We start from the raw sequence: 63,594 nt of genomic DNA, 5'->3' as shown, positions 1-63,594 counted from the left end.
CCAAGAGGCACTATTATAATGGGCTCAAAGATGCTACTGATCGAATGCAACTGAGCTGGCCTTGCTAGTGGCCGAGAATAACTTCGCTGGCCTTGCTAGTGGCCGAGAATGACTAGCTGGCCCCGCCAGTGGCCGAATGGACTTCGCAGTAGCATCCGAGAGAATGGACCACGGCATGCCGGGGGCACGGTTTCATATGCATACTTTATGAAAATGATATTTGAAGCATGATCATGAGGCTCATTTCAGAGCCTGGGTATATGAGGCGGGTGTTTCCAAATCCTGCAGATGCGTTTTGGGAAGAAGCAAAATCGGTGAGGGGTGAAGGACGCTTGCGTGAAGCCCCGGAACCGGCCAACATCTGGCAGGGGAGCCCCGTGTTTCCCCCTCATGTAGGCCCGATAGTCACGTGCCCTGCGAAGGCGGGCCGTGACATTTATGAACGTGCTTGGCCAAAGCATACATTGTTTTACAACGGGTTTTTGAATATGTCTTTATGAAATGTTGTATTTTGCTATAACCGCTATCTCCTTTAAATGATGCTAATCGCATGAATTCTTATGTTTTATGAAAATTCTGTTTGACTGAAAATACTGTTTGTTTTCCAAGCATACATATTTTGCCATGATAAATTGGGAGATAATACGCATGTCAGCTTCTCAAACCCTGCATAAACATGGTTACCATTATGTTCGATCCGGTAAGATTATGTATGATTACTTACTGAGCCGTGTAGCTCATATCCGTTCATTTACTTTTTCTTTCAGATCCTCATCACTGATAGCTGCCAGAGACACGTTAATTTGGTTTCAGGGCTTCTTTCTTTTGGGGTAAAGCAAGTATACTTTTGTGTACAAAAACTACATAGAAGCTCTGTATTTGGGTACTGACCAGCATGTTGTACTAAGAATGCTTTCATATGAAAAGATTTGGTTGGTTTGACTACCCTGTTACCCAGGTATGAGGCTGCGTGCTATTGTGGGCGGTAGTCGGCAATAGCACGGCCGTGTCACGGATCCGGGTCCGGGGCGTGACAATTAATTACACAAACTTTTCAGTGCAAGAGTATAAAAAAATAACCCATCTAAGCATATTCTGTTCTATTTTATTTTGATAACCTACCTGAGATGGAAAACCCATCTAAATAAGAAATTGTTTGATTTCATTACTTCATTTTTTTATTTTATTTCTGATAATGATAAAAAACTTCTAAGAAAGAAAAAATAAATCATATCTAACACATGATATTTTCTAATTAATAAGAAGATTCAAAGAAAAAGAGAATTAAAACAAAATGTATAGAAGAATAAAATCTACTTGTTAAATGAAAAAGGTTTTTGGATAATTTCAGCAGAAATTATTGAAATTAGTGGAAACTTTTTGAAACTATTGAATTTGTCAAAACTGAAGAAATGTGCTGAAACTGGTCAAAAGTGACCGAAACAAAAATTTTGTTGAGTTTCAGGTCTCAAGCTCTAAGCTGACACTGTTCTGTTTCAGCTGAAATGGATAGGTTTAGCTGAAATAGTCACGTTTTGACCAAAACTCAAAGCCTTGCTTGAAAGTAGCATTGGTATTTGGATGTGGCAGATCATTATAGACTTGATGCCTCTTGAACTTTCGTTTCAAAAGTTATTTGGTCACTGTTTTTTCAGATAACCGAATTTTTTATCTAGAAAGTTTGTTTGTATTTACTTGTGATCTCATTGAGCGTAGACTGACCAAATGACAAGCAACTTGAAACCAACATATCTTAGTGTAGCTATTGGTACACTATGAGCAAAACAATAAAACAGTAACAGTTTGACATATTGGATTTTTGCAATCAAAGAGCATTTTGATCATTTACATGCTGGTAAGTATCAATCAGTAAATATCTTGTGTTACAACATGGTAACAACCAACAGCTTTAATGATGGTTTTAGTTTCATTACCTAGAGTTTTTAGTTGCTTTAGACTTGTCAGGGCTGATGGCTGATGTCTCCCATTAGCATGATGGTCTGATACCATTATCATTGGCTCGTATTGCTGCGACTTTTTTATAGTACATCAGAATAATTGGTTAGGGAATGTAAATAGAAGTTTTCAGAGCAAAAGCCTGGGGACTGCATACCATGGAGTTTGTGCAAAACTGCAAAGGTGATCTGATATTGTAGTATAGACATTTTTTCCCTTCTTTCTTCAGGGAATGTGCTGAAAAACTGTATGGTCCAAAGATCATCTCTATGCTTTTACTACGAGCTAATACATCCAAAGAGGAAAAAAGAGACTCCTTATTAAGTAAACCCCTTTGGGGAGGTTGCTCTTCTTTCTTTTCTCAGCTATTTCACTGTGTTTCCACGGAATGCTCTCTTTGCCCAGCGAAACTCATATATTTTGAATGGAAAGGGGCTAAAACATTTCCACACCATCGATTATGTGTTTGCATGCGTCAACCAGGTGGTTGGCTGTGCTCTATGATCAGTGATTTAAGCATCTCAAACCACCCCTCGTCAAGTTTGATCTCCCTTTGTCTATTCAATGCAGGACTTAGATTAGGCTCCAAAATACTTCAGGCAACCTCCATGAAGATGGTCCAACTTTAAGTGGATCTTCTTTTTCGATTCAGTTCACTGTCTCAAGGATGCTTTATTCTCTCAAAAATGCATAGCATGTTGAATTTCTGTATTTTCACAAGATCTTAAATTCTTTATTTCTTTTTCCTACCTTGAAAATTGTACTTGGTTTTGTATGTGAAGTTCATGTATGCAATTGTATTGCTATAGCAGTTAACCATCCTTTATACAGGTTAGGATAGGTTGAGTAAGGTGTCCCAGTGCATTAGGCTCTAGCCACTGCAAGGTTTGAGATGTTTAGATGTACATAGCCATCCTCCTGCATGTGAAGGGGTCGTTTTCAGGTATGGAATCCGTGACACTCAGGTTATAATAGAGCAATCTTAACGTTGCACTAAGTACAGAGCAATCTTAACGTTGCACTAAGTATAGGGCAACCTAACGTTGCACTAAGTACAGAGCAACCTTAACGTTGCACTAAGTACAGGGCAACCTTAAAGTTGCACTAAGTCCTAACTTCTAGGATAGGTTTGGTATAGTCATAAGATGTGCAACTAAGTTCCGCGATTGATGTATTCAAGATGCTACATGCCAGTTGAACATGACAGTTATTTGAGGCTGTAAGAACCATCACAAGGATTTTATATAATTTAAGTGGCATTAATTAGTCAATATTGGCTGAATAACTACCTCTGCTCGTTCTGGTTATTAGATAAATATGCATTATTGAAAAATGGTTCTATTGATGTCTTGGAATGCTGTGCAGTTCATGTTTTCTGATACTTGGATGTGAGTGTCTTGAGAAGAATTCTTTTGCCTTTTTTTTTTAAATACCAGATTTCTGCAATGAGTAGCAGGAGTTTAATTGCAATATCGCTGTATTTCAGGTTATAAGATACTTCCTTGCACTTTTCTCAAAGTGAAAGGTCTCTATGGCTGGCTTCTTCTATCCTGGGGAGTCATCACATCATGGAGCAGCGAAAAGTGGATCATACAATAGTTCTTACGATAAGTGGGAGGAACTTGATTGTTCTGGAACTGGATGGTATTTCTTACGCAAGGAAATTGAAGAAAATTCTCCATCTAGGAGAGATGGCATTGATCTGAAGAAAGAGACATATCTTCGGAAGTCATATTGCACGTTTTTGCAGGATTTAGGCATGAGACTTAAAGTGTGAGTTCCCATTGCATGTTTTTTCCTTTTTATGAATTCATGTAGTTTCCCTTTATCATACAAAGTTTGTTATTTTGGGATCTTATCATATGTGGAAGCTTTCAAGTTGTGTCATTTTATAGGTTGTTCTTTCGTTAATGGCTTGATTACAAGTTCTAACCTGATAGGCTAGACATAAATTGTGGGTACCGTGCTTTATATGTTAACCATATATGAATTTTTCAATTTACAAACTAAAATGTTGAACATGTTGTTTTTTTGTTATTTCAGATTTTTGAATAAGCACGTTTGAATGTGGTTTGCTCCAAGGTTCGCCGAATTGGTACCCAGGGCCGTACCGGTTGGCGGATGAGTCGGTACGGTACTAGTTCGGTACCATACAATACACGATATGCTTGGGCGTGCCTGTTCCATACCGGCACACCCATTTTTTTGGAGTTTTTTAAGTTGATTTAATTGGTAATCAATCTTTTCAAACTTTTTCAACGATTTTAAATCTAACTTGATGTTTTTTAATTTTTTTTGATGTTTCTATGATTTCGATTTAACCTAAATGGTGCATCTTGTTATTTTAAAATGATACAAAATATAAAATGATTGGTGGGATGTTGCATGCTACAAGAAGCAATATGAAATCGTTTCAAATTAAGTAGTGAGGTAAAAAATATAAAATAATACAATCAATTACATATATTTAAAGTACAACATACATATCAATATCTAAAATTTCATCGAGTGGCAATGTTTCTCGTAGATATCTGGATCATTAGCATAATCGAATTACTTATCTCTCGGTCTATTAGAGAACTATCTCTCCAGGGATTGTGAAATTAGGAGGTAGATCAGCCCATCTCTCTAACCAAGCGACGTTGTAGTTTTCTATGTTCATCAAATAAGGAATGCACTCTGGGTTATAAGCACTCTCAGATCTCTCACTGAAGTTCTAGCTTTGAGAGGTGTCTTTAGATTGCTAAAACGGTTGTAAAGAGGCTCATTCGAATAAACCGACAGCAAAATCCAACCCGTAAGATGCTCCAAATTGCTTAGGGTAGTAGCTAGTAGATGATGCCTCAGACACACCGTATCTATATCTGTATGAGTTATAGGTTGCGTGTGGCTGCGGTAATAGGATTTAGCATACCACTTTGAACATGATACTTTTATGGATCCTACTCCACGTGCGAGGTCATATGCAGCTTATCGCGTTCTCCTGAATGACCTCAAGGAGCCCGTCTCCTATATGCAATTGGATCTTCGTGGGCTCCACCAAATCGTGTACCGTGGTTTCTATTTTGTGTAGCATGTATAAACTAGGACTCACCGGTGAATCGAAGACCACCTTGTGATATTAAAATTAGCAAACTATATATTATAATAATCATAAAGACAATAAATGAAATAGTACATACTTTTTCGCAACGTAATGCAAAGTGGATATTGTTTATAGCTAGTCTACCAGTTCTTAGTATGCAACGTAACCTTTGATAACCCAGTTGCTACATTTTTTTCAAGTATATTATTAATAAATGTACATTGACATATCAATCAAATTATCTGTACTTTAATTTATTTTTTTAATGAAATGTCATTTTTATATTCTTTATAGTCTATGAACTGAAGCATCTATATATATATGTATATGTATATGTATATGCATTTACAAATTTTGTATTTTTTTGGTTCATTGAAAGCTATCATAGAATCTGTTTGTCATTGAATACCAATTCTTTTTAAATCCATTTTCATTTTAGTATAGTTCTGACAGCAGCTTTATATGGTCTGTTATCTGTCTGCATTGGTGAGGTAGGAGGAATTATTTGCAAATTTTCTTGCCGAAGTTGAAATTTATAGCACGCATTAAGAAGCCCACCATGATTAAAGGTAATTAATAGAAGACATTAAGGAATACTTTTTAAGAGGCAATTAAGGATAAATTAGAGGAGAAGGGAAAAATATTAGTATTGGGGAGTCATGTATGAAATGCTGGGTATTATGTGGGATACTAATTTAATAGTGGAGAGGTAGTTGTTTAAACTGCAATTTATTGTTGATTGCAAACCATTGCAAAGCCTGTCATATCCGAGAGTAAGATATTAAGATTAGGGTTTTTTTGCATGAATACCCTCCTAAATATCGGATTTTGCATGAATACCCTTCCAAAATTGATATTTGGATGTATATCCTCGTAAAACACTTGTTTTGCTATTCTACCATATTTTTTTTTTGTTTTTGCATATGTACCCATTCTATCTAACGACGCTAAAAAATTAATGGTTTTAAATTAAAATGACTAAAATATCTTTAATGGGTAGACATGCAAATAGATCGCGATCCGATAGTAAGAGAAAAAGATAGGGACAATAGCAGATTTAAAAATTTTATTTTATTTTTAATTAATAAAAATATAATTTTTTTAACACTGTTAGAACAACCGTTATATTAGGGGCATTTGTACAATAACAAAGTTTTACGAGGGTATACATGCAAATATCAATTTTGGAAGGGTATTCATGCAAAATCTGATATTTAGAAGGATATCTATGCAAAAAACCCTTAAGATTAAAAAGAGCAAGATATTAAGATTAAAAAGAGCAAGGAATTTCATGGTGAGTGGTAAGTCTCACTTCCAAATCACCCAATAATTCTGATGCCTCTGCTGCTTGCTACCATGGTGGGCCTTGTTGTGCCACCTTATGCTTCTTTATGTTGAACCACCCTCTTGGATGAGATGACCTCAAATCTGGGACCTTCGTAAGGATTCAAACCCCCAAAACAGCAAGTTCTGATCTTTGGTCAGAGGATCCCATCATTGTCTTCTTTCTCTAGCAGACTAGCACCAAGTGCTCCTGGACTAGAACTCTGATTATATGTTGGCACTGGCATTAATGGTGAAGCTGTGGCAACCAATGGATGTGTTGGTGCTGTAGAACCCATATCTTGGGCTGTTATTACTGAAGTTGGCATGCGATTCATCTGCTTTGGGTAAACCATGTGCCAACAGCTTTCTCATTCTCTACCTTTTTTCTTAGGGCTTATTTTTTATTTCTCTGTTGTAGACAGGCTTATTTATATGGGGGGCTTTGAGTTGGGGGCTTTGAGTTGGTTTTGATTGCAATATAGTGCTGCCTAACTAGAGAAGGGATGCCTTTTTAGTGCATTTTCCTCCCACCATCTGCCTCTCTCTATAATAGCTCTTGCATGTAAAGTTTTGCTATGGGAAGTTTGGAAATTAGATTATTTGACAGCTGGCATAATCTATATTAATGTAAAAATCTTGAGAAACTTCATGACCAGAAAATAGAAGGATCAAATTAGCATCCTTCCATTTTAGGCATGGCCATGTGGTACTGGTGCTTTCTTATTGGGTGCGTAGATTTTAGTTAAATCAGACTCTTCCATTCTAATCTGGCTTATGTGACGCATAAAAAGTTGTAATTAGGGAGATGGGACAACATCAGTCCCATGATTGCAGAAGTTCCCAATAAATGGAAATGAGAATGTGCACATGGCTGATTATAAATCATATGCAGGTAGGTTGGTGGGAGGGGGGTGGGTTAACTAGTGTGAAGAGAGACTGGGAGGGTATCTTGGGAGCATTGCTGATAGATGGGATGTTTCTAAAATGCTTCTAGAATTCCAGTCTCTCACTTTTTAATATGGTATAGGCATGTGTATCGTATTTATTGTGCGGCTTTAAACACAATAGTAAATTGATGCTACACCTGTAAGCTGCAACTTACCTTGATCCTGTATTGATATGCCTTTAATGTTGAGTACATGATGGTATTGCATGATGATGCATAGATGAAGTGTGGCGTGTGGGTACATGCATATGCCATCTCAAGGTTTAAGACCAGTTTTGTGACCTTATGTTTAATTCTAGATGGAAATTATTAGTACAGGTTGAAAGAGTAGTGGAGATGCTGCACTCTAAGCAGCTTATATCGTTAAAATACATTGTGTTCATTGATAGTTTGGCTTATCAGATATTACAAAGACAGATCTGTTGATTACTCGTCGCTGACCAAAATGTCTAATTTGTTAAGATCAGCCTGTTTTCAAATTGGTAATATTTCCACTGTATTGTGCTTGTTAATTTCGGAAATCAGATACCAATATATAACTGTTCTATGAGGTATACATTTGCAGGCCAATTAATATTCTGCCTTTATTGTTGTCGTTAGCTCTGTGGAATATGGTTATAGTATATGGCATAGAAGTTTAGCTTGATATGTTGATCACGTGATATACCTACATTGGTATACATCTTAATCCAAGGTTTACCGTCTCGGTACTGGACCCCGTACTGATATTATCTTATTACAGTGTTAGCATGGTATGGTATAAGACGACGAGACGTACCGAGTGTAGGTACAATTTGAGATTGCATATTGCTTTTTGGTACAGTATGTCCGGTATGGTACGGTATTGATCGGTACGACAAACCTTGTTTTAATCTTTTATAGCTGTCTTGGTGATGCCATTATTAGATATTCACCAGTGTGTAAATTTTTAAGTGAACATTGCGAAATATGACATGATGCCTTCTTTGACCATGCTCAAAACTTGATGAAAATTATTTGTGTTGCAGGCCTCAGGTGACAATAGCTACTGCAATAGTATTTTGTCACCGCTTCTTCCTTCGCCAATCTCATGCAAAGAATGACAGGAGGGTAAGTATGTGATGCTGCTTATGTTGTTTGACTTTCCACAAAGTTATTGCATGCTAGGCAAACTGCCATCTCACCTCCTGCACAGATTCTTTGGTTGTAACTGTCACATTTATAAATAACATGCTTGATAGTGCTATGGGCCTATGATGAACTGGGGAATTGAGGGGTTAGGGTTCAGATTTATCATCTGATACAGAAGCTGGGGAAAATTTGGTTAGTTGTTTTATGCTTGTAGTTTGCTTTTTCTAGGCCTTGTGATTTTTATTGATTGGAGTTTGGTCTTTCAATATAAAAAATGGAGTCATGTGCCAGTAAGAAGTTTATTGTTATCTTCTGTAAGTAAATAGCTAAGTGATCTATCAAGGTGTGGCTTTCAAAGGTTATAAGCTTATAGAATGCAGAAGTTGTGCTGGGAGGAAATGAAAGGAGATGATGTGGAACCATCAAGAAGGCAAATACTTGGGTCTATTTACAGTGTATTAATGACAATCTTTCTTTGCAATATATCCACATCGTTTCTTTTATTGACTGAAATTCACTGAGGGTTGAATTAGGATACATCAGAATGGCCTCAAAAGTCAAAAGTTGTTCCCTTATCACTTTCTTAGAATCTAGTTTTAATGCAGCATAAAGTTGCAATTAGATCAGAAGTCTTGATATTCTTTCCTGCATTATTCACCATTGCTGCATAGACCTTGTTGTCAAGCTAATTTGGTTTCTTGGGAAAATTAACTACAAATTCAATCAAGATCTTCTGGATAGCCTGTAGACAGCATTGCAGTAATGGGAGGAGATGAGCATGGAGACTATTGTGGGCTTTTGCTGATGATGGTTCTGTTCAAGAGGTTTACATTCAGAACTATTTACTTTTGAGAGAAGTTACTAATTAAGGGAATGGTTGGAGGAATTTTTGGTTGGAACTACTTACAGGGTTTTTTTCGGGTCAACTTACATGAGGGGACTGACTGCAGGACCTGCTTGTTTTGGACAAGGACTGGAGGCAACCAAGTTCTCTGAGGAGGCAACACTGCTTTAAGTTGGGTTTTTAAATTTGGTTGCTAAGTGTCAATTGGAATCATTAAAGACAATGCATCTGTTAGGTATTGTTGATGCTCACCTAGTAGGATACATGTTCAAACCTGATTCTGTACTGCGTCCATGCTGTTGGTAACTTGGTATCATAGAGCTTGATCTACTTTGTATGCTTAGTTTATCCAAGAAAGAAAGAAAAGAAAAAAGAGTTGTGAAGATATTCTGTAAGAAGGTAATGTGATGTAAGAATCGAGACAATTTGGGGCTCTTTAGAAAGACAACTTGTTGTCTAAACCTATTCTTTTAGGTTAGTCTTCCATGATTTAATGTTTAACTAGAATTGAAAAGGAAAAAGGCTGGCAATATATTGTTTTTATGATTTAGAAAGACATTGAGATCATATGAAAGGCTTAGGAATGTTAAATAAGTGAAGAATAAATATGTAGGATTGTTAGGATATGTATGCTATATGGATATAGGGATTTGAGGAGAATATACTTTGAAATTTCCTAGAAGTTTGAGCATCCTTCTCTAAAGTCTTAACCTGGTTTGTCCTCTTGCAAAGAATGAAACTTGAATTTTCATTACATTTTTGAGGAAACCTGCAGGACTTGCAAATGCTTTGGTCTGATGTGTTGGAAATGGTCTACCATCTTTTCTAACTGGCGTTTAACTGTTGGTAACCTTAAAACTTCACTACTATTTAAAGTAACACCTTCTGTTTGGAACACTAGTACCTTGGATGAGATATTTTAATGCGAAGGATACTTGCTAAACTTGGCCAAAGTGTGTTAATATCCATACACCTTATGTTGTTACAGATTTAAATAGGTTAACCATAACCAGAAAGCTGCCATTTAGAATCAAGTGCAGTCAAAAATCCATGGCATAGCAGAAAAATAACTAGAGAAGATCTGAAAAATATCAGGACTCGGAAAAGTAAGAGAAAATTAAAGATTAGTATTTGAAAAAAATTTGAACACACATGATTCATTTTGATTAAAAAGACTTAGAATTCACGAGATATTTGCAGAATGTGTTACAATTGCTAGTAGACCTTCCTAGAGTTACCTAGGTTTGCTCAAAAATGGGTTAGGATGCGTTGCAGATGGAAATTTCAGTGTTGCAAAGGGATTTCTGGCTATTGACCATAGATTCAAGCAGGCACAGTTGAAACAGAGAAAAGACTGCACTGCTGTCCTGAATTTCTGCGTGCAGGATTTCAGCAATAACTTGCTATTAACATGAATGTAGTGATCTATTACTTGCTGTGGATATTAGTTTACTGATTCATTGCACATGAAATCTTGCCATCAAGCAGAGCGGAAATAATTAGATTAAGATTAGAACGAAGTAAAGAGGAGGATAAAAGGGATGAAAGAAAATGAATGAAAGAAGGAAGAAATAGAGCAACATGTATCTCAGTTAAGGAAAAAAAAGCCTTTAATTTATTCCAGTCGTCAAAGACGAAATTAGATAAACTCTCAAGGACTCCTAAACCACTATCGGACTTCCCAAATATCCCCTATAATTACATAAGCCACCTCTCTAGAAAAGAAGAGAGGAAGGAACATCTCTTATTTGGGTCCAAGATGAAGGAAGAAAGACAGCACATGTATCTCAGTCAGGAAAGGAAGCCTTTAATCATCCAATCAGCAAAGACTAAATTACATAAACTCTCAAGGACTCCTAAACCCACTAGACTCCCCAATATTCCAGAAAAGAACAGAGGGAGGAACATCTCTTGTTTGGGTCCAAGGATGCCCAAAGTGTTGGGAAGAACCTTTCTCTTTTCTTGGTGGCCGGTCCATATATGGGCCTCAGCTCATGGTTTGAAATACCAGCATCAAGACCTTGCTGGTATTTCATTGGGTTGGTATGGTATTAGGATTCTACAGTCTCGACTCTGGTGATGGTCTTGCATACTAATACCACACTGGATTTTTTTTTTTGTGTTTTTCAATTTGTTCAGTTTGTTTATCTTAGATGAATTTTTTCACAAAAGTCTGTGAAACCTGAAGTTCTAGAATAGCTCATAGAATGAAGAAGGGGTGTGACCTTATGGCCAACTATAACTAGCTCTCCTATAGGGATAATTTGCTCCTATAGGTCTCGTTTTTGGGGATATTCCAAAATTTTCGAATTGACCAGGTGCTGACTTGCTGCTGTTCTGAGAAGGGGACCTTGAAAAGCTTGACTTTATATTCCATTTTTGGATCCAATCTGTCTACAGATAGGCGCCTGCTGTGGCAGCAATTAATTAATCTCCGCCTTAGCATACAAGGACCATGGCTCGCAGCAGGTGATTTTCATATCTCTAGGCTCCTTCCCCTCTCCTTTCTCTTCTTCTTCCTCTTCGTCTTCTCCCTCCCCTCCCCCCCCTCCCCCCTCCCTCCCTCCCCTTCTCTCGTTCTTGGACTGCCACCCATAACAAAAGAGAGTGACTCTTGAGCTCTCCTTCTCCTTTTTTTTCAAAATGAGGGATCAGTCAGGTGGTGCTTTGGTAATAGGCTGCATCAGCCTTGGTACCAACCCGTCCCCCTTGGTTTTGACTAGGTTGGGCAGGATGTCTCGATCCAGTTATGAATTGGCATCTTGAATCACGTACTGGTGCTTGTTTCTCGTCAGAAGGTATATCCTTCGATGCATGCCTGCAAATCATTTGTATTAATTTAGGATAAAAAAAAAGAAGCATTCAATTAAGCCAATGAATAATTAATATGATAACACCAAGCCTTGTTGTAACAATTTGATGTCGGCTTTACAAATCTTTACTTGTCAAGGGTTTTTATTTAGGCTTACCTTAATGCTGTTTTTAAGTCTTCTCATATCCTTTAGCACAATCTCCACTTGGGTAGCTTCAAGACTTACTCCCTCTGATGATTTGCTAGATCATCTCATTTGATTCTTCTTCATTCGGTCCTCAATTGGTATAGTTCCTGTGGCACTTCTAATATGCTCATTTTTCAGTCTACCTTCCTAGTTCTGTCACATTGATTTCAACTTTCTTAGTTTTACTAAATTCAAATAGATTAGTTGACCATCCCAAACTTCCAATAATGTAAGTCTTCTAGAAAGATTCTTTAAATAGACCACCTAATAACATCCAGTAATTGTCCTTAAGAAAATAAATTATATGTATTTTGATTCAGCTATTAAAAAACATGCCAATTTGCCACTCTTCATGTTCGTGTTCCTTCTTTCTTTTTTTGATCATCCAAAGATGGGCACATGCCCTTAAGAATGGTATGTGAAGGAAGACATACAAACGCTATTGTATATACTATATACTATATACTATATACATATGTATAAGAATGCCCTCCCCCTCAACTTTTCATGGTGGATCTATGATTGAGAGCTTGTTAAGAAGTGAATAAAAAAGCACTTGGTAGTTTGAGCCTTTTGAGAATTCTGCAAATTGCTTGATAAAAGACAAGCAGGAAGTGAAAGGTCGAGGTGGCAATTTATGACCGTATAATCCAACCGTGAACGACCTGCTTTAAGCAGGTTCGGATTTGGTATAAATAGTTTGGGTCACAAACAGATCAACCCGCAGAGTTGTTTATTAATGGTTGGGTTCAAGTTTAGACATTTGACCAGTAAATTTGACCAATTTAATAATTGGGTCTGGTCAGAACCCGACCCATTTAATCTGTTTAAGATCCGTTTAAAACTGCTTAATCTATTTTTTATCCTGTTTAATCTGACTTGCTAAATCTATTTAAATCCATTCAATCTGGTAAAAACTCATTAACCATTAACCTAACTTGACATGTTTAATAAACGGGTTATGTGGGTTGGATTGGGTTTACCTATTTAATAAACAGGTTAGGTTTAGATCTGAATTTTTTGATCTAATTATAAACAGGCTGGGTTTGGGTTGACCAATTTTTGACCCCGACTTCACGTCCGACTAACCGTATCGACCTGACTTGATTGCCACGCCCTAGTGAAAGGGTGAGGATAAAGTTAAAGAGCAAAGTAGCAATCGACCAAAGTTTGCCTTTTGCTTGTGGAAAAGTGGATTTGTTTGCAATCTAGATTACCCTTTTGTTGTCACAATAAGATGTGGTTCTAAATTATAGTCATATTTTTGAGAGAACACAATGAAGTCAATTTTTGCAGTCAGATTGGCTGTCACGTGATTCTATTTTAGCACCATACACCAGAAAATGACATCTTGCTTCTTGCTCTCATAGGACACAAGGGAGTCACAGAAGATGGATAGAAGTTGGTTTGAAATATCAGTCAATAGGATCACTGTCGTAATTAGTATCAACATATGCATGAAAGTCAAACTTCAATACCAAGGGTGAAAAAAATGGAAGAGCGAGTAATGATCTCATCAATGTAGCTAAAAATGTGTAAAATAGTGCTATAGTGAGCTATTGAGTAGCGATGGAATAAGGTAGGTTCGGGCTTCCTCTTGCTTGTGCCTATCGGGAAAAATTTAAATTTCTTTTTCAAGGTTCAACCCCAACTTGACTTAGAGTCGAAACTTGACCTTAGTCCGAAGTCCAATGGGCTCAACTCGTATCCCAGCCCAACAAGCTCGAATTGAATTTTAGCCAACTAGTCAAAGACCCAAATCAACTAGTAGCTTCATTCGCTCCTGATCTATTGTTGTCCACTTGAGAGGGGTGGAGTTTTTTTTTTTTATTTCTTTTATTTTTTTATTTTTTTTGGGGGGGGGGGAGACGCAAAGGAGTGTGATATCGAGAGGGGAGGAGGAGAAGGGAGGAAGATAGATCTGAGAGGGAGAGAGGGATGAAGAGAGGGAGAGTTTGTCGAGAGAAAGAGAGAGGAAGCGATGTTGAGAGGGAGGAACGAAGAGAGGGAGAGAGAGTTAAAGGTGAGGGTGTTGACTCCCTTGTGACAATTGGGGAGAAAAGAAGGGTCGGGGAGAAGGGGCCATAGGAAGGGGGCGAGCCGGAGGGGTGGGGGGGAGGTAATTATTAGGGGAGCTAGGCTGGTCTTCAGGTTGAGCCAAGGTTAGACGTGAACTCGGCCCAGAACATAAATTGGGCATTGGCAAGCCTAAATTGGACCTTCTCAGGTTGGGGCCAAAGCCCGACTTGAAGATGGCCAGAGCCTATTTCTAGGACTATGTGTAGGTGTACAGTTTTCAAGTGTGGTATGCTTAGAGTTATGCGAGCCTTGCATTAGGGTGATATGTACCTAGTTGTTGTGATATGATGGTGACAGTGCTTGGCAATGCATGAGCATGCACAATGCCAAAGGGTTAGCAATGTTAGCTAGGTCCTGGGCACTCCAAATATTTTGTATTTTGACATATCGGACACTTGGATAACTAGGGACACTTCATGACACTCTTGGACACTTCATACCATCAAATTATGAATGCCATAATGATTATATGTCTACTTTGGTACTTTTAATTTGAAAGTTTTAAATTCTAAATAAAACAAGTAGCAACCATTTATGAACTTTATGTACTTAAGTAGTATGGGGTCCGAGCTCATTATTTCATTATATGCATACCATCATTACATATTTATATATACACATAAGATAACAAGGTGGTGTCCCCATGTCTGATTGGTGGAAGATTTCTGTGTTGGATGCTTCTGGACTCTCGGACATTTGACACCCGTTTCCCATGTCCAAGTAACACTAGGTTGGTTTTGGTCCATGCCTAGCATGGTGGGCAGACACTTCTATTCTCGGTGAGGTTAACCAACGAACTAGCTTATTGTAATGTGTCACATGCAATGCCCTACCATGGATGGTCAACCATAGAAGACCACCCAAAATGAAGAAATGAGCAGGGTCTGGGAGTGGCTTATCACTTGTAGGGCGAATATCATGAATTCCATGAAATTTTGTAGGTGGGATTGATTGGGTAGTGCTGCAAGCATTTGATTTAGAAGCCAAATGAACTTTATGTAAAATTACATTGGGCACAAAATCTTATGAGTAATTTTTGAGGTTAATACAAATAAAGATAGCACTTGAGCGATACATATACCTAACATTCTGAGTGAATTCATGGGTAGATAGTAGTGTTAATTATTGTCTTCTTTATCATCTAGTCTTTGCGAAAATCCATCGCCTTGTCTTCCTTGTGCAGATTGAACTTCAAAGGGACAAGATGAATATTTTACTTTGAAATACTACTACATTTTCAACCAAGGATTCTGTTAAGATGGGAATCGGGGAAAAAGGTCGGGATTGAGTTGTTGAAATTGGTGGAGCTAAGAGGGAGAAAATTCTCCCATGAACTCTTGAGCTCTTGCACTGCAGAACTTGCACCTTTCTTAGATAGCTTTGATATACAAGATTTTCTTTCCTAGTTATTCTGAATGCTTATTAGATGGAAAAAGAAATTCTCTTGCCGACTAATATGGTTATCGGACCGCCATTTCTTTTTTTTAAAAAAAAAAAATTCAAGGAAGCAGGACCCCTCAGATATACAAAATAGATATGAAGTGTATCTGTGGCAAGTGTAATAATCTTTGAGTAATTACATATATGAACAATTTCCATGCAATTTGATGATCCTCACCAATTAAAATTATATTTCCTGGACTGGTAGTGAGGATATGGGATATGGTATGATAAGCCTTTATTCACTCCATTGTCAATCGATTATATGTCTATGTATTATACACAAACGCATACATATGTAAAATCTTTTTAATCAGTTATGTATGGTAAAGGCATAAAAAGGATCAAGAACAGAATACTACTGCTAATTAGATGCTTATGTTTTTCTGCATTCATAACCATGGATTTTTCTCTTTTGGTAAAAGATAAGCTGTGACATTGGCTAATGGCATCTGCCTTTGTGTTTTGTCCCTTTGTTGCATATGTTCAATGTTGAAATATGTGATAAAGCTATTAAAAATATTTTATGAAGCTTTTGATATGGAGAGTTGGTCCAATACATTATGTGATCTTTATTGTTGCACCTAATTAAGACTACTTTTGTATCAAGGTCCGCCAAACTGGTACCCGACGAATCCGTACGAGTCGACAGATGGGTCGGTACAAGCAACTGGCATGCCCAATTTTTTCTTTTAAAGTTTTTCGAGTTTGATTAATTGTAATCATTTTTTTCAACTTTTTTAATGATTTTAAGTATAATTTGATGTTTCTATGATCCCTGGTATAATCCAAATGATGTAACTTGTTTTAAAAGTGATACAATACATAAAATGATTATTGAGATGTTGCATGCTATAAGAACAACATGAAATATCCTAAAATCAACAAGTGAGGTACAAAATATAAAATAATAAAATCAATTTTATATATTTAAAGTACAACATACATACCGATATCGAAAATTTCGTCGAGTGGCGATGCATTTCGTAGATATCCAGATCATCTAGCATAAGCCAGGAGGGCACATTAGTACACCCTCCTAACCAACCGACGTAGTCTTGTATGTTCATCCCATAAGGAACGCGCTTTGGGTTATAAGCATTGTTGGATCTTTCGTTGAAGTTCTGGCTCTAGGAGATGCCTTCTGGCTGATAATACGCTTGTGGAGGAGCCCATCCTGAATACATCGACGGCGAAATTCGATCCGTAAAATGCTTCGGGCTGTATAAGGTAATAGTCACCGAAAGACGATGTCTTAGACACATCATATCCATATCCAAATCCGTATAGGTCATAAGCTGTTTGTGGTTGTAGATAATAGGATTTAGTATACGACTCGAAACTTGATACGCCCATGGATCCTACTCCACGTGCGAGGTCATCTGCAGCTGTAGTCGTATCCTTCTGAATAACCTCGAGGAGTCTGTCTCCTATATGTAATCGTATCCTATCGGGCTCTATCAGATCATGCGTTATGGTCCATATCTTGTGTAGCATTTGTAAACTAAGTCTCATCGGTGAATTGAAGACTATCCTGCGGCTCTGTCTCATAAATGGTAGTCTTATGTCCTTCACTCTCTCTCTGGCTAGTAGATCCATGACCAACAGAACTATCATTGCTGCTGCTCCTGATCTCTGAATGTAAGTGAACTGGCTTCTCTACAACTCTATGGGGGCTGTAAACTGCCTTTTCTTTTTTTTTTGTGCTGAGCAACTGCCTGCTTACTCTTCATGCCCCTCTCTGTCTGGTTATGCTGGAAGGATAAATGTCACCCTTCTGACCGAGTCGACCGAGTAGCGTGGTGGTCTCGTCTAAGCATTTCTCAATCATATCTCTGAGAGGATGTCTCGGACAAGGAGTCGTGATAACCGACTCCCCAGTGACCCCTATGACTGTGGCTGATCAGCTGGAAGGATGTGTGACCATATTGCAATCTATCTATTGTCCTGCATCAATCCTAGCTTTGTTGGCTATGAAACTGGCTGGTCGTGGAGGCGATTCTCGCTCAAGCTTCGGCTCTTGCTACTGGCCCACAAGCCATCCGATCATACGATCATCCTCATCGTCAACGAAACTATTATGGATCGTTTGTGTACTTTAGCTCCACTTCCTCTTCAATGCACTTCAATCTCAATTTCAGATTGTATGAACATATACAAGATCGTTAAGGCGCTTCTGTGTTAGACAATTCTTTTGCTTGTTGTGGGAGGTGGACTAGTTGCGCTTACAACCACTCGAGAAGATCTTTTGGAAGAAGATTCAGATAGTTAGTCGCTTAAGATTTCTCACGAACAAACCAAAATAAATCCACCATTCAATTGCAAAAACATTGAAAAAATTTATATATAAGATAGTATCATATTAGTAACCATCTAAAGCCAGGTAATTGTTATCGTTAATGTATAGTATATCTGGATTCATACTTTATTTATTTACGACAGTTGTCGGACTCCAAAGCTGTCAGTGCCCCTCTAAATATTTTGGTCTATGAAAAAAAAGCTAAAATCAAAATTTTGGCATGATCCTTCCTTATTTTGTAAATTTCAAAATATTTTTTGGCGTCCCAAAAAAAATAGAGAAAATGAGATGATGAGAGGAAGCATACCTTATTCAGGGTTGGATCCTTCTTCAATCGTACTGAATCAATGTGTTTTTAGCCACAAGGAAGGAGAGATTATTTGAATAGGTTAGTTTCTCGGGACTTCCCAACTTACCTTTAAAACAAAAGGAAGAGAGGGGGGAGGGGGGGCGGTTTGGAATCGGTTCGACTCGGTGCGAACCGGACGAACCGGTTGTGTATAGAATCGGCTGGTTCGGGCCAAGTCTGTGTGGTTCGCAACTGGTTCTTATCGGTTTGGGACTGGTTCCGGCATGTTCAGAGCTGATTCCATAAAAAATAGGTGAACCAACCCGGTCCCCATCAGGTCGGCTCGGTATAGGTCGAACCAGAAACCTTGGTGTATATTATATTTGAAGATTGTTATCAAGTTAGGATTGCGTGTCAGAATTTTTTAGAAACTCTTCAATATCACTATAATGCCTATGTGAGATATCAGTCGAGAGATAGATTGAGTTTTCGTAATCAAGATTTGGCTCTGCAGTTTGACCATGACTGTTGGTATGGTGAATTATTTAATCTATATCCTCACATTAATTCACATTTTTTTTTTATTTCTCAAAGTCTATTTTGAAGGTTGTAATAAACTCAGGGTTGCTTGTCAGGATGTTTTTTAGGAACTCTTCAAAATCACTATGGTGTCTCTGTTAGATATCAATCATAAGAAAATGAGTTTTTAAAATCAAGCACTGGCTATGCTGTATAACATTATTTTCAGAACATAATATGATTTTCCACCGCCGAAGTTCCTTATAAACCTTATCCTGGAATTCGAGGTCTCTGCACATTATGTTTTTTTATGTTTTTTTTTTTGATGGCATGTTCAAGCCCAATAGATGAATTTTATGGAGTTAAAGTTTGCTTTAGATTGTTTATTTATTTGTAGGGTCTCTTTTCTTCAGCTTAGCTGGTTGACTGAAGTGGTCTAACTTTATTCATTGGATCAGTCTTGCCTGTCCAATCAAATATAGACTTCAAGGTTAGGCTTTTTCTGGTGGCTTTCTTGAGACTTATTCCTTCTGTGTCATGCCCGATCCTTTACATATTTAGATTGATGGTCTGATAAGCTGCTGTGGTTTTTGGGTATGTTGGTGGCGAGTGTTGTTGTTGGTGATTTACTGCCCGAGCATGGCCCTCTAATGTTGCTGTCTGTTCAGATCTACTGTGGACTTTATAATGATGCTTTTCTTTGATTGGTTTCAATTCGTCTCCCATGTTTTGATTTGGCTACTCTTCTGCTGGAACTTAGGTTCTTTTTGAGGCACATTGATTTATCATTATTCTTCAGATCCATAATTTGTCAATTACATGGTATTTTGTTTCTGGACAAATTTTTATTGATTTAAGTAAATCTCCATAGACAGATATTCTTTTTTTAAATGAAAACTAATTAATTGAAAAGCTTCTGCTCGCATTGTATACTTTGCTTAATTCCAACTATGTACGTATATCATACAGACCATTGCAACTGTCTGCATGTTTCTTGCCGGAAAGGTTGAAGAAACCCCTCGCCCACTGAAAGATGTCATACTTGTTTCATATGAAATTATGCATAAAAAGGACCCTTCAGCTGTCCAGAAAATCAAGCAGAAGGTATGTTTAAGGTTTAACTTTTGCTTTTTGTTAATCATCATAATCTATCTTAATTTGACATGAATAGGATAGTTACTATTATTACTGATTTTATTATCAGCATTTACCTAATGTCTTATTTCCACTCACATTTTACATTTTCTTCTCCAGATAGATTCTTTCCCTATCTTTGCAATTGTTTCCTTTGTCTTCTTTGCATTTGGCTTATCAACCAAGCATCTTTTTTTCTCTAATGTGAATTTTGTTTGCTATCTGTAGGAAGTATATGAACAGCAGAAGGAGCTCATTTTATTGGGGGAACGGGTTGTTCTTGCCACACTTGGTTTTGATCTGAATGTGCACCATCCTTATAAACCCCTTGTTGAAGCAATCAAAAGATTCAAAGTGGCACAGAATGCTCTTGCTCAAGTTGCATGGAATTTTGTAAATGATGGGTGTGTCAAGCCTTCTATTATTGTTTGCATCAGTTTCTAGTAATTTCCATTGTGGATTACATTGACTTCCTTTCATCGTTTCTTCATTCCTTATGTGGGGTATGCAGACTGCGGACATCGCTCTGCCTGCAATTTAAGCCCCATCATGTAGCAGCTGGTGCCGTCTTTCTTGCTGCTAAGTTTCTTAAAGTGAAGTTGCCGTCTGATGGTGATAAGGTCTGGTGGCAAGAATTTGATGTCACCCCACGGCAGTTGGAAGGTTCTACTTTTTGTTAAAATACTTTTGGTTTCAGACATTTTGCACATTTATGATGGGCATTGATTCCTATTCTTGAATGTATTGCATGCAGATGTTAGCAATCAGATGTTGGAGCTCTATGAGCAAAATCGTACGGGGCAACCTTCTCATGTCAATGAAGTAGAAGGAAGCACAGGTGGTGGGACTAACCAGCATGCACCAACAACCTCAACTGTTAGTGAGAGCTCGGTATCAGTAAATGGGCCTGCTCAAGATGCTGGGGGTGTTAATTTCAAGCAAGGAGGACAACCTCAACCACCTGCTAGGCCTGTGGGGTCCCACTCGCATGCTGATAATTATCGTACTGGGTTTCAGAGTACACAAAAAAGTAATGACAATTGGAGTGCTGACAGTAAAAGCATGATATGGGACCACAACATGGATATCGAAGGCAAGGATTGCTCTCATCATGAAGTGGAGAAGTTTTCTGGCTGCACAGAGAGCGCTACAGAAGCTTCAAGTTATTGCAGGGCCACACTTGATCGACCTTTGGGAGATGCAGCAATAGCTGAAAAAGGTAAAACAATGGAGACAAAGGAATGGAAGGATGATAGTTCGTTTGCAATGTCCAGCAGCACTCGTGGACAGAACTTCAAGTATGATGAAACTGCTAGAGGGTACTGCCCATCAGATGCAATCACGAAGATTGACAAGGACAAAGTTAAAGCTGCTTTGGAGAAGAGGCGGAAGCTCCGAAATGACATAGCTAAGAAAACTGACATAATGGATGAAGATGATCTCATTGAAAGGGAGCTTGAAAATGGAATTGAGTTGGTGGTCGATGATGAGAAAATAAAGCAGGATAGAAGACCTGCCTGGCTTAAACCCCCGAACAAGAAAGAACTTGATAATGAGCGTACAGAGCAAGTTGGAAGCAAAGATATGAGGAATTTTAGGTCCTCAGAACAACAAGCTTCACAGGAAAAGAGTAAGCTCAGATCTAATTCTGAAGATAAAACTGACATCGATTGTGGTTTTGAACCAGACCAAGCAAATGCAGAGGAAGGAGAATTATCATCTCTTGATGAGCATGAATTCCCCTCTCCAAAGGTACGCAGTAGCAATGGGAAAGTTACAAACACAAGATACCCCTTGAGAGAGGTTTCTGGGACAGGATGGTTGGATGGTGTGAAAAGGAAACGAGATGACTATCAAGGTCCTCCAAATCTGGTCAGTGAGAAAGATATGGGCATGGGAAGACGCTCGGAGAGTGTGCAGCATTATGGAACTTCCCACCCATCACGAGAGGGAGCTGGAGCAGGATGTTCAGAGTATACAGATAGGGATCATAAACGTTATAAATACTAGTCATGGTTGAAATATAATTGCTTGTTACTTGAAAAGCAGTACATTGGAAACAGTTATTACTATGCGATGTTGGGTTCCTCCATGGACAGGTACTGTTTGGGACAGGTTTTATCTGCATCTACGAGGAAGGACTAAATTGTATGCTTTTGATCTGCAGTTGGTGCTTGAGAATTGTTACAGCAGCTTAGTTCATAAGCCACAGAGAGAGAGAGAGAGAGAGAGAGAGAGAGAGAGAGCTCTGGCTTTGTTAATTGAAATCAGATTCTCCTTGGATGACAGCATGTATTCATAGAATGGCATTAAATGAGGATCAAGGAGTGCAAACATATTTTTATTTTTATTACATAAAGAGGTTAGGGACTAGGAGCTGCTTTCTGCTTATCTATTTTTTTATGTTTTTTTGTTTTTGAGGGTAGGCTATATATTGTAATTTGAGTTCTCTGAGAAAAGGATATAAAAGTTTATTAATATAATTGTATGTTATTGAGATGCCTCATGCTTTAAGCTGCACTGCTTTATCTAAGGCCAGCCCAATTCTTAGGCAACTAAGGCGGTTGCCTAGGGCTCCGGCCCAAAGAAGGCCCACCGTAGAAAAGGTCTCAAAGACAAAACATAAAGAAAAAAAGCCCCACTTAGTGAGTTTTTAGGCCGGTCCAATGCAGAAAAGGCTTCAAAGATAAAACGGAAAGAAAAAGGATCTCTCTTAATGAGTACCTTAAGCTCCTAAATGCATTGAGCCGTTCCCGGCTTTATTTTGTTACGATAAATGTTATTTGGTATGTACAGTGGTGAAAGTGTGTCTCTGTTATAAAGAACTGTCAAAGAAAAATGACACTCTTTTATACACGGGGAAGTTTTTCTGTGATGCTATAAAGAAACAATATTTTTGGTGGGTTATACCGCTCATTTTTTGTGATACCATATAATGCCGCCACCTTTAGAGACTGATACTTGGATGACATGGCCATTGTGATTCTTGACATGGTGGAATTATGTCTTCTTTAGTTGATTTTTATTGGCTTTTTAACATGAGATGGTTATGCAATATTAGTCTTTTAGAGGCCTCCAATATGTGGTAGTTTTCCAACAACATCATAATGTTCTCTTAAACTAATAATCCTCAAATATTTGCATGTTTTAGTATTCAATTTGTGTTTTGGATCGCTCTGCTTGTCATGGTGTCTAGTGCTTTCTTCATCCACTGCATGATTTTCTGCTGACCTCCTGCAGTTGTCATTTGCATTAGCCTGAGTATTCAAGTGTTTGTATTCCTGAAAGAGTTAAAGTAGTTTTGCATCTTGGTTGATGGCTGATGCTGAGACTTATAAAGAGAGATCTGTGTCTCGGCCAAGATGATTAGTTGCAAATCTATGAGAAAGCTGAGATATTTTTGTGTGTCATCTTAAGACCTTGATCGAGAATAGGTGAGATACTCTGATATACCAGTTAAAGACATTGTACTGGTGGGGCTCCTGCACTGATGCGAACAAGGTCTTGGCCAAGTTTTCTGGCTATCTTGGTTGGCTGACTGATTAGTTAGCCTAAGTTCACCTCATTGAATCCAACAGATGGTCTCATAATTCTTTAGTTTAATGTTTGTTTTTTTTGGTAAACCAGCGTCTCACTACATATGGATATGAATACGCTACGATGAATCAGAATGCAAAACACAATCGAGGCCCCAAAGGGATGGGCCAGTGCCATCCCATAGGAATAGTTTAATGTTTCATAGTTCTATAACCATAGTACTGCAATTCAAATTTAGTGCTACTGGGTCATCGACCAGCTTGCCAAGCTAAAAGGCCATGCGGGATTAGGGGTGGTTCATAGCAAGCACTGAACCAATGCCTTCATTATTTCTAACCTGCTGATACTTACCATGATTTGAAGCCTGTCTGCACTTTGCATGCTTGATTGACCACTGTATCCACGCGTCACGTTTAGGGCTCGTTTGGATGGTCGAATCCACTATTTGTGGATGATCTGTGCATCTCAAGTTTATTTCTTTTTATTCTGCAGCATGGCGGCAAACAAATGGAATGGGGAAGTTGTGGGGTGAGGGGTCCAGGGATCTCCTAGTGCCTATTTTAAGAGTCTGTTTGGGTATTCTTGCAAGAATTAGGAAGAGAGAGCGAGGGGGGAGGATAAGAGGGAAGTGAAGAAAAAAAAGATCCTCTCTTTCTCCTGCAGGGTTTAAGCTTGAGGATGTTGGGTTGACACCGGCCATATATGCTCGAATTGGCTATCTAAACTATGAATCCAGCAGAAAATCTACCTCAATTCTGCTGAATTATCCAAACAGGTTAAGTGATAAGTAACTTATCTTCAAAAATCCAGGTTTAGCTGTTTGCTAAATGGTGAATCATGCTTTAAAATGTTCTAGTTCTTTCTTAAGATTCAAATGAAAATTTAAGAATATAAAAAATTTGTTGATTTTACATACACTGATTTGCTAACTCCATGATCAACCGATTGTTATGTTTGACAACAAATTCCATAGATTGAACCAATCCCCTCTTGCTACATGGCAAGATAAAACAAAAGCCCTGGATATTACTCTGAAATTTTAGCATGAAAATGTTATTGTACCGATGAGATCTTCTGATTTTCAGCATCCAAATGGATGTTTGAATTTCGTTTTGAAAAAAATCCTTAAATCCTGTTTGGATGGAGGCATTAGTGATCCCAGTGACACACTGCTTTGAACCAAGTTGCTGCTGAGAACCAAGAGATTATTTTATCATTCGCTTTCAGTACTAGCATTTGTCCATGTCACATTACTCGGGAGAAGGGGTAAAAACAAAGTGCTTGGAATATATCTAGTCGAATCTATATCCTATTCTTCACAGAGATCCAAATAATAAGTAAAAATTAAAAAATAAAACTTCCATCTACGTGGAAGATGATGGATATGGCTGTGAGTGTTCGAACCTAGAATCCACTTCCTGGAGTTGGTGAATGGGTTAAAATGAAAAAATGGAATTGCAGCCCACAGTTTTTTGAGATTATACATCTTATTAATAGATTTTTTAATTAGTTTAAATTCTACTTAAAAAGATTGGAGATCCGAACCACGTAGGAACTCCGACATGCCCACAGTTTCAGAATCCAATCGGCATCGTGTTGCCACCTCCAAGTTTAGACTATTAAAGTAGCATTTCTCCCTCCTCCCTTCAATAAGAAACTTGATTTGAGAACAGGTGGTCGGAAGATGTGTGCAAGAAAGATATGTTGACAATCAAATCCTAGACCGACGGTGACTTCCTACTTTAGACTTTTCCAAGACCGAAAGGTACATCAATAAAAATATTTAGGCATCATTCTGAGAGGAACAAAGAATATGTCAAGAGGATACTCTTAAGGTGCAGCTATCACCTACCATTACGTAAGCTATGTTATATTTTCTTCAGCTTTTCAGTACACCATTTTGGTAAGAAATTTGATGAGAGGGACAGGAGACTCTGAGCTGGTTACCTGGAGTAAAGAATCATGAGAAGATCGAAGCACGCGACGTTGAGACATTCACTTTAATTGGTCAAATAAGAGAAACTAAATAGAACTTCCTCGATCAAGGTTCAATGAGTAAAAAAAAAAGTGATCAGTCTTCTTCATGGACTAAAAGATGTTATTTTTTTGAATAAAAAAGTGGAGACATCGTTTGTATGACATGGAAGAGGCTTACCTTGAATTCGATTTTTTTTTTTTTTTCTAATTTAGAGGGTTGAAGTTTGAGGGGGTAGGTCAAGGGGCATATTGGCCCCAGGAGAATTGCAGTGGTTAGAACTTGGAAGCTTGAAAAGCTGCTTTAAAATTGGTGGATTATAGGTAAGATAGGGCTGTTAGACTCAGTCGCTCTCCATGTAGAGAGTCAACATTTCTAAAGTTAGAGAATCCACCTTCCGGCAAGTCTAGTATGATCTCCATCTACTTCCTCGGGGCAGCTGATGGGAGGAACTCCAGTAGTAGGACCACACCTACCCACTTTGCAAAGTGACATACATCCATACCCTACAAATATGGCATAGACTACCATGCACGAGATCCCGCTTGCAATGACAAATCATGAAGCAATGATACTTACTGATGTGCATCCAGGTCGTCCCCAACTCACCAGAAGGACCGACCAATCAAAATTTATCGCGACGCCAGTGCATGGCTAGTCAGAAGTTGCCATTGGGCAAATCCCATGCCGCGTGACCAGGTTTGTATCTGGAGAGCTCCCTATGGCTGACAGCAGCATAGTTGGAGGCTCCGGTGATCACTGAAATCTTACCGATGTGATTGGCAGGATGTTATCCACGTGCGAGACGCTTGAGCTTGATATCCGGGCCATACCGAGGCTACTCATTCCTGGCTAGCCCATGTGGTCTAATTTTTCGGTGGTAGGTAAGTTCCTCCACTTATACAATCATTAAAAGAGGGGGAACCCAAGGGGGCAAGTGCTCAGACGCTCTAAAGGACGATAAGAGAAATTCCTTCTGTTTCTTAAACATTATCCGAACTAAAGTATCAGATGGTCCTCCGCCGGATACACTCCGACTAAAGGGCTTCTTCGTTTGCGTTGTTTCAAGTCAGAGCACGACCACCCAACTAGAATCTTTGTAGTGGCAGCCCACTACGAGTCCTCGTCTCGGAGCAACAAATTGTTGAGTTCTCCGCATCTCTCATACGGTGCCTAAGATGGGTCGGTTCCCACCAACAACACTTACAATCACTTATAAGTAGATTAGTTTGTTTAGTTGTGTTAAAGAAGCCAGTTCTATTAACATAAAACTTAGCTCAAAAGGCTATAATTTGATATTGTAGAAAGGAATCTGGAGTTGTAAAAAAATTCTCCCTTAACCTACTATGGTGAGAAGATCTATATATTTTTTTATAGTATTTCTGTACAATTGCTTATGATGTAATAGATACAAGAATTAAAATTACAACAATAGATTCTAAGAATATGCTCTGGGTATCTCTTGATAAGTAGCTATATGATCTTGGAGAAATGCCTTAGATTTGCACCTTTTTCAAAAGATTGGACCATATCATCTCCGTATCATGTAGGATGCCCAAAAAAAAAAAAAAGTAAAAAATCAAAACCTTGTTCTAGGGCAATCTTGTAATTGCTCATCTGTAGATGCAAACAAAAGGAATATTCTTTTCATTTTGGACTTTGATTTCCGCTCTTCCCCCTCCCCCTCCCCCTCCCCTGCTACTATAAATTTTACCCACCAACTCTGTTCGTCTCCCCTAATGCCAAGTTTTGGCGACGCTGCCAAATTTCTTTCTTCTGTCCTAATAAACCAGATTCAACGTCTTCCCCTTGCCCAACTCCTGCCAAAGCCCTCGTTTTTCTCATCCCGAAGGCGATCCCTTTGTTCGATCTCTCGCTTTAGATCCTCTCCCTCCCTCCCCGCCTCGGGATCGACATGCGGCGCTGTGCCCCTCGTCGTCTTCCTCCTCTCCTCTCTTTTACCTGCTAAGATCCCTCCGAGCTTCTCTTTTGGCCCTCGTTCACATCGCTCTCTTTCGGGTTCTGGCGGACGACACCGATTCCCTATAAAAGGTGAGATCTTGCGGCCTCTCCAGCTCGATCAAGCTCGCCTTTTGTCTCCGCTTTCCTGACTTCCTTCGCATGTACGGTGGCCTTTTTCGTGGTCGTGATGTTTTTGGGGCACGTGAGCGATTTCTGTGGGAAATGGGAACCATTCATGTGGGGAAGTTGGCCTTTTGGAGATTGATGGGTTGATAGTGTTTTAGAGTTCAAATTTGCTGGGATATGATATGGAGTTATGAGAGCCGATTTTTACAGGGTTTGTGGTATTCCTCTTCATTTCTTTCGTATATTTTTAAGCATATTTTTCATTAACTTTAATGTGTGTGTGAACAAGTTTGCAGTTAATTGGTGAAAATATTGATTAAGGAATGGGTTCAGTGAGCTGTAGACTTTTTTTCTTTTAATAATTCCTCTCTAAACTTAAATATGTATGCTTCTATGGAAAATTGCAATTTCAGATGTGGTTATGAGCTGATTTTAGTATAATATTCATAGTTTGCTTATGTGACTAAACCACAAAGTAAGCAAGAAAAATAAAAGAAATCATATAAATGGTATATTTCATATCCAAAGTCCATGTTGAACACAAGAAGTTCAAACAAACTGATTATTTTTGCTGATAATTGTTCTTTTTATTCATAAAGTAATTAATCATTTAACCTTCATATCTGTGTTCTCATGTCTATAAGAAACAGATTAGAATGGCTGTCACTACATTTCATCAGGCCACTGGGTCCATCCACACCCATGGGTGTCGCAGCAGCTTTGGCTTTCAGAATGGAATTAGAAATTATTCAGTGAATATGGTTTCTAAGGGTTTTGGTGTTGATGCACGGCTTATTGCAAGGGGAAATTGTTGCTCTGGGAGCTGCAGATTAAGTGTAACACGTGCATCAAGCTCACATTCTTCCGTAGCTGATCCAGTTCAAATACCATCAAAGAATAATTCTAGTGACTCAAAGAAAAAACCACGTAAGTCTTTTTCATCTGCAGCTTTTGTTGTACATTGGAAACCCTCAAGATTGCATGTAAAGCCACATAAGATCAAAGTTCTGCCACACAAAAAGGATATTATCAGCATGTGTGATTATAATGTTTTGTCTCTCTTTGACTACTGAATTTATTCCTTTTGAAAAGGATATTTATCTGTTTGCAGATGAAACTGCGCTTATATTGATTCGGCATGGTGAGTCTTTGTGGAATGAGAAAAATTTGTTTACTGGATGTGTTGATGTACCCTTGACCCAAAAAGGCGTGGAGGAGGCAATTGAAGCTGGTAAAAGGATATGCAACATACCTGTGGACATGATCTATACTTCTTCTTTGATTCGTGCTCAAATGACTGCCATGCTCGCCATGACACAGCATCGCCGGAAGAAGGTTTCCTTTTATTTCTGTCTTCTTAAATTTGGTAGTTATGCTAAGGATCTTCTTTTTGTGTGGCCATCGTATGTATCCTTTCTAACACCAACTGACCAAGAACTACGCACACACATACACATATACTTACATATGACATGTTAACATTATTTTCCTCTTGCATATCTCATGATTTTCAGGTTCCAATCATCACGCACAGTGAGAGTGAACAGGCCCAGAGATGGAGTCAGATTTCTAGTGAAGAAACAAAGAAACAATCTATTCCAGTGATAGCAGCTTGGCAATTGAATGAACGAATGTAATGACTTCTCTTCACTTCTTTTAAGAATATTTCTTTACTTGGACGAATGTTAACCTTAGTTTGGTAATGTTGCTTTGCTGTATCAACTGTTGTTTCTTCCAGGTACGGTGAATTACAGGGTCTCAACAAGCAAGAAACAGCAGATCGATTTGGGAAAGAGAAAGTTCACGAATGGCGTCGCAGTTATGACATCCCTCCCCCAAATGGAGAGAGTTTGGAGATGTGTGCCCAGAGGGCTGTTGCTTATTTCGAAGAACAGGTAAATACTTAATTTGATTTACTAATTTCACTGTAAACATTTTATATGTTGGCTGATGCATGTTGTGGATATTTTTCTTCGTCTTATGCTTTTTCTGGTTTCTTTTATTTCTTTGTGAAAAATGGATTTGATTAACAAGTACTTATTTCTGAGCAAGGTTTCAATATGGGTGTTATTTCATTATAACAGACCTCAAAGGGAACCATTGTCCATTTTGTGCGATTTCTAGTTATTTAGTATTAAAATAATTCATTATAACAGCCATTATAGCAGAATATAGCGACAATAACAGAAAAATAACAGTGTTATTGTCCAAATCTGTCATGCCCTAAGTTTGGGACATAACATGGCCATGCTACTGGGGGGTACAACCTGCGATAACACGAAGCCAAACATTTTATTTAACTTTCAAATTCATCTCAAAACAAAATATAATAAATAAAAGTCTAATTTCATCATCCATTAAATGAAACTAATACTAGTTCAAAGTGTCTAAATCGAAACATAAATACCAAACCCATAATTTTCAATATTCTGAAAATCATTAACCATAGATTCATAGTCAATTTAAAATACTAAATTTTTTCTACAAAATTGTCAAGCTTGCTAGCGCGAACTCTAAGCCTGGATCATCTTTCGTTCCTATTGAACTTATTTATCTGAAAATAGAAAAATAAGAATAGAGATATATGAGCGACATAGCTCAGTAAGTAAATCTTATCTATCTCATCCGTTCAAGCATAATTTTTTTATATCAATACATTATTTAAGAAAAATAATAGATATTACAAAATAAAGTATTTCATAGTACCGTATATTAAAACAAATTATAAAGCCAATCATGCATGCACAAATCATTCATATTTCATAAACATGGTTTCAAGTTTATTTTGTAAATCAATTCGTAAATCATCCTTTTGCTACCATATCATAGTTCAAAATATTGCTCATAGATACTCGTGCTATAGTCACTTTATATTCGTGACAGAGTCCGTATTCGTAGTCGACAAAGATTCTTGTTTCGTATTCCAACTTTATACCTGCTGGCGGGGCTTGTGTTCATAAGGATGCTAGCTCCGGATGCCGATTTTTCTAATTTTAGAATCATGCATAGTTATCTGAGAGCCTTTCAAATACTTATATCTTTTTTTTAAAATATACATATAAATAGATAAAAATACTAAATGACATGATCAGATTTGTCTTTCATTACAAAACTATTTTCATTAACACATATGTTGATCTGTAATTTTAAGAAAAGCATGATACTTTCACAAGCAAATGTTATGCACGAAAAACATGATTATTTGAAAAATAATGAGCGTAATATGTACTTACCTCTTCCATCTTAAACCATCAAACTTCGCTAGGCAAATCTACTAAACCTATTTAAAATATTAAAAGCAAAATTAATTTCTATTCAATGTCTTGAATGAAATTATATAATAAAGAATAAGGATGATTAGTCAGATGACAGCGTTCCATAGTTCTAAGTCAGTCAGGCTTGGGCAACCCAAAAAATGAGTCATGGGGCACGAACTCGATTAGGGTCAAGGTCGTTCGATAAGGTTCATCAATGATGGTTTTAGGAACATTCAATAAGGCTAGGAGGACCTGTTCGGTAGGCAGCCCAAGCACTAGAGCGGTTTAGGGCATCTTTGCAGGGATCAACTCAAGTCCATAGAACAGGTGGACAGGATTCCATAATGGGATTCATAAGTCTGTTTAGAGAGAAATAGGTAGATGAGAGAGAAAGAAGAGAGAGAAAATAAGAAAGAGAAAGAGAATGATGGGCTCTCTCTCTCCTCTTTTTTTCTTTTCTTTTTTCTTTTTTTCTTTCTTGGTAAACATGGGAGGAAGGGAGTGGATGGTGGCTGGCTATGGTGGTCTGGCGAGGCGGCAGCTGGCAGGGGTGGCACAGTGGAGAGGAGCCGATGGCAGCGGCCGGCTGAATTCAACTCAAAAACAAAGCCAAGAAGGGTGATTCTTGGCTTGGTTGTACTCGGATCCCAGCCCGCTCGCCAGCAGATGGGGGGGTCTGGCTTCGGTCAGGGACCAACATGAGGGAGTGGTTGAGGGCTTCGGTGATGAACGTCGGTAGTGGACATGACCCAAAAAAAGGAAGTAAAACAGAGCAAAACAGGGGATCCTTTTTCTCGAGCAGTTTTCGGCTGATTTCTCAGTTGGTAGCCGTAATTCCAAGTCGTGGGAAGAAGAAAAAGGAAAGGGGAGGAAGGAAGGGTATTACCTCGGTTCCGGCAGCATCCGACAGCCCCAATTTTTGGCGGGCACAAGATCGAGCAAACACAAACTCAACAGGAGAAAATAGAGAGGGGAGCTCGATGATCGTCGGTGGAGGACCAATAGAGGTGAGGAGGTATTTATATAGAGGAGACCTAGGGCTCCGGTGGCCCTAGGTCTCCGACTCCTAGTTGGAGTCGCTGAAGAGAAAGAAGACTCCCTTTAGAGTCTTCCACTTCCTATCATGTGCATGACACGCGAGGGTTTGCGATGGGCCGGGCCGATCAATTGGATTGGGTTTGGATCGGGCCTTCACAAAATCACATTCGGTTGATAAAATATTTCTTTTTTTGGGCAGTACAACCATTTTGGGAGGGAAATTTTTTTTAAAAAATGGATTTTGAAGAGAAATGCTATTTTATTAAGGGAGTAGTGCAAATGCCGAATGGCGGTTATTTGTGTTATAATGCCATTGTGACACCAAATAGCCCACTATAACAGCCATTATCTTTTTTCCTGTGATTATATATAAATAAAGGAGGGGGGGGGGTCTGGAACTGTTATATGTAGGGAACAAATTCAAAGTTTTATCCAATATGCATTTTCAAAGGATTAAAGCTTGCATCTTTAGATTTATGGTTTATTATCTCATGTCTTGCCATACAAATGTGCCTTTATCATCTAACCCTTGGCATAAGAATGGAAAATCTTGTTGATATTTTTGTAATGAAGCAGCCCTTGGATAGTCTTTGTCTAATATGTTTAGCATTCAAATATTAGCTATTCTACTCAATTATTTGACCACTGGAAAGGATTGTATGGCAGATTGAACCCCAACTTTTGAGTGGAAAAAATGTGATGATTTCTGCGCATGGAAATTCACTAAGGTCTATTATTATGTACCTTGACAAGCTTACTTCTCAAGAGGTCTGCAAATGTCTTTATGTTTGGGAAATTTTCTATTATCAAGTACCCATAGGTCGACACACTGATCTGTGTATGAGTTTCGAACTGGAAAGTAAAATTATTCTCCCTGCAGGTAATCAGCCTTGAGTTGTCAACTGGCATTCCTATGCTCTATATTTTCAGAGATGGCAAATTCATCAGGAGAGGGAGTCCTGTAGGACCTTCTGCGGCTGGTGTTTATGCTTATACAAAGGTATGCTACTTCTTCACACTTTTCATGTATGGCTAAAATTTTCCTTTTGGCCCAAGCTATTCCTTCTTTTAAACATTGATTTTGTTAATGGTATACCATATGATCATAATATTAATCATATGCTATGCAAGATGTTAATAAACAGCAAAAAATTACAGCGCAGGAAAGATGTATTTAGGGTTACACAAGGAGAATGATACTTATTTTGAATAACTGCAGCATGATTGGCTATTCTCTTTTTTAATTTGGATTGGGCTTTCCAAAATTTTGGACTTCAGACCCTTTTTTCTTTCTTTTGTTGTGAGTGAACTGACTGCTGACGTTTTGGAGGACCCATGGCATATGCTGTAAGTGAATGATTGGTGAGACATGTTCAGATATGGTTCCACCCCTCTGCTTTTTTGGGTTCAAGGAGGAAAGATTTGGACATGGTGTACTTGATGGCTTAAAAGTTTTTAAACCATCTGTTGCTCTCCCCCCCTTTGCAGCTGCTGATTAAATACTTGATAACCAATTATGTAGTCTTTTTAATTATCTTCCTTATTGCTTATTCTTCACTTTGGTAATTGTCTTTTCTCTTAAAATATGAATTCTTCTCGTACAGCATAAAACAATCATTTCCATGAAAAGGATTGATTGTCATATCTCAATAATTTCTGTTATGGATAACAAATGAACACAAACCACACTCATCTTCCAGCATGAAAAAATTTTCTTGTGTGCAAGCATTTTTATAAGCATTGATGAATTCTTGCTTGAAGCATTTTTCAGTCATTGACAATACAAGTCATATAGTTCTGTCTCTCAATGCAGAGCTTGGCTCTTTACAGGCAGAAGCTAGATGAGATGTTCCACTGATAAGGTTTAAGCAGGTAATCTCAATTTTCTTTGTACTGTGTGGTATGACCCCAAGAATTTGTTTTATATTTCATTCCTTTTGTTTTCCAGATTGATAATGAAGGTCTTCTCGGTTAGTGATGGCTTAAGCATTATCATTTTGTGATGTCTTAGTGGCTTCAATCATATGTGATCAGTTTCATGGAGTGGTTGCTTTCGACTATGCATAAGAGACTGTCAGTGCATTCAGTTTTAGTGATGGCTTAAGCATTATCATTTTGTGATGTCTTAGTGGCTTCAATCATATGTGATCAGTTTCATGGAGTGGTTGCTTTCGACTGATGTATAAGAGACTGTCAGTGCATTCAGTTGTAATGCAAGATCTCCACATGTAGTCATGATGGGATCAACAACCATGTTTTGTTACAATTTTCTCCACATAAGCTACACACATAGAATGATAATATGACAAGCACTTGGCTGGTTACTAGTTTCTCATACCTCAGTCCACTAGTAGCCATAGCAGGAACCATGTCGATGTTGATAGTTTGGCTCCTTGGTAACCAGTTGTTAGGGTGGTTGGATTGGCTCTCTGCTCTCTATCATTATTGGTGTGTTAGTTGAATTGAGGTTCTAATCTTGTGAACATTAGGCTGTTTGGAATGGGAAAAAAATTTCTTTTGTCAAAAATCACAGGTACCATGGATTATTTCTACTTTCTGTTTTGCAGATAGGAATGAAGGTTCTTGATTCTTAATGTCTGGCTTTGACTCTTAATGTCTGCTCATTTTCATAGTAGGCATTTTTTGGTGCTTGCTTGCATAGGAGTTATTATACAGATAAGCTTTTTTTTATTTTTATTTTTTGTGATTACACAGATGACTTATACCCATCTAGTTTGGATACATTCACTCATATTAGAAGAAAAGGTATCCTGAAACCAAAAGATTCTACATAAGCTGCCATTCAATCTACTGCTTCGTTCATCTCTCAGTAAATATATGATGCGGAAAGAGAGATAAGCAATCTAGATATGCTCCATATATCCATCATCTCGGTAAATATAGAGATAAGCTCCTTCATCGTCCAAGGGTTTCAGAGAAAATTGATAATCACCGCAACCAAGATTTAAATAAGCAATCTCTTGGCCAATAATCCTGTTATAACAGCTGCTGTATGACGGGAATGACGGCTGTTATTTGAAATTTCCAAGACAAACTTCCATGCGTAATACCAAAAAAAAGGTGACTCAAAAAAAAAAAAAAAGGAAAACCCCAAAGGCATGGCCAAACAAATATGTTACTTTTGCTGTTACTGGCTAAATATGCTTTATTTTCTGTTATAATGCCAGTTGTAGCAATTATTAATTTTTTGTTGAAGCCCTTACTCAAGGCTGAAGTGGACTATGAGGCGTTCTTTTCTTTCTGCTATGACAGCAAAATAATGGTTTTAGAGCATGCCTGTAATGTGGCGATACTGGCATTATTAGACGAATGGACACAGCATAAGGAAAAAACAGAAGGCAGTTTTTCTACCATTCACCATAATGAATGCTGTAAATCTAATTTGATGCAGGTGCAATAAATAAACAAAGAGAAGGATGACAGAGGGGGAGGATTTGAGCGAATTAGATGTCAAGGGTAATAATAATCATTGTAGTACAACTATACAAGAGTTCTCTTATAAAAAAATGTTGACCTGATTATAATCTCAACAAGATAAGTCATCTTAGTACTACCTTAACTAGTAATAATACTAGTTTTTTTTTAAGACAAAAAAAGTATATAATAGGTTCTTAAAGCCTCTCAATATTTTTATTTTTTTATCTTTTCTCAACAAAATATTTTAAACTTACCATAAAAAGTACATAATAGGTCTCTTGATCAATACAATATTTTTTAATAAAAAACAATCAAATTTGAAAAATGAAACTTTAGTTCTACTACAATTACATAGTACATTTTGCTTGCATTCTCTCATTTTTTTAAATACTTTTTCCCAAAGTTTCCTCACAAGATTTCATATTTGTTTAAGGAATGATTTCTTTATTATGTTCCTTCCTATTTCTCTCTATATCATGTTACACAAATTTAAGAATTTTCTTTTGAAAGTACTTCTTAATAGCATCCATCCTGCAAAGTTAAGAAATGGTCATTCCACTACCAAAACTATGTAGCTCATAGATCTTTTCAAATTAAAATGATCAAAATATCCTTAATGGGTAAATGTGCAAAAAGAAGCATATATAAGGCGATCGCGATGGAGGACAAAAAAGTAATTTCAATTTTTTTATTTTATTTTTAATTAAAATAAATATGATTTTTATTAACGGTGTTAGGGGAATGGTTATTGTTGCTGGTGGTCCAAACCGAGAACGATTGGCACAGCGGTGTGAACGGGATTCCGTCTGAGTTGCCTTGGTTGGTGTTGATTGTGCTCCACCTTCCACCGGGGAAACCTGCAAGCAAGCCTCGCACCACCACTGGGGTAGTGGGGGCCCTCCGACGATCAAGTCAGAGGAGATTGGAGGAGAAGGAGAGATAATTGCAGGTAGTAGGAGAATGCTCTGGAAGTTCTTGCTTACCTCCCCCCTTCTTCCCCCCGTAGCATATATACCAGGCTGGGGGGTCCTTCGGGGGGGTTGGTCATCGTGTGGCACGATGGAGTTGCCACTGACATGGCCGTTACAGGGCGTCGTGGGGCAGCGCTGGATACGGCCGTGACAGGGCGTAGTGGAGCTCCGCTTTGTACGGCTGTTACAGGAGATCGTGGAGCAGCGCCGGATACGACCGTTGCAGGGACAGAGGGTCGTGGCGTGCTTCAGGGGAACAGCCTGTCGTTGTCGAGAGATTGCCGACTCGGGATCGGATTGCTGGATCAAGGGGCAGCCGACTCGGGGTCGGGCTGCGAAGCCGAAGATATCCGACTCGGGTCGGATTGCTGGATCAAGGGGCAGCCGACTCGAGGTCGGGCTGCGAAGCCGAAGATATCCGACTCGGGGTCGGGTTACTGGATCAAGGGGCAGCTGTAGTCTTCTTGGGCGCGTGTCGGTCACGTGGGGCATGGTGGCTGAGTTCCCCCGTAACAGTTATATTAGAAGGTATTTGTGTAAAAATAGTATTTTATAAGGATACAGAAATAAATATAAATTTTAAAAAAATATCTATATAAATTTGAATTTTTAAAAAGTATTCATGTAAAATATATATATAAAAAAAGAATGGATCCGGATATCCCAGTCCTTTATTGTAGCGTGATATGATAACAGGACGAGAAGACCGAGTCTCCCTCCCACATAAGTTGGCGGGAGAGTTCGTTGTCTTCAACAACGTTAGCAGCGAAAGGAGGCCAAAACGGAAAACAGAGTACGGCCTCGCGGCCACCTGTAGCCACCCCTCGTTTCAGGCCTTGGCTCTCTTTCCATCTCCCAAAACCTCTCTCCACCATCCAATCTTCCGTCCCCCCTGCCTCCATCCCACCCGCTCTCGCTTGCCGGCAGCCTCTCCGGCGACCATGGAATTATGAGAAGAATTGAAAGACGGCAGAAACCAAGTCCATCAATTGACACTCGGTTTCGTTTCCATCTGAATGTCCACTCAAGAACAGCCTCGTGATATGACCAAATCCAGCGCTAGTAATGAAAATTCCGTCAAGAATGATAAGAAGAAGAAGGTATATGTCGAGGCTTTGTAGCTCAGCTTGTCCTCCTTCGACAGGGTTCCTGTAATTATATTACGTGGTTGATCTTCTCGCTTTACCTTTCATTGCCAGTCCATCATACCAAATATTTTTAGCAAGAAGGGGAAGAATGGGGGAAGTGCAAATGACGATATATTCCCGCGGAGGGATATTGTTTATGGTATACAATCTTTTTTGAATAATTTCTTTGATAGTTTCATGTCATTTGTCCAAAGTAGCATATTTTTAAGTTCTTCGTGACATGCATTTTTTTCTTGTTTCTTTGTTTTTCCAAATTTGATAGATTTAGAGAGGAGGTACATGATAAGGAGAAGTTTCATGGACACATCTCCAGTTATCAGAAAAAGCTTTTCAGGTGGCTTGTGGAAATTTTGATCTCAATACATCCATTGTGGTTGATTGCTTGAATTCCAGCATAGCACAGAGATTAGCTATGTATAAGCCAGACTTTTATTTTTGATTTGCTTCTCTTCAGATAGACACTCGAGCTCACGCATCGAAGGTCTGAATCTATGCAGCTTCGAACGGCCATGCCGGCAACCTTCTGAAATTCAGGAATTCCGGTAGGATGATATGTGATTCGTTCATGTCGAGTTGTATTCGGAGAGCCATGCTTTCGGCCTAATATTTCTTATGTGATGAAATTTTGTGCATTGCAGGATATTTGTGGCAACATGGAATGTAGGGGGGAAGCCTCCACACAATGGTATCAACCTAGAAGATTTTCTACAAGTAGAAGGATCCTCAGACATCTATATCTTAGGGTAGGGGAAGCTGTATCTGATGTTTTAGTTTTCTATCTTGACATGGAACAAATAATTAAACACACAATCTGGTACAATGGCATCACTTAAGATATATAAGTTTTATCCCAAGAACTTGTAAATGCTTTGTGAATCCAATTATGATGAAGCTGATCCAAATCGACTTTCTACATTAACAAATTGAATGCATGTCCATTTGCACATTTGGAGAAGGATCTCTTCACCATTCTTAACTCATTCACATTGTGTGATTAAGTTTGTATTGAGGGGTTATTGGTGATAGCCTTATTTCATTTAATCTGGGTGGATCTATGGATCCTACTTTGTAATTATTTCCTATTCAAGGCCAGCAATTTCAACCCAAAAAATACCACTTACAGTCATTGTGACAAGCCATTTAACCATTCAACGTAAGTTATTAATTAATGAGCCGATATATCGACGAGTCAGATATATTACATAACTATGGCTTCTTATAAGTAATGTTAGGGAAATCTCTCAAAATTTATTATAAGAAATGTGCCATGCAAATCCTTAAAACTCCATGGGTAGTACGTGAAACTAGCATTCTCTTCACCAATAACTGCAAATGCGGAGAAGCCATTCATTTAGACGAATCAAGCCAGTCTAATTCGTATTGTTCGTTCAGTTGATCCTGACAAAGAATTGAAGGGAAAATATTTAGCTATTAGGAGCTTTCCTTCTATTATATCAGCACTAGTCTTCTTCATGCTGCATTAGAATCCACTAACCATGGACTAGAATAATGTGTGTTCTTTCTTCTCTGTATTTCCTTCACAGGTTTCAGGAAATAGTTCCTTAAACGCAGGGAATGTGTTGGTGATTGAGGACAATGAGCCTGCTGCGAAATGGCTCGCCCTCATCAGCCAAGCTCTCAACAAGCCCAAGACCAGTCCTCCAGGGATGACTCCTCTGATCCCAACACTGGCTCAAAACCAAAGTAAAGATTCCAAGTCCACGAGCGGCTCCCCTTCTTCCAAAAGCCTTCACTCAAGGTCTCAGCAAGAACTACTCGTGTTGATATGCTCTTGTTAAGACTGCAATTGCGGATCGGAGCCCTCCAGCGTCCGGCGAAGGGCAAGAGAGCTCAGGAGTTCGTCCAGAGAATTGAGTCCACCGACGAGGACTCTCCGATTACAAAGTTTGCAGGCTCCGATCAGCAAAACCAGATGAACTACTGTTTGATCTCGAGCAAGCAAATGGTTGGTATCTTCCTCTCCGTGTGGGTCAGGAGTGAGCTGGTGCAACACATCGGCCACCTTAGGGTGGCCACCTTGGGGAGAGGGATCATGGGCTGCCTTGGTAACAAGGTCAGACACAAGCTTCAGCTTCATTAGCCCCCATTAAAGCTAAAATTGGTGGCTCACAGGAATGTTTATGCTCCAGGGGTGCATTGCCGATGAGCATGTCGCTTCATCGGACGACCTTTTGCTTCGTCTGCAGCCATTTGGCTTCAGGACGAGAAGGGGGGCGATGAGCTAAGGAGGAACTCAGATGTCAATGAGATCTTGAAGAGCACACAGTTTCCTAGGATTTGCAAAGACCCCGGGTCGTCGAATTCCTGAAAAAATCCTTGAACATGAGTATGGGATCCATAACTTGCAACGAGCCAGAAACTAGAAACATGATATCAGATTCTTTAACTCCTTTTAGTTTTTATTGCTTGGCAGTCGAGTGATATGGTTTTGGTGATTTGAACTACCGTGTAGCTACTAAGCTATGACGAGACAAGAGTGCTTCTGGAGGATAATGACTGGGAATGCACTCCTTAGAAAAAGATCAGGTATGTAATCTTTGTCTAATCAACAACTTATAATGGTGAGATGCTTCTTTATTGGCAAAATATAAGTGCAAACAAATGCTAAAGTTAGGAATTATAGAGTATTGCATTTCGCTACATATTAAGTCGATCAAAGGCAGGATTGTAGGCTAGGATAAAGTGCCATGATAAGCTATATGTTGATCATATCACTACCTGTCATCCTATATATCACTACATAGTTAAATTCCATGCCTTCATTGTGTCCCCCTTCATGGCCTGTTTTACCATACCGCATGCTCGATATTGAACTTATGGTTGGTTAGATTCTTGATAAAATGATCATATTTCTGAGGCTCCTTTTTTTCTTTCTTTTCTTTTCTCCATTATACTGCTGATTACAGTTAAAATAGAGAAAGAAGCAGGGAGTATTCAATGGGGAAGAAGGAAGATCTATTTTGCTCCTACTTACAAATACTCACACAACTCCGATTCTTTGCTGGGGAGACAGTAAATCTAAGAAGAAGCGTAGAACACCTGCATGGTATATTGTAGCATTATCTATTCCAATATATATATACCTTCCAATGCTAGTAATTAGGAATGATAGGTTTTAGGCAGTTCTAATAAGTTCCTTTGAATGCTTTTATGATATTAATCCAGGTGCGATCGAATATTATGGCATGGGGAACGGAATAGAACAGCTTCAGTATATAAGAGGAGAGTCGAGATTCTCCGATCATAGGCCTGTCTGTGCCGTATTCGTGGCTCAGGTTGATATGAGAATGGTGGCAGAAGGCAGAATGGTTATTCCAGTGTCGGTTCGAGGATTCCTTTCGATGAACTCATACCTCAGAGACACAGCTTCTATGAATTCTAAAAGGGAGATTTCTCTTATTGTGTATACTTAATAAGAAGAAAGGTTGATCTATGTCCCTAGCTTTGCTTGTTAGCTCTCAAATTAATTACGTCTCAAACAAGGCCAACAAAATTGGTTTTTGGCATGTAAAATAGCTGTCAGGAACTCAGGTCTTCTACGTTTCTTGTGTCCTTTTTTCCCCCAAAAATTTCTTTTGAGGGCAATGGGAACTACATGTAACAAACACCATATATATCACAAGAGAAATAATAATATAAAGGCATCAGTAAATACACTGACCCCCATTCAATAAAAAATTACATGAATTCTTTTTTTATTGGTACACCATGCTTATGCACCTATGTATAAAGTAATCATAGGGAAAGCTCAACGCACTAGTACTATCGTTCTTTTCTTTGTACACCCACCTGACGACATGTATAGTAGGAGAAGATGAGCATGAGCATCTCCTATTGTGATTCTCTTCAGTGCAGTTCAAAGTTCCAAATCCAACTCTTCTATAGAAGTGCAGCAGGTCTTCTTCTTCTGCAGCCAAAGGACTGTAATCATGTCATTCTCCTCCCTCCGCGTCTTCAAACACCATATGTCCATCCCATCCCCTAATTTAATGGTCTTCCTGTGTCTCTCGGACACACCATTGATTGACCCATTGCCAATTCCTTTTTTCATCCCTCATGCAATACAACATCATGAGCTCATCAACTGACCCTCTCTGGGACACCAATCTCAGATAAGTGAAGCTATTCCACTAGTCTGATGACTCTCATCACAATATCCATCACTTTCCATTCGTAGATCGGAATTATGCTTTGGAGCACCCATTAAGTTCTTTGAATCACCTCGGAAGCTTTTTTTCTTTTATGTCCTTAATAAACTCACATTTCTTCTTGTCATTGCTGTGATGATTGGAGGGAAATCCTTGAGGTGCCAGTGTTGCTTTAAGCTTCAAAGAGGGCCTCTCCTGGTTAAACTACGTACGTTAGATGATGGGTGCACCAGACCCCGTCGTGTCCGAGCCGAACCCACGCTACTTAACATCCATGGACTGCTTTCTGCGAGTTAGCTACAACGTCGGAAGCGTGGGAGCAAGGGGTAACCCAACAATGAAGACGTGCATGGGTTCCGAAGCGGACGCAAGACGGGGGGTGGAGATGCCATGAATGCCCGGGATCACACGCGGACGAAGGATGGAGAGCCAGAGAGGCTTCGGAGCGATTGTGGGGAAATGGGAGCGATGCGTGATGGCCCGTAGTTCGCGTTGACTGTGGGGGAGAAGGGCACTGATGGACTCCGAAGCAGATGGGGGGATGTGATCGGAAACTGATGGACGATGGCTCGCCTTGTACGGAGGCAGGGGAGTAATTTAAGAGTGAGAGGGGAGTGAGGGGAGTCTTTTTGTCTCCTGTCCTGCTGGTTATCTTGTATTGGGTTCCTCTCACCCGAAGAGAGAATTGTAACTCTGCTATTTGCATGGCTTATCTTCTCTTTGGGAAGAGCCATTGATATCATTTCCTTTCCCTTGTCTTCATTTCTTCTTCTCTAGTTGGGACCTACCATTAGACCATGTCTCACTTTCTCCAGCATTCATTTTATTCTGTAGTCTCTTAAGACTGCCAAACCAACCTTGTGATATGGTCTAAAATTTGGGCTCATATACTGGATGACTGTACTAAGAGCCTCAGCTTACAAGCCTTCTTATGGTCATGAGGTTCCTTATCCTGCCTTCCAGGGCCTCCTCTCCTGTGGGCCACCAAGGAGGGGATGGGCCCTTATCCAAAGGGATAACCTCCTCTATGGAGATTCACAAATGTTTGATAGTAGGGAGGAAGAGAGAGAGATGCCCTTTGGCAAACAGGGCAATGGGCTGTCGAATGGCAGAGCCCAATGGCTAGTTGACAGGTGCAAATGAAAATCAGGGGAATTAAAGACCACCGAATCCTGCGCTGAGGTAGGATGTGCAAGAAAAATGGAGACGGTTCAGCCTATTTCAGCCAGCTAACTCAGCAGCAATCAGAAAGGATAGAGGTCCTAGCACAATTTAGGATTTTCTTCAATACTTGGTTTCCTATTAATACCTGATTTGTTTACCATATTTCTCAAAAACTTCCAAAAAATACCTTCGACATCATATGTAGAGACCTTTAGAAATGATTAATACATTATCCTACATTAGAACTCATTTAGTTTGCAACAAGAATTTTCTCCTACTCATATATTTTTCCTCGAAAACTAATACCTTAGATATACGATGAGAAGGGATTTTTGACAAAGTTGGTTGAGCATTTGCTTTCTAAAAAAAAGTTGCATTAAACATATGTCCTTAAAGAAAAGATCTTACTATATTCTATTTAAAAGCTTAAGAGTACTTTTGAAAAAAAAAAATAACCTAATCTCCATTCGGTGGAACTGAATTTTTCAATGTTCCATATGAGTTTTTTTTTTCCATGAAAAAAACTACTTTCTCATCTTCTTCTTGAAAAAACTCTAATCAAATACGAAATATTTATCCATTTTTTCATTACCCTCCTCTTCTTCCCGGCGAACCAAACGAGCCTTAGACGGCATATTTTTGGGGCACAAGCAAACCTCTTCTTTAAGGCCTTCCCTCTTGTACACATCTGGACCACTGGATTAGACCTGGGCAGTCAAAATACATAGTGGAATAGGGGAGTTCCCTGCGGAGTTCCATTCTTGGCCGGGAATTCATTGCGTTGGGAAAACAACTGATAAGCATAGGAAATTATATTGTTGAAATACAAGCTGAACTCGTAAATAGTCCATTCCCAATGAAAGCTCGAAAGGGAAAAGGTCTGACGATCTGCATTCCATCATGCATAATGTCATGGCCCGGCTTAATTGGTTGGTTCACAGTGCACAACAAAGAGGCCCCTTGTTTCAGCCCCCCACCAATACGCATACGAAAGGCTTCAGCTTATTCACCTACTTCAAGCTACAATCTTATCATACTGCCTAGCAATAATGGTGCACTTAATTGGACAGTCACCATAAATTTTCCCCCTAATGGGCTTCAGCTGATACACTGGACTCGCAAACAGTTATCAATAACCAGTGAATCCAGACAAAAAAGAACAAGCTTTGGAATGGGGGCATCACATAAACAACAGTAAGCAGGGGAACCTGAAAGGTAGGAAATTGGACATTCTTCGACAGGATAAAGTATTGATTTCTGATGCAATTCTTCTTAGTAAGTGGGAAAAAATTCGAGCTCATTTGAAGCTCAGGGTGAACAGCTATGAAGAAACACAGGTTAATGTAAGTTGGTATTATTCAGTTTAACCCAGTATCACATTAACAATTCTTGTTCTCCTCTCACTGAACTGACTGCCTGATCTGATCCGGCCACTCCTCCCACTGCCAGTTACCTCCACTGAACCATCTACAGGTGAACATTCAGAATCAGGCATATGAGTTTCCTCGACTTGCCTTCACACTCTTTATCAGACTGATCAGAATCTGATTCTGAGTTGCCTGTGTCAAGGACTGCCATTGTCATTTCCAATGGTTTTAGAAGACATAGACGCATTCTCTTGGCTCCAGAATAAAGGAATCCGCTTATCATCTTCTCTCATCCTCTGCGCATAGTCCATTGATATTGAAACCCACTTGGTTATGGCCCCCAAATGCACATTCTAGTTCATCCATGTTAAAAAAGTTCTTCCATGATCTTCTTGGTGCTGTGGTCGTCAGAGTACACAAACTTAACTTTTCTGTAAGTCTTCGGCTCTAGAAAGGGTTTCACCACCTGCCACACATGATTAATGCATCTTTAACTAACAAAAGTACATCTACATGCTTGATTTTGCTGATCTCCCGAATCCAAAAAATATATATTTCCATAAACTTACATGAAAGTCGAGCTCTATAATGATGCACAATTTTTAGAATGATCAACTTCACCTGGCTGGATCTTTAGCAAAATATCGATAATGGGCTAATAAACTAAACCTATATAACCAGTGCAGGCGTTGGGGCTTAAGATACACCTACTAGTTAGGATTAGGGATTATTATGTGTTAAGGATAAGTTAGTAATTTCTGTATTTTCAGATATTTAGAAAATATATGCTAGATGGACCATGAGAATGCATGGAATGGTGCATTTGCAGCCTCATGAAAAGTGGCTGGCATCTCCCCAGAAGAACATTGGTATATGAATCAAAAAGCAAAGAATCATCTGGTTGTTATCATAAAAAATGAATCATCTGGTTACGTGAGAGAACTATTTACAATTTCAGCTTCAAATATCAAAAGGTAGGTATTAAATAATATATCATTGATCAGCAATGCAAACAAGGTTTTAAGTCCCGGTGGATGGGGGGGGGGGGGGGGGGTGTCCCAGTCGTCCTGTCCTATTCCTATGAGAAATGGGACAAGGACAATGTCAGGACTCTAAAACCGGGGAGAGAAGAAGAAAGAGGAAAGAAAGAAAAGAAGGAAGATGAAGAAAAGAAAAGGTGAAAGGAAAGAAGAAAAAGAAAAAGAAAAGAAAGAAAGGAAGGGAGAAAAAAACAAAGGAAGGAAAGAAAAGAAGAAAGAAGGAGAAAGAAGAAGAAAAAGGAAAAAAGAAATAAAGGAAGGGATAAGAAAAAGAAAGAAAAAGGAAAGGAAAGAAAGGAAGATAGAAGAAAAGGAAAGGAAGGGAAGCAAGAAGAAAAGGAAAGGAAGGGAAGCAAGAAGAAAAGGAGAGAGACGGAAGATATCAATCAAGATGGATGATCGAGACCGCCGCCAAGATGGGGTAGGACAACGGACGTCCTGTTCCGTGGAGAAACCGGACACCTCTGTCCTATGGGATTTAAAACCTTCAATACACACATATCAAAAAAATAAAAGTAATTACACATGGCAAGTGAGGCAATTCTATAGCTGCAAGTCATTTTTTCGCTTCTATCTCAAGAGGCAAGTTGTATAAAAATGTATTGATGTTTTTAATGTTAAAATGGATACTTACCATCCAGAAAGACTCGAAGAACTTTGGTGGGTGTACAGAATTGCTAAGCCCAGTCTTTCTGGGTAATGATCTTGTAAACATGGGCTGTTTCCTTTGTTACTTTCACTGATAGGTTTGAGAGGTTGAATCCATGGAAATCAACGAGCCACACCATCTGTTCCTGCTCTGGTGGAAGGTTTATAATAGCATTCTCCATACAATATACCAAGTATCTAATCTGTCCCTTTGTTGACTTTGTGTTCTGCAGTTCAATTGAAATTTGAGAAAGTGACATTTAGGCAAGTATCAGCAATGTGAAATTACAGTTTTCGTGAAACAGGTTTCTACTAAATCCAATATCCATATGCATATGTGCATTTAGGCTTGGTGAACCATAAGGAATAGAAACAGATCAAACCTGGCACCCAGGTCTCATGACAAGAATGCTCCTCCCATGCTTGTCGAAGTAATTAGTTCTGTAAATTTTTCCTGTCTCGGCTTCATTGGCTACCTCCTCCTAAAAGCAATAGTATTGAAAGGATAAAAAGGATAAAAGGAAAATAAAAACCAGTAAGTTTCACGATAACAAGCAAATTGTATTACATTAAAACTGTAACCCCTGTCTACATTATGCGGCATCTTCCTTGGATAGTTTTTGGGAAGATAACTCAGAAACATAACTGCAGCTGCTGCCAATGACATAACTTGAAAAACTAAGGCTGCTAACAAAGCACATAACTAGAGACACATTTGAAGTTTTATATCCTTAACAGCATTAAAGTTGTTAATTTGCTTAACTCTAAAACAACAGAAATGACTCATTTGCTTTTCCAAGACAATGGGTGAAGCAATTTCTTACATTAAGGTTCACCTGGCTGTACATTGAGAGGGAGCAGTGGCCGAGACAGTTTGTTTTTTCATGCACCAGTTTGTTTTTTCATCATATGCCTGCCTCTTTTTCAATAACATGGTACCTAAGTGCCTATTCTTGGATCATCAATATTCGATACCATTATAAGAAATTCTCATGGATTTCAGGAACTTAGTTCCAATTTTCAAGCTGTGAGAATAAACAGATGACCTAGAGATTGACAAACAAGATAGAAAAGCACGCAGGTTTCATGGAAACTTGCCCTATTTGTCTCTATTAAGAGCCACAAGATTGACCAATAAAATTCAGAAACATATAACAAGGAATAGTAGAAGTAAAGCCAATATATAAATCTTCAGTGAAGGCAACTTAAGTAGACAACATATAAATTTCCCCACAAACTCACTTTGCTAAACTCTGCCATCGTGCCTAAGTCCTCTCCTAACTTCCCCTTCCCCCTTCCTTTCTCCCCCATTACTGCACTGCTATGTTTTGTTTTTTTTTTCCTTTTGTTTTCCCTTTCTTTTATTTTGGTCTTCTAGGCCCATACTCCTTTTTGCTTTCATTATTGTAATTAAATATGTTTTGTTCTTACCTCCTTTTTTTCTTTAAATATATTTAGATTTGGCGTTGGCCGCCTTTTTAGTTGAGCACAAGTTGTATTGCTTGCTATTAAGAACTAAGTTTCTATCATATACAAAGTAATTATATATATACATCAACAGGAAGCAGGATAGAAACTTATGAAGAAGTATGCAGAACCTTTAGTTCCAATATCAACTAAACAACTCTCATTCAACATTTAGAAGATATAGTTAAAAGACGCCATTTTGGCCATTCCACATCAGAAAAATTCTTTTGTATTAGCCCAATGATTACATTCTCCGAAACGATGATACACAAGAATGATTGCACTATAACTTCAGCATGCAAACTAGTTCTCAAAAGAAAAAAAAAACACTTAGCATCTGAGCTTCCGTCATAACTGACTTACCCCAGCGAATTTCTTCTGGCTTGTATTGAAGGCGCCATTTCAAGGTTTCCTTCAGCATTTTAGTTGCCTTCTTAACATTCCAATTTCTTGCCGCCAGATATCTTGCAATTGATGCATCAGAACAATAAAGGGATAATTTGTCTGGCAATGTGCCTAATGATGCTCTTACTATACCAATCTGCGACGGAAAATAAAGAAAACATCAAAATCAAGAGAAAATGGGATACACCTTTTTTCCTCAAAAAAAAAAATCTCTTAAACCTTTAATTTGAGGCATAATGCATCCACTTTACCAACATTCTAAACTTTATAAACAAGAAAGCAGCAGAAGAAAGATGGATCACCTTAGCTCTCTGCTCCTCAAATACAGATTGCTTTTCAGAACCATTTGACGCGGAGTTCATTGAACTCATACTCAAAAATTCTGAGGTTTCCTGGAGAGAAAGAGCTAAAGAATGTGATGTTCACGAAAAAACTTTTGCCCGCAGAAACAGGCAACAATCAGCTTCTCTTAAACCTAATGTAAAACTGCAATTAATTTAACATGATAACTCCTCTGAGAATTTAACCAAAAGACGAGAATGAGTTAATCAACTGTGGCCAAAAAAAGATGAAACCAAATCACAATACTTGAAGAAAAATAAAATGATTTAGTATAGATAAATCATTTGCTCTCTGCAAGTTTGACTTACCGAACTTACTTGCATTTTGTGTCTCTTTACCGGCCCCAACTAGTCCGCTATATCCATTTCTTTGTCCACTTTTCCTTCTAGCATGTTGAACATTCTTCGATATCTTAGCCTTGTGTGGTTAAAACCATCATCCAGCTTCTTTGTGTTGAATTAATTTTGTGTCATTCCTGTTAGTTCACTTACAAACACACTGTGCATTTAGATCTGTCTCTTTGTCCTGAGTGAGTCACTGCCTCCTAAAGGCACTTTCAGTCTATCTTCAAATCACTTCTTGTGCTTTAAGTTAACTCCCTGACCTAAACATAAGCCTCTAAGTGTAGAAAAGGGGGAAACTCAAGAAAATCAGCCAAGCTTTTATCGAATCTAATAAAACAATAAACTGCTCCTAGAAGAGGCTCCATCTGTTCTTATCTGGGTCTCTTCCCGGCTACAAAGAGTCACTAAGCTAGCTGATTTGAGTCCAAAAGGGACACCTTTAGACTTACAAAGAGTTCACTAATAAGGTTATAAAATTTGATCCCTGTGGTGCCCCATGCTGCAATAATTAGAGACCCCTAAAAGCAAACGGTGAAACAAATGTATAAAGGCTCATGTTTTGGTAAAGTAACTGAAAACTTCCAGAATGAATGAAAATAGAAGCATAAGGACCCCCGACCTGAGAATAGAATACTATAATTGACTTAGAGAAAAAACAATCCTTATTAGATAAGAAGTCTTTTTGACCAAAACAGTTATTAGATAAGAAGTCTTCGAGGGAACCAAACCCTAAGACTTCCACCTCTGGGTAACTTCTTAAGTAAACACTTAATCGGCGTCCTGGACTAGTAACTCACAGCTGGAAAGATTTCACCTTTTTGCCTCATAAGTCTCCAAGACTTTCCCGTCAATCTTCTGAAGTTATTATATGAACTATGTTGCTTCAGACAACAAAATTAAAAATATATATGTTGCCACATTCTAGCCATATCATATTCTACTTTTCCAAAATTTGCCATACCTACATATTGGTAATAACATCATATCCATATACTATATCTGAGTCCATGCTTCCTAGCATGCCATACACTTCTGCAAACTTCTGCTACCTGCACCTTCTTATAAGCAGCATAAATCACATAAATGGTGGATTATGAACTTGCCCCATATCAGCCAAACAGAATAAACATTGCCTACAATTGCATGGATAGCATTCTGGTGTCCTTGTTATTTTCCTTGTTTTTGTTCTGAGAATAGGACAGAAGGAAGCCGAGCCAAAATTGGGGTGAGGGAAAGATTCAATCCAGGTCACCAGCATCCAGTGCCCAGTACCCTGCCAATTAAGCCACTTGGCATCCTCCATGCATATATTAAACTTTCTTAACGAAGATATTCTTTTGTCCACCCAAAACTCCATTGACACAATACATCATGCAGTTCTCCTTCGCTGCATGATTTGCAGCCATTGTTGAGCAAACATCAAAAATCTGCCAATTTCTGGTCCACATCTTGACCAAAATCCAGTTAGTCAACACCATTCTCTACCGATTCCACTACTGAAAGACAAAAAAAAAAAATGGTATCCAGAACACAAATTTATATCCAAGGGATCAATTCAATGCCGTCAACAAACTAATCTCTAACGGATCAGAGCACAACCATTTTCTTATATTATTCAATTAAACGCTTTAATCGGATGAGCTAAATTACTCACAGAACGCAACAAATTCGTCAAATGACATTAATCAAAAGTAGGTCAAAGATCGTAATCCACACCCATCACAAAAGTCAACCAACATCCATAAAAAAGATCGCAATCCACCATTAACCAATAAAACAAACTAGTCAAAATCGTTAAATTGTGTTCCCCCCAGATTCCGGGAGCCCACATATCAATTGTTGGCAAAGATAACGACTCGATGCCAGATGGAATCCAGAGAGGAAAAGAAGGAGATCACAAGCGCAAGATAAACAAGAGCAAATGAGGCGGTGCTAACGTGAGAGGAGTGGCTTACCTCCGGCAAATCTGGCGGCGGATGACAGCGGAGCCACGGTCCGACCAGCTGAACGACCGCCGAGGGTAGAGATATCCGAAAAAAGGCTGTCCAAAGCGAGACCGAGGGAGGGAGGGGGAGAGAGAGAGAGAGAGAGAGGTGGGGGGGGGGGGGGGGGGGGGGGTGGTGTGGGGGGTGAGCCGGTTAATAAGGGAGCAATAAAACCAAAGAGCAGGCGTGGAGGTTCGGCAAAAAAAAAGAAAAAAAAGAAAAAAAAGGAAGGCGGGGTCCACCAATTGGACGGTAGAGATTTCAACATAATAGGGTTGATGAGTCATGAGGTGATCAGAGGGGGGAATGGGTTGGAATATTCTGTGTGGTGGGGCCCACATAAAGGTGCATGAAAATCTAATTGCCGAGCATGTGGTATGATTGATTGTGTGTGGGTCCTTTCGTATCAGAAAAAAAAAATGTTGGGGTTAAATGAGCCCGAATTTGATCCATAATGATGTAATTTGGACTAAACATGATACTCTTGTAGATTAATCATATGATGTCTTATCTTTCACTTTTAACTAAGTTAAACAAAGGCCTTGAAGGATTGGGCCCATTGATCAAACTAGAAAGGGCTACATAGCGCCGAAAAGTAGATTTAGCATGTTAGATATAGTTAACTTGAGAAGAGAAGAGGACAACATGTTCTAACTTATCAAGTTAAAGAGTAAAATTTAGATCTAAATTGTGGACAAATTATATGTGGCGGTCAAGAAAAGTAACACTGGAAATTGAAATGACTTAGAGCTCTGGCATGAAGCATGCTTCTCACTTCAAGGGCCTATTACAACCTAGTAATTGAGATTTGGTACCTTAGATTAGAAAGAAAGAGAAGGAGAAGGGAAAGAAGAAGAGGGTGAGAGAGGGGCTGGGGTTAGGAAGGCCCGAATACTATAGGGTGGAAAAAAATCTCAATAATTTTTTCTCACTTTTTTTGAAAAAATGGGTTGGAAAGATTCGATTAACATTAGCTGAATCAGGTCTCATATTTTATAATACTAGAAATCTTGTTTCCAAATTCAAGGATCTAATAGAATTATCCAAATAAGCTCTAAGAATATGTTTATGTTCTTGCTTTCTACATCGGTCTATTTGTCTAAGCAATATAACTTTCTTGGACTTTTGTCATCAATGTTAGATTGTTGAGTTGGTAGATCACAAGTAAAACTCGAAAGTCTAGAAAAGTTGAGCTCAAACATAATATGTGGATTATTTAAGTTTTGATATTTTAGGCCATGAGATGGATGAGTCTTTCTTCTTCTTTGTTTTTCTAAGCAAAACAATTTTTTGGTAAATAAACAAAGAAAAACCCCTATTGCAAATATGTAAGGTTGAGAACCTTTAATTAATTGGAGAGTTGAAATGAGCATACAATATACAACAAGAAAACTCCATCCACAACATGGATAGCAACAATACAAACATCATGGTCGTGACTCAACCAACACCAAAATTGCTACCAAAGATAATATAGAGCACCCACCAGTATAAAGCACCTCCAATTCTACAACAGTCACCCCCAAATATAAAAGCATCATTTTCAAGTGCACAAAAAAGATTACTTTGGATGGACTACAGTTTTGGTATTAACAAAAAAGACATAATTAATCAAGCCAGTTCATCCAAGCATAAAAAGATTCTTTTTGCCAAAAAAAATCTAAGAAATCGTAGCCACTTACAACTTACAACATCAGGACTGAAATGGAACAAGAGACCATGTACCAACATGTTGGAGAGCGGGGAGTTCAGTGTTTATAGCAGCACGCCACTTTGAAACTTTAGATGCTTGTGTATATTATGATTCAGATGGATGAGCAACGAATAAAAAAGTAGGAACAAGATGTTTGGAGCTAAAGAAGGTCTTCTTTTAACAATTCTATGTTGGGATCTCGTCACCATTGAATGAGTGCGGCTTGGGTTTGAGGCTAGTTGAGGTGGGCCAGATGGAAATAAGCTAGATGTTGGATTAGGTTATGGGATGAAATTATTTTGGGACTGTTCTCGGTGAGTTGAATAGAGTGGTTGGGAAAGTTGGTCGATGGACTCCTAGTTGCTAGAAAAATGCTTAAAATAGGCTGGAGTTTGAAGTAGAGCTTGAACATTGGGTAGTATTTTGGTGTGGCACTGTTGGAAACTGAATGCGACCCACGATGTTACAAATCTGAAAGTGATGGGGATGAGGAAAGAGAGGTGATATGGCAATATGAGAAGAAAGACTCATCAAAGGCGACATATCTTGATACAAAATTGCGACTTGATTTAATATCATGGCATTAATACCCCTTTTGATTGGTACTGTAGCTAAGAAAATACAACAAGAGGACTTAAATTCTAGTTTATGAGATCGGTAAGGGTGAAGACATGGATAACATGCACATCCAAAGGCTTTGAGACGGGTGTAGTTTGGTGATTTTTAAAAATAAATTTTATAAGGTGATATGCGAGGTGAAGAGGAAATAGGCAACCTGTTAATAAGATATGTAGCAGTTAAAAAGTCTTCGAGCCAATACTTTAAAGGTAAATTAGAGTAGGCCAATAAACTTAGAGCGGTTTCAACAATATGGTGATGTTTTCATTTGGAAAAGAAACATCATTTTGTTCAGGCATGTATAGATAGGTTAAATGATGAACAATACCATGATATTTAAAAAAAATAGTGAATGCATGTCCTATGAATTCGCCCCACCGTTCGACTATAAAATTTTGATTTTTGTTTCAAAAAGATTTTTAGCTTGGTATTTGTAGTGAACAAATATAATGAACACATCAAACTTGCATTTAAATAGAAATAACCTTGTATAAAGACTATAATTATCAACAAAAATAAGATAATACTTGAAGTTTGAAATCAAAGCAACAAGAGGAGGGCCCCATACATCACAATCTATTATTTCAAAAAGTTTATTAGACAAGGAACTAGAAGGAGAAAAAGAGATTTTGGGACTCTTTCCAAGTTGACAGGATGGGCAAATATTATTGGACGACTTTATTGAAGGAGAAACTTTAGACAGAATTAAATGTTATAGAGAAGAAGATGGATGCCCCAACCGACGGTGCCATACCTCATCTGATACTCGATGCACGATAAATAATGTAGGAGAGTCTTCTTATTTGATGATTAGAGTGGGTGAAAGGTGTAGAGTCCGTTCTCAAGAAATCCGTGATGGAGCGTCCTTTCCATAGGCTTGTCCTATACTACAAAGCTATTAGCATCAAATGTAAAGGAACAATTGTTATCATAAGCAAATTTTTTGATAGAAAGTAAATTGCTTGATGCATTTGGATAGTGGAGGATATATTTTAATATAAGATGATTGGATGAAGTGGTGACATGAGAAGATCCAATGTATTTGATAACCAAACCTTCACCATTTTCGATTTGCCACATTATCTGAGCCTTGGTATGGAGAGTTGATGGTTAGATTTCCGAGATCAGTTGTAATGTGGTGAGTAGCTCTAGTATCTGTGTACCATGTAAAGTCACTCGTGGATGTGCTGTGGCCATCATTACAGCTAGTCGCTAAGGAGAATGTCGACCTTGGAAGCAAGATCAAGACGATGATAGCAATCCAAAGCCGTATGCCTAACTTCTTTATATATTTGATAAGTAGGATGTATAGTGTTTTGCTGGACTGGCGCTGCACCAATTATTTGCCTGATTGTTAGGCCCTCTACAATACTGCTGAAATCAATTTTGAATGCTAAATCACTACAAGAAAATACACTTTCAGCGACCACTGTCGGCGACTAAATGAATAGTGGTCGCTGGCAAATAAGCCATTTGCGACCAACATCCTTGTTAGTTACTGAATAATTGTCCTACACCGACTAAAATGCATATTTGGTCGCGGAAAATCAAAACCAAGTTGGCGGGGTGGAGGTAAAACGATTGGTGACTAAAGTTTGGTCACTGAAAATAAAGCTATATGCGACCCAACATTCTTGTTAGTTTACTGAATAATTGTCCTACACCGACTAAATGCATATTTGGTCGCGGAAAATCAAAACCAAGTTGGCGGGGTGGAGGTAAAACGATTAGTGACTAAAGTTTGGTCGCTAAAAAGAAAGCTATATGCGACCAACATTCTTGTTAGTTACTGAATAATTGTCCTACACCTACTAAATGCATATTTGGTCGCGGAAAAGCAATACCAAGTTGGCGGGCTGGAGGTAAAACTTTTGGCGACTAAATTTTGGTCCTTAAAGGTTCACTCCAGCGACTAAAAAAAATTTAGTCCAGGAAAACTTTTACGAATGGCGCCTTTTTTCGATGAAAAAATTGGGCAGAAAGTTTGAGTTTTTTAGTGACCAAACTTTTGGTAGTGGAAGGTTCCCGTAAAACCGAACGATGTTGTACTAGCCCCTGTAAGATGCTAATTTCTAAGTTCAAAAAAAAAACGGCTTATTTTCAAACGGTGCCGTTTAACACCTTAATTCACTTAGGCATATCCTCGTCTCTTCGGCTGAATCTCAATCCCACAAAAGTCGAGAAAAGTATGCATGTAGGGACGTCGTGCGAGAAACCAAACAAACCCTAATTCCCTATTCCTCTATTCGGCTTTAACTCCTTGCCTTCACCCGTCGCCGTAGTTAATTCCTTCGCCCGTTCGCCGTTCCCCTATCCAGAATCCCAAATCCCTCCCACTCGGTGCTAGCCAAGCCTTCTTCGCTTCCGAGTTCCTGCCCTATATCTGGAGAAGAGGAAGACCATGTCCGGTTGCGGCGGACACTACCAGAAAACAAGCGTATAGTGACGGAAAACTAGTGACGGCCCGTTATCAGTCACTATTTGTGATGGAGTAGTGACAGACAGAAATTTGGTCACCGTGGTGTGAACTTAGTGACAGATTAGTGATAGACCGGTCACAGAATACACGGATAGGATGGACGCCAAAACTTAGTGACCACCGTAGTGACGGGATATCTGTCGCAAAATTGGTAACCAAAATTGCAACCAGACAGTGACAAATTCAGTCGTCACAAAAATCGTAACCCAAGTATTTATAAATTTTTAAAAGATTATTTTTGGCAGTGACGGATTATTGATAGAAATTTCCATCACTAAATTTAATTTCTAATTCCAAAAATATTAAAAATATTATTTTTAAAAAATTATAAATTAAAAAAAATAAAAAAAGAAAAATTTAGAATGAAACTAAGTGTGCCCCGCCCAAATCCCCCCAGTCCGGCGCCAACACGAAAGCAAGGAATGGTAAATTCTAATCCTCCAGCCCTGCAGCCGCCCCTCAACCCGCGCACACCCCCCACCCCCCTCCTCCCCCCCCCCCCCAGCGATCCCTAACCCCTCCTCCTCCTCCTCCCTAATCCAAATCCAACAAATCCCTAACGGAAGGCCGTCCACGGCAGGGATGACCCCTCCCCCTCCTCCTCCTCCTCCCTAACCCCTCCTCTCTCCTTTGCGTTAACTCCAAAACCCTAGCTTCCCCAATCCCTCTCCTCTCGAAACCCTAGCTCCCATGGCGGCCCTCCTATCCTCCCAGTGCCAGTGCCGCTTCTCCGCTGCCGCCCTGAGATCCTCCGTCTCGGCCAGGCGGAGCTGCTTCGATGGCCACCAGAGACCCCTCTGTTCCGCCGCCTAGGTTCTGCTGCTCTTCTTCTTATCGAGGTTTCGCAACCTCGATCCGGATGGGGGAGAGTACCGGTTGGTCCAGTTCTCTTCAACGTAGGCAAATTTCTCCTCTCTCTCTCTCTCCTCTCTTAATTTCTGTTACATCATAATTTCCTCATTGTAAAGATTCTTGAGTCACAAAGATGCTTTCTTCAAGTAGGTAGTGTAATATTGAAATAAAAAAAATTTCTCATATGTTGGATAATTAATGCTATTTGTTTCCTCACATGAGGAAATGGGATTACATTTTTATAATCGTATCATATGTTCTGTGAAAATCACCTTTTGATATCCATTCGTAAGAAGGCTGAGATTCTTGGATCACTTCTCATGATTTTCTTCTCCACTATGTAATAAGAAGGCTGAATATGTATGCTGAGGAGATATTAGTTTTCTCAGGCTCAAAGTTACTTAAGCTGGGAAGTTCGATATGAAAAAAATAGATCTATGACCATATATCCAACATATATATTCTTTTCTGGGTTAGGCTTTTCCCACTGGTAAAGTGCCTGAACTGCATAAATTCAAGCAATATTTTGGAGGTTTCTTAGACAATCTCATGGCTTGGGAGTGTAATACCAGGTTTCATTTCCAATACTATTTCTAAATGTTAGGATTATCGGCTTGCCAGTTGCCACATGGCTGAGCATAACCACTGAACCAATGTTGCTCGTCTCATTACCCAGGCTTCTCTTGTAAGGTCTCTAGTCTCACTGGCCAGAATTTGTTAAAAAGATTCGTAATCAATGTCATGCAATTGTTTGTTTTGTATCCAGTGCAGTGACTTTGTTTCTGGTGCAGTATTTATTTAACACTTTGTGTTATATGTGAAAACATTTCTGGTTATTTTATTTAAATATAATTGCTCATGCTGAGTTTATTCCACATTCAACTATGAGAAAGGTTTAGTAGCTAGATCTTGATGGAATTGGAAATTGCTTCAACTATAATTATACTTGCTTATGCGCGTTTATTCCACATTGTGATCATGAGAAGGGATTGGTAGCTTGATCTGATGATGGATGGAAATTGCTTCAACTATAATAAATGGCCATGGAAGAATTTGTTTGGCAGAGCCCTACATCTAGGATGTATGTTAGTCTGACTCCTTCTGTGGCCATTGCTTGGAGCTTTAATTTCTGCTGCTTAAAAACTCATCTGATTTGAGAGATCCATGCTGCGATTTGTGTTACCAAAATGACAGCAGTTTGTGCAGTTGAAATAACCATTTTCTAGCTCTTCCATATTTTGAATTCAATCAGTTCACAGATATGGTTCCTCCCTGCTCTTAGTGGAGATGAATGCGGTCACTGGTGCAGTGAGGGGGCTGTAGCACAAGTAGCTCAATAAGATGAGAGTTGATGGGAGAACCCAGCTCTTTCAGAAATATTCAAAGAAAATAATTTTACTTGGATGATGCAGATAAATTTTGTATGCATGCCTGAATATATACAGCATTTCTGTTTATATGCACATTCTAAGTATTTTTCTGCTTTCTAGGTAGAGTACATTCTATTTGTCATATTTCACATGCAACCAGGTAGAGATAGCTAATCAGTGTTATCACTTACTTTGCCATTGAGGTTGGATTCAATTATTCTCTAGTTTGCATCGACTTGATCTACCACCAGATCAACTACATCCAAAATCTGATCAGCAACAAGGTTTAGGCACACCTCCTATTCAATTGACTGCAGCTCAGCAAACACCAGTGCACTCTCCATATGTTAAATCTGATTCGGAGCTTGAATACCATTGAAATTTTGGTGTGTTGTTTATAGGTAGTATATTTCCTTTTAGATAAAATCTTGATTTTACTATTTGCATGAATAATACATTACTAAGCTCTTTCTATCATTACATAATTGATAACAGAGTCCTCTATGTGTCTTAAGTTACAGATGCTGGATTATTGTTTTAGGTGAATATTCAGTTTAGCTCATTAGTTTTATAAGATCTATTGATCGTCAACTTAGTGCATGCTTATAAATCCTGCAACACAACTGCATAATGCAATGGAAAAAGTTTGCCTGAAGCTTTATGAAGTTCCCTTGAATCTTAAGGCACATGTCCTCAATTTTCATGTACTCATGCCCAACCAAAAGGGGAAAAAAGTGATCAGATTATTTTCCATTGCATGTCTTTGGTTGGGAATGTTGTGTTCTATCCAATCTTCAGCTCAAAGAAAATTATTGCCTTTTCAAACTATGCCCTGCAGTTGAAGCCTTTATAACCTGAGTATTATCCCCTTTATATGTTGTTTCAAGGCCTGACAGTGATATTGCACATGTTGTCTGCTTTCTTGGTTTATTCACTGTTGCAAATCTTCATTAAATCTGTAACCTTTCCTTCCTTACAAGTTTGGTGACAGAGTTCTTAAAGAAAGAATAGAAGCAAATTGCACATCTTACAAGTTTGGTGACAGAGTTCTTAAAGAAAAAGACTCAAACGCACAAGTCATCTATCCATCATGATGGGCCATGTATTCAACTGGTGGTACAAATACTCGTTGGTATGTATTCTCATTTATATTACATAGGTTATTTAGAGATTTTGACCAAATTAAGCGAAATGTCATTGGAACTTATACTTGAATTTTAGTTTATTATTTTTCACATGTGGTTATTGATTTTGTATTCTTTTTTGCTTTCTCAGATACATGGTGGAGTTATGAGCATGTGAAATTTAGTTTTTGGTACATGGATAGCTTTTGTTCAGATGATCATGGTGGAGTTGTCTACAAGCAGAATCTAGTTTTTGGTATAAGAATATTTTTGACTACATGATGGTTGTTTGGATGAACAGCAAGATCAGATATTTTGGAATTTTTAATTTACATTTTGATGTATTTGGTGATGATTATCACCTTAACATATGGTATGGATGAAATATTGTGATGTATGGTATTAATAGATATGCTTGACTTTAGACTTATAGATGATGATATTTATAATGAATGATTATGGATTCTCCAACATTGTGTATACTTCTATTTGGATGAGCAAATGTATTATGCAATATGGATATTGGATAGGCTGTGTTGGTTGTACAGGATTGGAACGAGCCCAAAAATAAATATATAAGCATATAATTTGATTGTTAATAAATACAGGTTAATACTTTCTGCCCACCAAAAAATGTTTGTTGCCAATGCATTTCCAATACATTCTGCGACCAAACTATTGATGGGGGAAGATAGACATTCAAGTGACCATGTTTTGGTAGCGGAAGACAAACATTCCACGACCAACTATTTGGTCGGCGTTGAAAATTAGCGACAACAGATTCGGTCGCTGAAAATTTTCTTCGGCAACCAAACGTTGGTCTTGTTGGTGTACCTAGGTGACACACAATATTGGTCGCCAAAACCTTTCAGTGACTAGGGGTTCGGCGACGAAGGGTATGCTAGTCGCGAAAAGGTTTCGGCGACCCAATATAATTATTCGGCGACTAGAATCTTAGTCGTTGAATATGTATTTGCTTGTAGTGAATGCATGCTGTTGCTGTGATGGTTGTTGGAGCATTGTTGTTGCTTGTTGTTGAATGGACCCACAATCATTATTCTATCTGTTGAACCCATTATGTATTGTGTGGGATTGGATGGCTCGTCGAGACTTAACTCTTCTATCAGAAGAAGGCTATAGAGTTCTTCTATAGTAACTGGTGCATATTTTGCATATGTTCTAACTGCAGTTTGGAATGATCTATAAGTTTTTGTAAAAACCTTTTAGGGTGTAATAAAAGAATATCCATGTTCACTTACAGGTTCTCCACTAGTACCTAGTTAGTCCTTGCTTTAGATAAATGGTATGGGATGGCTGTTTCTAAAAGAGTAGCATTAATCCAGGATAGCACCATTTGATCCTTTTCATACCACTTATCAAAAGGCAATATTCACTATTCTTTTATCACCTTCTAAGATGATTTTGATGAATTAGAAGTACTTCTATCTACAACACCCATTAATTGACCTCTAAGGATTGGGAATAAAAGAGGAACTCCATATAAAATAACAGTTGGAGTCAAGCTTAATAGGAATTAGACTGGCGATATTTGCGATTACCAGAGGAGCGACTGATGATATTTCAAATGTAGGGACTAAAGATGATAGTTCTTCCATGACCTTCGAATTTTTGATGCCAAGAACAAGTGGCGATGAGTCCTATACGCTCTGATACCAAGAAAGAGAAGAAGATTTTGGAGAAAGAATAGAAAATTTTTGAGAATGAGAATAGTGGTCGCTTTACCACTATTGTATTGTATGTGTTTTTATAGACACATAGAATACATATAGAAAATTTGACCTAATTGATTTGGGTTTAATTACAAAATTCGAATTTGAACTGCACCAAAAAACGATAATCGTGTTGGCATTTCTTGTGATTATTGCTAGCATGATAAAATCTGCTATCAAGAGGGCTTGTTTAACCAATTAAACAATCTTCTATTCAGCAGAAAACCAACGATGCATAGGAATATAACAAACGTATATGCTCTTTTTATAGATAGGCTTCTATCTAGTGAAAGAGATAAAACAAGAAGAATTCATCTTTTTCACCCTCATTTTAGGTATTATCTCTAACTTTTGTCCTCACACCTCTCACACGTAGTCCAGCTCACCTTACACACACCGCCAGGCCGAGAAACTTCAACCAAGCCTGTCTAATATTCCTATATGATGTCGCAGCCAATTAATTAAAACTAGCAAACCACCGCTTGCCTTATAACTTCCAACCACATAAGCCATCACCTGATTATAAATACTAGTAAGTGCAATATCTGTCCATGTGCTCAACATCCTATATTTCTCTTCAACCGAGCAATTAGAATGGCTCCATAACCCTTCAACCTTTCATGCCGCTAACCCTTCAACACTGCAATGCAACATAAATATCATGTTGAGAAAACTTGGGGTAAATGCAAAAATCTAGGATTCATTAAAAAATGTGATAAATTCACTATTAAAAATTAAACAATAAAATATAAAATTTTTAGTATATTCATATGTTTTACTCACAAAAGCAGCTAGCTTTAGTGAGGTGGCCACAACATATGATAGCATTATACAACCATCAAGTATTTTTTTGTTTTTTTTAAATCCATGGATAATGCTTGAAAAGGTCATGAGTAGTTAAGAGTAGTCATAAAATTCATGAAGAATTTTAGAGAAGATAATCATTCAGCCAATGAAAAAAGACTTGAATAATTCAAAAACATCAATATCTAGACAATTTAATTTGTAAGCATTGGCAAGGCAGTTAAGGTTAAGTCAGCTTAAAATCACCTGGAATTTGGAAATAACCATAAGTAAGTGCCGGAATTTTGCCCTTGAAACTCACAGGATCCTGTCCATTCTCACAAAGAACTGACGACCTTGCATTTTTTTTTCTAACTCAGCACCTACAAGAAATTCAGGTCCGAAAGGGACAAATGCTACCAGTATAAAGCAAATAAACGGCATTGCAAATTGTTTCTTGCAGTAAGCTTTGGCACCAGAGCAACAACTTCCCTTGTTTTCTCAACAAATAAATCCGGTTAATACCGTTAAAAAAAAGGCCTGGCCCCGTTGTTCTCAATGCAAGCGGTGCTATAGAGCTGGAATCATCGAAGAATATCCATAAGGAACTTTCGAAGCCAAGCTATAATACCCCTTTCTTTCTTCAAGGCCCATTCCAGAGACAACCAACACGTAGCTAGCCTCTAAGCTCTCCATAACCATTGTGGCGAAAATATTATCTCATGCACTCAACATCCTTCCACCACCACTCCTTCCTCCTCCTACTCCCTCCTACTAACCTTCGATGATGCCGTCATCGGCGACGGTAACGATCCAGGGTACATGGTCATGGAGCAGCAAGCACTTCTGGCCTTCAGGCAGGCCTTCCGCCGCCTCCTCCATGAACCCAGCTGGAATGGACCGCACTGCTTGCTCAACAGCTCCGCATGGCGCGGCATCAGTTGCCTTAACAACCGTGTCACAGCCATCGATCTCCCAGACTTCGACCTCTCCGGCCAGCTCGATGACCCTTAGTTCTCGCCAACCTCACGGAGCTCACCATCTTATCCTTCCGAAACAACTCGATCTATGGTGACTGTTGGAGTTCTCCTTCAACCTTAAGCTCACCAAGCATCGACTTCTCGATGAACAAGCTTAGCGGGCCAATCTACGATTCTTTGCAATATCTTGATCGCTTGGAGTCTTTGCAGCTTGATCATAACATGTTAAATGGGGAAATCCCGCCATTGAATCAATCGAGCTTGAAGGCATTGAACCTTTCTATAACAATCTAACTGGCCAGATTCCACGGACCGCCACCCTCCAAGCGTTCAACGAGTCTTCTTATCTCCATAATCCAGGCTTGTGCGGCGAGCCTGGTCCTATACCATGCCAAGATATTGAAGTGAACAAACCGCCCAGAGACGAAAAGAAGTTTGTTCTCAGATGGTCCAATTGTAGCCGTTTTTTATATTGTTTAGATATTATCGCACTAATCTTTTTGGCACGGAGCATCTTTGTTCGTTGTATGAAAGCCAAAAGAGAGCAAGGAAGTGAAGGAGAAGAGTTTCGAGGTAGAATTTTTCTGGGTTGGATGTGAATAGAGATGGCTTGGCAAGTGAGGAAGAGAGAGAAGTAGTTGAAAGAAGTGAAGAGGGAGATAACCTTTGTAAGGGATGTGGGTGGTTTTGATCTGGACAGCCTTCTGAAAGCCACGGCTGAGGGGTTGGGGAGGGGGAGCTTCGGGACTAGTTATAAGTCTATTCTCCCTGATGCGCGGGTGATCGTGGTGAAGAGGCTAAGGGAGCTAAGCCCATTAAGCAGCGAAGAATTCTCGAAGCAGATGAGAGGCTCTTGGAGCCATGGAGCATGCAAACCTATTGCCCTTTGCTCGGCTTCCATTACCCGAGAATGAAAAGCTTTTATTCTTTAACTTTGCACAAAATTGGCAACCTGTTCGATCGAATCCATGGTAAGATTAAACTAATCATTTTTTGCTAGATCATCGAGGCAATCGTACTAATTTACTCATTATTAATCACCAAATGATCATCTCCATAGCAGGAGGAAAGGGACCGAACAGAATTCCATTCAAATGGAGCTTCGAGGTTATCGGCGGCAACATGGCGTGGCTCAAGCAATGGAATACTTGCACCGGAACACCAAAGGATCGATACCTCATGGGAATTTAAGATCCGACAAACTTCTTCTCGACGAGAAAGATGTTGCCTTGGTTTGTGATTATGGGCTTATCTCCCTCTTCCCTCCATCGGCTGGCTTGTCCGAAGGATGGTGTCGTATAAATCACCTGATTATAAGCAACTTGGAAAAATTTCTGAGAAGACTGACGTATGGAGCTATGGATGTCTCCTTCTCGAGCTCCTAACGGCAAGATCTCCCGCCTACACTGCACCAGAGGGGATCGAGGGGGTGGAGCTGTGCCGTTGGATCCACCGAGCAGTTCGAGAGGAGTGGACTGCCGAGGTGTTTTGATGCTGAGATCTTAGTCGAGAGGTGTGCGGGGAAGGGGATGATCAGGTTGCTAGAGATTGCGCTA

At 38.9% G+C, this 63,594-nt stretch overlaps 3 protein-coding genes and 1 pseudogene across 3 annotated transcripts; 3 read left to right on the top strand and 1 right to left on the bottom strand.

Annotated features, from left to right (window-relative positions):
* The first annotated feature begins 2,875 nt into the window (after window positions 1-2,875).
* LOC120106851 (cyclin-T1-4-like) lies at window positions 2,876-22,529 on the top strand. Its single transcript, XM_039119951.1, has 7 exons — window positions 2,876-2,899; window positions 3,443-3,729; window positions 8,321-8,402; window positions 19,862-19,996; window positions 20,255-20,430; window positions 20,538-20,689; window positions 20,781-22,529. Exons 2-7 carry the CDS (start codon window positions 3,488-3,490, stop codon window positions 22,034-22,036), a joined length of 2,043 nt encoding a protein of 680 aa, XP_038975879.1. The 5' UTR covers window positions 2,876-2,899; window positions 3,443-3,487; the 3' UTR covers window positions 22,037-22,529.
* Window positions 22,530-27,238: 4,709 nt separating this feature from the next.
* LOC103720318 (2,3-bisphosphoglycerate-dependent phosphoglycerate mutase 2-like) lies at window positions 27,239-34,448 on the top strand. The gene is made up of 9 exons (XM_008809963.4): window positions 27,239-27,590; window positions 28,277-28,553; window positions 28,738-28,961; window positions 29,141-29,259; window positions 29,365-29,521; window positions 32,588-32,689; window positions 32,802-32,921; window positions 33,735-33,793; window positions 33,870-34,448. The coding sequence occupies exons 2-8, from the start codon at window positions 28,283-28,285 to the stop codon at window positions 33,777-33,779; spliced, it is 1,038 nt and encodes a 345-aa protein (XP_008808185.2). The 5' UTR covers window positions 27,239-27,590; window positions 28,277-28,282; the 3' UTR covers window positions 33,780-33,793; window positions 33,870-34,448.
* A 2,826-nt stretch (window positions 34,449-37,274) lies between these two features.
* On the top strand, window positions 37,275-40,912 carry LOC120106850 (annotated as a pseudogene).
* A 3,401-nt stretch (window positions 40,913-44,313) lies between these two features.
* LOC120106847 (phosphatidylinositol transfer protein 3-like) lies at window positions 44,314-50,520 on the bottom strand. Its single transcript, XM_039119944.1, is given in 10 exon segments — window positions 44,314-44,486; window positions 44,488-44,550; window positions 44,552-44,644; window positions 45,853-45,884; window positions 45,887-45,931; window positions 45,934-46,093; window positions 46,250-46,347; window positions 47,697-47,874; window positions 48,041-48,130; window positions 50,380-50,520. Coding segments are annotated over 9 exon segments (849 nt in total). The 5' UTR covers window positions 48,110-48,130; window positions 50,380-50,520; the 3' UTR covers window positions 44,314-44,375.
* Window positions 50,521-63,594: the final 13,074 nt, after the last annotated feature.

This window comes from Phoenix dactylifera, unplaced genomic scaffold (genome assembly GCF_009389715.1).
Source record: "Phoenix dactylifera cultivar Barhee BC4 unplaced genomic scaffold, palm_55x_up_171113_PBpolish2nd_filt_p 000664F, whole genome shotgun sequence".
Lineage (NCBI taxonomy): Eukaryota > Viridiplantae > Streptophyta > Magnoliopsida > Arecales > Arecaceae > Phoenix > Phoenix dactylifera.
The sequence above is the reverse complement of the archived record's forward strand: the minus strand, read 5'-3'. Positions and strand labels throughout refer to the sequence as shown.

Coding starts and splice junctions, on each gene's coding strand:
- LOC120106851 (XM_039119951.1), top strand. CDS start 3,488: ATGGCTGGCTTCTTCTATCCTGGGGAGTCATCACATCATGGAGCAGCG. Junction 19,997..20,254: donor TCCAGAAAATCAAGCAGAAG/GTATGTTTAAGG, acceptor TGCTATCTGTAG/GAAGTATATGAACAGCAGAA. Junction 20,431..20,537: donor TGGAATTTTGTAAATGATGG/GTGTGTCAAGCC, acceptor TGGGGTATGCAG/ACTGCGGACATCGCTCTGCC.
- LOC103720318 (XM_008809963.4), top strand. CDS start 28,283: ATGGCTGTCACTACATTTCATCAGGCCACTGGGTCCATCCACACCCAT. Junction 28,554..28,737: donor TGACTCAAAGAAAAAACCAC/GTAAGTCTTTTT, acceptor ATCTGTTTGCAG/ATGAAACTGCGCTTATATTG. Junction 32,690..32,801: donor ACAAGCTTACTTCTCAAGAG/GTCTGCAAATGT, acceptor TTCTCCCTGCAG/GTAATCAGCCTTGAGTTGTC.